Source organism: Rhipicephalus sanguineus, chromosome 1 (genome assembly GCF_013339695.2).
Source record: "Rhipicephalus sanguineus isolate Rsan-2018 chromosome 1, BIME_Rsan_1.4, whole genome shotgun sequence".
Classification (NCBI taxonomy): Eukaryota; Metazoa; Arthropoda; class Arachnida; order Ixodida; family Ixodidae; genus Rhipicephalus; species Rhipicephalus sanguineus.
Genome location: NC_051176.1, coordinates 53373110 through 53444686, shown reverse-complemented (window position 1 = coordinate 53444686; position 71577 = coordinate 53373110). Strand labels below are relative to the sequence as shown.

Here is a 71577-nt window from a genome sequence, read left to right as displayed (position 1 = left end):
CTAAGACTTTGCTCGTACTATTGCGCTCAGTATGAGCTACACCACGCGAGCGCGTGGCCGAGCGCTCCGCAAGGTTGTACAGTGGTGCCGATTATGGCATGTTTTCGAGTTATCAGGAGATAGTTTGGCTGTCCCTGCGAACGCGCATCGCCTCCACTTGCTTTCACCCTCGCCTTCGTTTTGCCCTACGGTGATATCAGCTTCGAAAATGATAACTTCGAGGGTGAGAGCAAGCAAGTGGGGGTGATGCGCGCTCGCATGGGCAGCCAAACTCTATCCCGATAAAGGCCGAGACAGCCGGTATGATTTTCCATGCGATGCGACGTCCGACGCGGCGGTGGGGAAACCGGAATGGTAACCTTTCATAGCATCGGACAGCCACCACTCCGGCTGCCGCACCGCCGCGTCGGCCGTCGCATCGCATGAAAAATCGTACCGTCTGTCTCGCGCTTAACTCGAAAATATGCCATAATCGGCGCCACTGTCCAACCTTATAGAGCGCTCGGCCACGCGCTCGCGTGGTGTAGCTCACACTGAGCGCGATGTACCTCTGCCGGGTGGTTACTTCACAAATGTCGTTTGCTATAGAAGTGGCGGTCGGTTTTTGTTATTAGTGCCGTGCCCCGGCGGATGCTTCATTATTCTTTGGCATTGTTGCACAACGATTTCGATCATGCTGTCGGGCGATATATAGCAGTACCCTGGGCCTACTAATGCTCAAATGCGACAAGCAATTCTAGATAACCAAGCAGCCTCGGACCGTAAAATAGACGCTGGTAAGGAAGAAATCTGGGAATTAAACGCAAGAACTCAGATATTAATGGGATATCTTACAGGAAATGAACAAGGGAATTGAGAACCTGGAGTATATCGTGCAGGAGCAAGCTGAAAAACTTTCAGATTATGAAAACCGCAGGCGACGCAATAATCTTCTGCTTTTTGGTGTTCCCAGAAGCGAGGGAGCTCCAGCTGTTGATTTGAAGAAAGTCGTGACAGATAACATCTTTAGAGAAACCCTTGGTGTGAAAATCCAAACGATTGAAAGAATACATCGACTTGGTAAGGAAAAACCAGGGAAAAATAGGCCCATAATTATGAAGTTTTATGATTACCGCGAGAAATAAAGCGTAACCATCAGCCACGACTACGCCCGAGACAGCTATAACCATTAGCCACGACTACGCCCGAGACAGCTATGACCATTAGCGACAACTACGCTCGAGAGACGGTTGACATAAGGCGCAAGCTATGGAAAAGTGCAGCTTCAGATAGGGCTAATGGTGCTCAGGTTAAGTTGGTGCATGATAAGATGAAAATAAACGGTGATTTGTATAGGTCGGATGTCACTCGAGATGAACGATACCTGTATCGAAATCGTGTAGATAAGCGGAAACAGCAATGCTCTTGAGGCTGCCGATACAGTCACACGCAGTACAAGAGAGCACGCCATCTAAGGCGCTGGGCACGCCGTTTTCGTCACCGCAGGCATAGCTCGGGCTTCTTTTATTTAATGCTCGAAGCATCGTTAATCAAGCAACTGAACTTGAATACATTTTGATTTCACGAAGTCCGCATGTGGTGGCCATAACTGAAACATGGCTACAAAATTGTGCCCTTGGTGACTGGATTGTGCCGGAAGGCTACAAAATGTTTAGATATGATAGGGACTCACGAGGGGGGGGGGTTGCTATCATAGTAAAAAAACTCTGTTGTGTCATCACAAGTTCACAGCGATGTACCAGAAACAGTCTGGTGTAGAACAAGCCTTTCAAACACAGTATACATTATCGGTGTCATGTATAAACCTCCCGCCACAGCTGCAGAGTATCTTGATGAATTTAACTTTCTTTGCGCCCATGTACGCGGGAGCACCAGACTTATTCTGACCGGAGACATTAATCTGCCTCATATTAACTGGGACTTTTTTCGCCTGGCCAGGTCGAGACTCATAGTGATGAAAAGATGTTGGAAATTATGTTCGCTCATAACTTAATACAATTAGTGAATGAATATGCTAGGATAATATCTTCGTCTCAGTCAGTATTGGACCTGGTGTTCCTTTCAAACAAAATATGCAATTATGATATATGTGTTGAGGGGGCCGTTTCTTATCATAGATTGGTCTTTGTTACTATTCTACTGAGTGTTTCACGAGTTAGAACGTATAAGACTGTACAAGTAAAAGATTACGCGGACGCAGATGATACTTCCATCCTTGACACGTTAGAGTATTTAGTTAGTCAATTTCAGCACGCATCCGAGCACAAAACAGTTCAAGAATTGTGACAGCATTTAAAGGTTACTATTAAACATTGCATCGACAAGTTCATTCCTAGTGCAGCGAATAAGATCAAAAAGCGCTATCTGTGGATTACGCGAGGCATTGTTCATAAGAAGCGAAAGCTGAAAAGACGGCGTCGAAGAAGAAACCGTGACCCCGAGCAAATAGCACGTGTACGAAGGGAACTGAAGAAATACCTCATAGAATCAAGTGCCCTTTTTTATTAAATATTCGCCCAGCAAGTTTTGGCTATATATGCCTGATAGGCGCGATAAAATTAAGGAGCTGAAACGTGGAAATGAAATTGTGACGCAGAATGTTGATATTGCAGATAGTCTTAATACTTTCTTTTCAGTCAGTTTTTACAAGACGCGGATGCGACACTGAAACCGAGGGTGTAATATGTTACTTATCTAAACCCATGGGAGATATTATTATCAGTCGAGAATTATTATTGAAAAGCCTATTGTCCCTTGATTCTAAAAAAGCACGCGGACCTGATGAAATGCCCACCCCTTTCTTTCAGCGTTATGCGGAGTGGATGTCTTAGTACTTGCAAATATTTTCCCAAAAGTCCCTTTGTTCAGTGCCATATGTGACTGGCGAGCAGCTTTATATGATTGTCCCTGTCCCTGTGATCGGTTGTCCGCTAAAATTACCATCGGGTTTCACTTACGTCAATTTGCTGCAAAACATTAGAACATGCCATAGTCAAACATATCGTTACGTTTCTGGAAAATAAAAATTACTTTTATCCTTATCAGCATGGCCTTAGGTGTAAAGTCTCAACTACAACACAGCTTATTGAAACGATCCATGACTTTGCGACAGCGTTAGACTTGCAAGAACAAATTGATGTCATCTGCAGAGATTTCGCTAAGGCCTTCGATAAGGTGCCTCACGATAGATTGCTGAATAAGCTTCGCTGTGCTGGACTGAGTCAACTTGTACTTCGTTGGATTAAAGCGTGCTTCGATGACAGGAAGCAATTCGTGAAAATTGAAGACTCTGTGCCTAGTTCGCTGGAAGTGTTTTCTGAAGTACCGCAGAGGCTTGGTTCTTGGGCCCTTGTTATTTTTTATATATATCAATGATATTGCAGATATAGCAAAACCTCCTGTAAAGGTCAAACTGTTTGCTGATTATTGTTGAATTTATGCGCGAGTGATTAGTGGGAATGATCAGTTGAACACTGCCCAATGCCTGCAGAAATTACGCTTGTGGTGTCAAGCTTCGGGAATGGAAATCAATTATTCCAAGTCACCTGTTACCCACATTCCTAGGCAAGAAAGCGACAATTCCATTCGAATATTGCATCGGGAATAATACGCTGTTGAGAGTGGATGCATTTAAGCACCTAGGTCTCACAATTACGCATTATCTGAAGTGGCATACACATTTTCATAATGTTTGCTCTAGGGCTTCACAGACGTTATACCTAATACCAAAAAAAAAAAAAACTGCAGGGCGCAAGCATGGACGTAAAAACTTCTTGCTTTTAAAACGTTTATACGACCGATACTTGAATACGCCAGTATTGTCTGGATTCCTCACAAAGAAGTATTGGTAAATAAACTAGAACGAACACAACGGCTTGCGGCTCGCTTAATTTGTTCAAAGTTTAAGAAGAATGACTCAGTCACAGAAATGCTACAATTCTGTGATATGGAGGCACTGTAAAAACGCAGACTTAAAAATAGACTGAAGTCTATTGTTCAATTATTGGAAGATGATTTTCAAGTTAACAGAAACGACTACTCACAACTACCTGGGAAACGAAGCGAGAGGGCAAATCATACACGAGTGCTACAGTCTTACTTTGCGCGAACGAAGATGTACCGATATTCTTTCTTCCCTGAAGTAATTGAGGCATGGAATGAGTCACCGAGTGATGTAGTAAATACAAATTATAATACAGTTATGCACTTACTTGATATACATTTATGTGATTTACGGTAAAGATTATTGCGAATGTTCTTTATTGTTATAGGAGTTCAAATGTATCGTTTTGTTTGGTTGTAAGAGGGCTTTTATAAATTTGTATATTGTATGTCTTAGTTATTGTTGTAAGTTATATAATTATGTGCCTACTCAATTTGTACAGAGTGTCGTTCCTCCCTGTAATGACCCTCAAGGAAGGGTTAACAGTATTTCTAAATAAATAAATAAATAAATAAAATGCCTTCAGAGCGTTGCACGGCATGTATGACACGGAAAATAGCAGCAATCCGAATATATCCTCTGCGAAGCGTGTCAGCTGTTTGAATCTGGTCTCGATTTACTGTAAAGAACATTTTAATACATGGCTTCATATCAGGGCGCTTTCTTATACTTATGAACTATGTTGCCGGTATGTGCGACACTATGGTAAAACCAGCAGGGGCTTATCAGGCACTGTTTCCTTTAACCCAAGCAAAACATTTGATGTTGGCCATGAGCTCCAGATTGCAAAGCTCTCACAAAATGAACACATGTTCAGTCGCTGTCCTGTTATCTAATTGCATAAGCAATATATCTTGCTTAGTGGACATTAATGGGCAGAGCTCTGTTATCTACGACGTCAATAACGGAGTCCCTCAAGGGTTATACGTTCTCGGCTCCGTTCGTACTATTTATAGAAGACACTTTTCAAAGAGTAAAATCTCCGTTATAAACACCACTTGTAAAATCGACGTTTCACAAATAAAACAAACAATTTTTCAGCCCCTCCCCCCTGCGCTAGTTGTTTAATCGGCATTTGGGCTCCTTTTAAATTATGTTTGAAAAGTCCGCGAGTGCGGTTAGCTGAGGCCAGTGTAATTTAAATATGCTTATTCCATGATAAGTTTGACTGAAGGCCAATGCCAAGATTCTTGCACGTTGAAGTAATCGAGTTCAACCACGCTTTAATCAAAGAAGTAGATGATTCGAATACGTTGCATATTGTACAGAGACATGAATTTAGCCTTAGACATTTGATGGTATTAATAAATTAAAACACCATGTACAGTATATCGCTTCTGGATCAACCTGTAGTAATTGGCTATCAGTGTTGCATGCTATAGTAGATCGATAAAGCATACAAACGTCTGCAAATAGTCAGATTTTTTATTTCATTCAATTACGTCAGTTATTAATATAGATTACAAAAGCAAACGGTCAAATACGCTGTCTTGCAGAGCTCCAGATACAGCATCAATATAACATGAGTCAGAATTCTTAACCGAAGTCCAGAAATTTAGTGTAAACTAAATTCTAGACGAGAGAAAATCGGTTATTCATGTAATTATATCCGTGTCAATTTTCAATTAGGAAAGTTTAAGCAACAACCTACCACATGAAACGCGATCAAATGCCTCTGAAAATTTTTAAATATTGCATCAACTTTGAACTCAATGTCTGTCAGCGCGTGCACGTCGTTAATAAATTCGGCAAGTTCGGTGTCTCGTGAGAGAGCACTCCCGAAAAGCGTTGATGCATGTTTGAAAATAATGTTTCGGTCTTCAGGATAGATGATGACTCGAGTGTGTATTATGTGCTCGAGTATTTTACAAATAGTGCTGGTTATGTCAATGGGGCGATAATTAAGCGGTAAAGCACTATCGCCAAATTTGAAAATGTGTATTTTTTTGGCTATGATTTGAAAATCGGTATTATTTTGGTTCTGCGCCAGTCATTGTGAATGCTACCGGTGTGCAGTGACTGGGAGAATAGGGAGGTTAATATATGGAACAAATAGTATGCGATGTACCTTTTACAATGTTATTATTGAAACCTGGGTTACTGGCACTAGATGTTGTTATATTATTATTGTTGTTATTAATATTATTATTATTGTTATTATTATTGTTGTTGTTGTTGTTATTATTATTATTATTATTATTATTATTATTATTATTATTATTATTAGTAGTAGTAGTAGTAGTAGTAGTAGTAGTAGTACTACTACTACTGCTACTACTACTACTACTACTACTACTACAAGATAACCAGAGCGCATAGATCGTTTCATGTAGCTGCCTGTCTTGGCCAACACTCAACCGTCCAAAGGATACAAAGTCTTTATAATTCTTACTTTCTTGATCTCAATGTTTTTCTTATCTCACAGTCATTGTTTGCTTCTGTGGTTTGTGCTGTTTTAACATAGTATCGAACATTGTACATATCATTTTGTCCTTCATCTTTAAACCTACCTTGCGCATTGTTGTATGTGATTTTATTTACCATTGGCCCTCCACATATCTCGTGTTATGCTGTTGTATCTTTGCCGTGTTCTACAGGCTTTTTGTTTCTGCAGTTTTGCTCTTTATTGTTTGCATTTTCTCGTATGGACTTTCTTTATTGTATTGTTTGTCATTAGTATTTTTGTTTGCGTATGCCAGAAGAAAGGCCTTACGGTTGTTCCTGGGCGCGTTAAATGAATTTTTATCCTTCTTCTGCTTATTATTATTAAACAAACCAAAATAGTGCGTAAATGTTACATGTTGTCAATGTTTCATGATGCAGAACAGAGGGGCCTGTCCGCTGGAGGTATACTCAGTCGGCAGCATTCAACGCTCGGCAACATTCAGCGCATATACGTTAGCTGCCTGAAGCATGCCTGGCAAGTGTGTGTGTTTCAGCGGAAAACCGGAACCCACGCCAAGCGTTGGGGAATAAACAAAGAGAGGCTCGCTTTAAAACGGGAGAGTATATTTGCACTTCAACAGCTCGGGGTCACGTGACCAGAGAAGAAACGTCCCGTATGACGTCAATGGTAGAGCTCCTTGGCTCTGGCAGTAGTAATGTTGGCAAAACAGTGAAAACCGCGAAGCGCCACGGCGTACGTTACTCGCCTTCCTGCGACACGGGTCAACCACTGCCACTGGCAACACAGCGATGCAACGCCGGGCAGAACCTTGGCTTTAGTTCAAATTAGAGTGTACTCTAGTTCAAATTGTACGGTGGTGGTATGACGTCACGCGTTAAGTTTCTGCTCAGGTCACGTGACCCCGAGCTCTTGAGGTGCAAATAGACTGTCCCCTTTAAAACACGCTGCAATCATTGCTTCTAGAACGACTCTGAGGGTTACTGGAGATCACCATCGCGTTTTTAAAAACCGAAATTGAACGCGCATGAGCAGCTGGCAAGGGAGGCAGCGCACAACCCCAGTATGCTATTTCACAGACTGGTATACCAACATCAAGTACGTGAGCTGAGCCACCGTTTAACTCTTTCATGACCTGCGACCCGAATGCGCCGAACGAGAATATAAATGTACGGGCACTCCTATCAACTAGCTGCACCGTCTAGCACATTCTGTAAGCACTAATATTTCGTTTCCAGCATAGTTAGTTTTTTTTTTTCGAGCGGCGGCGATTTTTAACAGCGACTCAAAGATAGCGGTTCGCTTGGTTTGTTCCCGAAAATGGCAGACGACCCGGAAGTAGACCGTCTCGGAAATGTTGTTCCTTGGACAATTCTGTTGCGTCCGCAAGCGATGTTTCTGCTGTTTCTAGCAGACGTGACTCCGAGGATGACGTAAAATGATGGAAATATAGTTCGGATGATAAGAAAACTGTTGAACGAGCACGGATCGTAGTCAGGTGTTGATGAGTACTTTACGCTTTCTGGCACATCGATTTTTTACTCCAACTGAAATGTCTTGAGGATGTTCGCACTCTTATATCTTTTCTTTGTAGTGTATGAGCAGTATATGGTAAAATTTTGGTGGCGTAACCTTCAACCAGTAGAGAGTAATGTTCAGCCCAAGAAGGCTACTCGGCCGTGACCTCGGAGTAGTGTTGCGCAGTGAAGCGATGTGTGTCATTAGGAAAATCGGCGTTTTGGGCATCTTTTTCACAGTGTAGGTAACAAACAGGATTTGTGTTAACAAAAATCCTGTAACAGCAGTCTTATGCCAAACGTGGTGGTTCTTGGGAAATGGTCACGGACGCAGAGATGGTGTATTTCATTTGCCTGCTGATCTATAGGGCATCGTCGAGCTTCCACGACTATACCTTCCCAAAACAAGTACGTACATTCAGAACAAGTCCTACCGATTGACGAAGCGGAGAAAATGCAAAAAGTGCTAAGAGGACAAGAAACTTGACGACTAGAGAAATGCCACTTTTAACACCTGTTTCGCCTAGTGGCACACCAACCTTAGAAAAAGAAGCTTTTTCTTTCAGAAATGGTTCCACCAATTTCGATAATGTCAGACATTGAAATGTGAAGACGGTTTTGTAGCTTACAAGTTTATCATATTTTTATTGTTTGCGGTGAAGCCATGCTTTAGGATGTTTTGGTGCCGTGTTCAGTGCTACATTTTGGTATCTGATTTTTTAAATGCGAAGCATTTCTTAGCGAACCTAAGGCACTTCGAGCGTTTCTATCTGCGTATCTATGTATCTATCTTTCTAGCCGCCTACGTCTGGGTAGTCTGGGTGCTCTTGTGATCGCCTCCTTAACTCGGTGTAGACCAAAATAAGTATGGGAGAGTAAAAGGGTTTGACGAATATGTCTGGCTGGTCATGACATGAATAGCGTGAAAATCCCCTCGCGTACGTCGTCAAACCCTTTCCTCCAGACACGTGTGGCACATACCCGTACACCACGGGTGGTGGTATGCGGGTATGCGCCACAGGTGATTGACAGTTTATATCTACCCAGCAACGGTGAGAGCAGACATTGGCCATTTAAATCCAATGACATTGGCACCGTTGACGCGACGAATGTAAAGAATAAATACCAGGATCTTAGCAGGAATCGAACCCAAGCATTCTGCGTAGCAATAAAGTATTCTACCACAGAGCCACGCCAGGTCTCGAAACTGCTTTGGAAAAACACCCTACGCAGGCGTCATGTTGGTGAAGCGTCAATTGTGGTTGTCCTGCTGGCTATCTAATTTTATAAACTTTACATATGTACTCCTATGGTACAGGTGTCACGTCGTCAATTGTAGTTAAGCGCCATCCACTGAAGTCGGGCTACGTAGCACTATCCAGGACTACCATCCTCGCAAGCACAAGCGCTACATATCATCTTTCCGCTTCTGGTGTTGGTAGTACCCATGTTTCTATTGTCATCGTTACACAACTCCAAATAACTGGTTATATAAAACATATGCGACTGTTGAACATGTCTGTGCGTACAACATTTGTACGTATCTTTAGCGTCATTTCCTAACGCTTCGCTCAATAAAAAAATCACACCACAGTCATCTTCCCTCCGCATGCTTCGCATAACATCGATTCCCATGGCACGTGGGATCTGCCGAATTTTCTTTTGTGCGCAATATTGTTAGCGACTTGAAGGTTACCATCGAGGTGAACGCAAAGAAATGATCCACTGTCACTGATATTAACAATATGCAATTCAATTGTGATCCCTGGCAAAAATGTTAACTAGCGTTGAGTTGATTTAAAAACCAGAAATTTAGATTTATTTGGATGAATAAGTAAATGATTGTCGTGGCACCACTTGGACACGCTAGGAATTAAAGCATTCAGTTTATTAGTGGCACTGTTTATTCTTCGATGAGCAAAATAAATGGTTGTATCGTTGGCACATGAAACGCAGTGAGTCATGTGCATAATGTCAGGAAGGTCATTAATGTAAAGTAAAAGAAGTAATGGACCCAGCATTGAGACTTGAGGAACACCGTGATTAATATTTTCTGTGCTGCTGTTAAGCATTATTTATTTGCTAAAATACCCAAGGCTCAATAGCAAATGTATTCTTCTTCTCAATTATGTTTATTGTATTGCTGTGTTTGAAAAATTTATAGAGGGAGAAAATATAACCGTGTAACCTGATGGAATAATGCAGGTTTCACTGGGCTGACAAAAAATAAATTTGTAACTCATACGCTTTTTCATCTAGATCATTCAAACTTTCCTCTAATATAGAAAGCTGTTCAGCAAATAATTTGTCTATCCCAAATTATTTTTCTTCTTTTCTTTTATGTTGGGGGCGTAGCATAAAAATGTTCTATGCAATGATCAATAAATCTAGTTTTTCATAAATATCCTTGCATATTATACCTTAATATGAATCAATACCATTAAAAAGCAAAATCACTTAGCTTCATATCGATATATAATATTACACAGTATCTATGATATCATTCATAACAAAGATAATTACTTAAACATGCGAAAAGTGGCCAATTTTCCCACGGTCACGAAAGAGTGAAAGGGCACTAAAGAGAAACAATGAATCGGTTTAGATCGATAAATTGTGATCTGAGAACTCTGTCATTAATTTCGCCATCATAGGTTTATTAATAGAGGAGAAAATCGTTCAAAGTATCATTTTTAAATTTCGCGCCTAAATCTCCCCGCGTGACGTCACGGATTTCAAAGTGTATTTATCGTATTTTGGCGCGATTGGCTCAACAAAATTACCCCATACTTGGTATGTTAAGTCTATGGCCCCCTCAGAGGACAATGTACTTCATTTTTACCGAATAGGGACTTCATGGTCCATAGTAGGCGCCGTCAAAACATGCGACGTCACGGCGAATGGTGCTGAAACTTCAAGGTGGCGTCGCCACCCACATTGTTTTTGCGGGTTTTCTCGCTTATTAAGCGTCTTCTCGCAGCAAGCGTGGTGTTTTTGGTATCGTGAAAGAGTACTTTACTAATATGAGGAAAATCGTTTTGCTCTTTAGTGTGCCGTTAAAAGCCGCACGACCTACATGACAGGGAACACCCCGAGCGAGTCGGTTTCTGCATTGGACTCGTACACTCTGCTTGACAAGGCGCATCTCGAGCGCCTCCCACGCGATGGCTACCGTATACAATTTAGGATGGTACTTGGGTCATCCTCCTCAAATGTTACTCATGGTTGTCGGTTGTCGATGTGTGAATCCTGTATGCCCCGGCGATAAGTTTCATCACAAGCACCACCCACGCGGTGGGTATACAGAGGGCGGTAGAAGACATGAAACCATTGTTCCTTTATTTTGTACACTCTAAGAAAAAAACAGTATGTGTGAGTATTTTCGGTGAGTCCTGACTTACCACGTATATGACTCTCTGTAAAGAGACACGTCAACTGTCTTTTGGGTCCCACGACCCTTCGACGAGAGTATGACGATCTCCAAACAGAGTTCTGAAGTGTCTTTAAAGAGAGTCACATACGTGGTAAGTCAGAAGTCACAAAGAGGAGTCAAAGGACTGTTATTTTTTTCTTAGAATGTGTTATTTGCAGTAACTATCGCGAAGCGCCATGCAGTTATACTCCCATACGCATGCAAACCTGTGTGCAAACCATATCTGTATATACAAGACATTGGTACTCGCAGGCAAGACGTGATAGCCTCGTTCTGGTACTTCAACGGCACGGCCTGCACCAAGTGGACTTTCCCGCACGGAAGGTGTCCAGCCAGCCAACCCGGAGTCTATAGGACACTCGGCGAGTGCTCACTTCAGTGCGCGGAGAACGGCGTACAGGCGGACAGCCCACGCTGCGGAGTTCCGGCACCGGGAGAGTGCGGACTCGAGCATCTGCGGCATCCTTACTTCGCGGACATGCAAGCCGAAGGGAGCGCCAGGTGTGTCAACGCGTCACACGCGACGCTGCTCGATCGGCGTTGCCTCGTCGGCAACAACCAGTTCGATTCGATGAAGGCCTGCCAGCAGGCGTGCCAGGACTGAAGCGTCATCCATCTCAGAACATCGCTGAACATGTTCGTGTGTGGGGGTGCCCGCTTGGTCCTCGTTTAAATTTAAAAAAAGATTCTTGAAAAGCTATTCTCAAAGCCGTACAAAGCTGACTGTATTCGAACTGAAGCAAAATTAAGCTTGGCAAGGGGTGCATACGCCGGACGCAGAATTTTCTGTCTTAGTGTACGTTCATACGTTAAGCTACGCCTGAAATCTGGAATTGGCCCTAGTGCCACTCCTGCTTCGACGTGAAGTATGTTACGCCTGAAGCGTGCGTCGCAACGTTCTTGCACATGGTTCTCTCATTTCAGTCAATCAGTCAATCAAACTAAATTTTATTTTCGCCTCAGACAATACAGTGCATTGTCACTGCGAAAATAGGGGACCAAAGAAGAAAGCTGCGCTTGCGCAGCTTGTCTAAGCTTTGTTCACCCGTACAGCAGCAGTGACGAAACATCTAAGCAAGTCTATATATCCACAGTGTATACAGTGCTATTACCAAAAGTAGTTATATAATCTATGATGTTGTACTGAAAAAACATCAATGCATGTTTTAATTTACAATCACCTTAGTAAAACAGGCTACTGTAAATAAACAAACATGAGTAGTTCCAATACATTTACATAAACAGATCTAGTAAGGTTTTGTTAGTAACGTTAAGAACGTCAACGATTTCTTTGGTTTAGTTAATTTAGTGTGGTTGCGAGTACATAATCAAGCTTTTCTTTCCCATAATGGGTACGCGAGAAAGGAACGTGGTATATGGTGGGTGATACCTGAAAGGATAGTAATTGTATTTGTTCGAGGGTTTGCTATTGCTTCGAATAGCTCTGTTCTTCCTAACGTGGCATTTTTGTATGTTCTCAGTAGTTTATGTCTGCTTATGTTGTGAATCTTCATAATTTTATGTTTGTGGAATAAAGGTTCTGTGTGTTCTAGAAACGAGACATTTCCTATTGAACGAAGCGCTTTTTTCTGGACCAAGAATGTTTGCTGTAAGGTTGATAATGTTGTGTTTCCCCATATTAGTGTGCAATAATATAAGTGAGAGTTGAAGAGCGCGAAATATAACATTCTTTTAACAGGAAAAGTGTGACGGTTCCGGCTTAATACACCGGCTGCCCTGCTTAGTTTTCGCAATAAGGTCTTCACGTGTTCATTCCAGGACACATTTTCTGAAAAAAATACACTTAGAGTCTTAATATGTTTCGCTATTATTTGATTTGAAATGGCCCGAGAGTTACATAGTCGTCCATGTTTCTTAAGATTCCCAGGGCACGGAACAATACACATTTAGTTTTCGATTCGTTTAAAGTAAGCCTATTGAACTTGCACCAGATCTGTAAGTTATGACAGAATGTATTAACCTTTCGTGTTATGGTCTCCAAGTCTCTCACTTCAAGAAGTACCGAGCAATCGTCGACATATATATTTACAATCCTCATACATTCTTAAATATCATCAATATAGGAAAGGAAGAGAATTGGTCTTAGTATTGTCACGTGGTCGTGACGTCGACGAAGGCAGCAGTCAGGACGTAGAGATGAAACTCTTTATTAGGCCGAACTTGTGGCCGAGAGACTGAAAGCTACAGCAATACACTGATACCGGCGAACAGAGCGTCGACCGTCGATCAACTGACAAGCGGTCAAGCGCGTCGGCTTTTATACAGGCGCTATGGAACTTTCCAGCAATATCGCTGGTGGCGGCGTTATCTCTCGACAAAGCTGGAACATTCGCGTGCGGCGCGCAATCTTAACAAAACGATCTACTAAAATCGTGAAGCTTCTCGAACACTGCTTCGCGGCCAGCGTCGAGCGTTGATAACCGTCCTTGCTGGTCGAACTCGAACACATCAAAATAAAAGAAGAAGCGGGCGTGGCATTGCCCCCCTCTGAAAAAAAAAGCATCGTCCCGATGCTTGCAACAGAACATGGAAATAATAATAATAATAATAATAATAATAATAATATCTGGGGTTTAACGTCCCAAAACCACCATATGATTATGAGAGACGCCGTACTGGAGGGCTCCGGAAATTTCGACCACCTGGGGTTCTTTAACGTGCACCTAAATCTAAGTACACGGGCCTCAAACATTTTCGCCTCCATCGACAGAACATGGAAAGGAAAAACAAGTGCATACACAAATAAATTACAATAACAAAGGAAAAAGTAGAGTCCCCAGGTTCGCTAACGCGCAAAAAACGGCTTAAGGCGCACGACATGGACGACTTCAGGTCGTGCGCGGCGTCGCTGGGAGTTCGTAATGCCGACCGGGACGACCTCGTAGTCAAGAGCGCCGTGACGTCGAAGCACCTTGTATGGTCCGAAGTATCGCCGAAGAAGTTTTTCACTGAGCCCACGTTGGCGTATCGGCGTCCAGACCCACACACGGTCCCCGGGTTGGTACTCCATGTGGCGTCGTCGAAGATTATAGTGACGGCTGTCGACCCTCTGTTGGTTCTTGATGCGCAGGCGGGCGAGCTGTCGAGCTTCTTCGGCGCGTTGCAAATAGGCGGCAACGTCGAGATCGTCTTCGTCGGTGGCGGTTGGTAGTATTGCGTCGAGCGTCGTTGCCGCTCTCCTTCCGTAGACTAGCTTGTACGGCGTCATTTGCGTCGTTTCTTGCATGGCCGTGTTGTATGCGAAGGTCACATACGGAAGGATGGCATCCCACGTCTTGTGTTCGACGTCGACATACATGGCCAGCATGTCGGCGATGGTCTTGTTTAGCCGCTCTGTGAGGTCATTGGTCTGTGGGTGGTACGCTGTGGTCCGGCGGTGGCTTGTTTGGCTGTATCTCAGTATTGCCTGAGTTAGGTCAGCAGTAAACGCCGTACCTCTGTCGGTGATGAGGACCACTGGGGCGCCATGACGCAGGAGGATGTTCTCAACGAAGAACTTCGCTACCTCGGTGGCACTGCCTCTGGGTAGGGCCCTTGTCTCGGTGTAGCGGGTGAGGTAGTCGGTAGCCACGACGATACATTTGTTTCCGGTATTGGACGTCGGGAATGGCCCCAGTAAGTCCATCCCAATTTGCTGGAACGGCCGTCGAGGTGGCTCGATAGGCTGCAGAAGTCCGGCTGGCCTAGTCGGCGGTGTCTTGCGTCGCTGACAGTCCCGGCAGGTCTTGACGTAGCGAGTTACGTCGGCGACAAGGCGCGACCAGTAGTACTTTTCCTGTATTCTTGCGAGCGTGCGAGAAACACCCAGGTGTCCAGACGTAGGGTCGTCATGCAGAGCCTGGAGGACCTCTGGTCGCAATGTGGAGGGCACTACGAGAAGGGAATCGGCTCGAAGCGGCGAGAAGTTCTTCTTAAGGAGAACACCGTTGCGCAAGAAAAACGACGTCAGTTCTCGCGTGAATACCTTGGGAACAACGGTGGTCCTGCCCTCGAGGTATTCCACAAGGCCCCTGAGTTCTGGGTCCGCTCACTGTCGTTCGGCGAAGTCTTCGGCACTTATGGTTCCCAAGAAGCAGTCATCCTCCATGTCGTCCTGCGGCGGTGGGTCGACGGGGGCGCGGGACAGGCAGTCAGCGTCGGAGTGTTTTCTTCCGGACTTGTAAACGACGGTTATATCAAATTCTTGAAGTCGTAGGCTCCACCGTGCGAGGCGAGCTGAAGGGTACTTCAAGTTAGCTAGCCAACACAAGGCGTGGTGGTCACTCACAACTTTGAAGGGCCGGCCGTAGAGGTAGGGATGAAACTTCGATGTAGCCCAGATGATGGCCAGGCACTCCTTTTCTGTTGTGGAGTAGTTGATTTCTGCCTTTGATAGCGACCGGCTAGCATAACTGATGACCCTTTCGAATCCGTCGGTCTTTTGCACAAGGACGGCGCCGAGTCCTACGCTGCTTGCGTCGGTGTGGATTTCCGTATCGGCGTATTCGTCGAAATGCGCAAGTATGGGAGGCGTCTGTAGGCGTCGTTTCAATTCTTGAAATGCTTGAACTTGCGACGTTTCCCACCTGAATTCGACGTCGGCCTTTGTGAGTTGCGTCAGTGGCTCGGTGATCCGTGAAAATTCCTTGACGAAACGTCTGTAATAGGCGCACAAGCCGAGAAAACGGCGTACGGCCTTCTTGTCGGTGGGCGTCGGGAAGTCAGCGATGGCAGCGATGGCAGCTGTTTTCCGCGGGTCCGGGCGAACACCATCCTTGCTGATCACGTGACCCAAGAACAAGAGCTCCTCGTACGCGAAGCGGCACTTTTCGGGCTTCAAGGTGAGTCCGGAGGTCTTGATTGCTTGAAGTACAACTTCAAGGCGCCGAAGGTGTTCGTCGAAGTTTGAGGAAAACACAACGACGTCGTCCAAGTACACGAGGCACGTCTGCCACTTCAAGCCGGCCAGTACTGTATCCATAACCCGTTGAAAAGTCGCAGGTGCCGAGCAAAGACCAAAGGGCATGACCTTGAACTCGAACAGGCCGTCTGGTGTTATAAAAGCAGTCTTTTCTCGGTCTCTCTCGTCGACTTCTATTTGCCAGTAACCGGTCTTGAGGTACATCGACGAAAAGTACTTTGCGTTGTGTAATCGATCCAGGGTGTCGTCTATCCGGGGAAGGGGATACACGTCCTTCTTCGTGACTTTGTTCAGGCGAGGATAATCGACGCAAAAACGTAGAGTCCCATCCTTCTTCTTCACTAGCACCACCGGGGATGCCCACAGACTCTTCGACGGCTGGATGATGTCGTCGCGTAGCATTTCGTCGACCTGTTTCTTCACGGCCTCGCGTTCTCGCGTCGAAACTCTGTACGGGCTCTGACGGAGTGGTCTGGCGCTTTCCTCTGTTATGATGCGATGTTTTGCCACGGGAGTCTGCCTAATTCTCGACGACGACGAAAAGCAGCCCTTGTATTGCAAGAGCAGGGTTTTGAGCTGTTCTTGTTTGTGCTTCTGAAGGCTGGGATTGATGTCGAAAGCTGGTTGCGGCGCTTTACTCGTCGGAGTCGGGAGAATCGGTGAGGCTAAAAGCATTACTGGCTTCTACGATTTCTTCGATGTAGGCGACCGTCGTGCCTTTTGCTCACGTGCTTGTACTCGTTGCTTAAATTCGTGAGCATAACTGTTGCTTTCCCTGCCCGCAGCTCTGCTACTCCTCTTGCGACGCAAATCTTCCGGTTAATCAAGTGGTGCTGGTCGCCTTCAACAACGCCTTCCAGGTCTGCTGATTTCTGAGTGCCGACGGAAATGATGACGCTGGAGCGAGGGGGAATGGTGACCTGGTCTTCCAGCACATTCAAGGCGTGCTTTCTTGGCGGAGTGTGCGGCGGTAGTGCCTTTTCCGTGGACAGTGTTATTGACTTAGACCTCAGGTCGATGATTGCACCATGAAGGCCTAAGAAGTCCATTCCAAGGATGACATCTCTCGAGCAACGCGGCAGGATTACAAAGTTCGCGGGATAAATCCGGTTGTTAATGGTGAGTCTCGCTGTGCAGATTCCCTCCGGCGTTACGAGGTGACCTCCAGCTGTCCGAATTTTGGGACCTTCCCAGGCTGTCCTAACTTTCTTCAGCTTCGTGGCGAACGGTCCACTGATGACAGAATAGTCGGCTCCGGTGTCGACGAGGGCTGTGACGCTGTGGCCGTCGATAAGAACGTCGAGGTCGCTATAGATCGTCGTCTTGCGTTGCAGTTAGGTCGTGGCGTCGGGTCACGGCTACGTTGGTTTGTTCCGCTGCTTCCACGTTGCGTCGTGAGGTCTACTTCGGTCCGCGAGGTTTCGTCGTCAGGGGTTTTCGTCGTGTCCTGAAGCCTTCATCGTGGCGGCGGCGTCGGCGGCGGAGGGTCTTCGGTATTTCGTCGTACAGCAACCGCACCTCCATCGGTTGCTGCCCTTAGTTTTCCGGATGCGGGCTAGGTGACCGGCCCCGGGTTGGGCCAGTGTATGGTCGGCGTTGGGGAGAGGCGTAGCGGCCTGGCGACGGCGATCGGGAAGGTCCTCGGGGGGTCCACTGCGCTCCTGCCAGATAGTCGGCGATGTCACGTGGTCGTTCACCCTGCTGTGGACGCGGCGCGTCGACGGCGAACCCGCGCAGTCCCATCTGTCGATAATGGCAGCGGCGGTAGGCGTGGCCGGCTTCTCCGCAGTGGTAGCAGAGTGGACGATGGTCGGGGGCGCGCCAAACGTCGGTCTTCCTCAGCGTGTATCGCTGACCGGCTGGCGGGCGGTATGACGTCGGTGGTGGCGGCGGTGGTGCCTGGCGGCGGAACTGCTGGTGCGGCGCGGCGTCTTGACGTGGGCGAGGAGGGGGGGCGTTGCTTCGGGCTGCAGCAGTATAGCTCATTGCTTGCAGCTGCGGCGGTGCCGGCTGAGGAACACCCAGTGACTGTTGGATTTCCTCGCGTACAACGTCCGCAATCGACGTCACTTCGGGCTGTGCAAAAGGTGCGAGCTTTCGCAGCTCCTCTCGCACGATGGCTCGGATCGTTTCGCGCAAGTCGTCGGAGCCGAGGGCATGAACTGCTGCGCTGTCTTCGAATGCGCAGGCGATTGTACTGCCGGGTTCGCATTTCCAGCGTCTTCTCGATGGTTGTGGCTTCGGAAACAAATTCCTGGACTGTCTTGGGTGGGTTCCGCATGAGCCCAGCGAAGAGCTCCTGCTTAACTCCTCGCATGAGAAGGCGAACTTTTTTTTCTTCGGGCATGGTAGGGTCTGCGTGACGAAACAGCCTGGTCATCTCTTCCGTGAAGAGCGCCACGTTTTCGTTCGGCATCTGCACGCGGGTCTCGAGCAGAGCCTCAGCCCTCTCTTTGCGGACGACGCTCGTGAATGTGGCGAGAAACCTGGCGCGAAAAATGTCCCACGTTGTCAGGCTTCGCTCTTGGTTCTCGAACCAGGTCCGAGCGGCGTCTTCCAAAGCGAAATATACATGCCGTAGCTTGTCTTCGCTGGTCCAGGCATTGAAAAGGGCGACTCGGTCGTAGGCTTCAAGCCAGCTTTCCGGGTCTTCGAGTGATGATCCGCGCAAGGTTGGCGGCTCCTTCGGCGGCCGGAGAAGGATCGGCGCAGGCTGGACGGGATCGGTCATCGTCGTTGCGGTCGATGTTGGGATCTGGGGCTGCCTGGTTTTTTCGGGAAGGAGCCCGCACTCTGGCTGTAGTCCCTTCTGCCTGCGGCTTGTTCGACGATCCGGGTTTTCTTTGTCGTAGTCCTCATCTCGGCTTGGGCTTGGGTCAGCGCTTCGCGGGGGCGTCCGGATCATGGAAGAAGCAGCACCTCCACCAGATGTCACGTGGCATGACGTCGACGAAGGCAGCAGTCAGGACGTCGAGATGAAACTCTTTATTAGGCCGAACTTGTGGCCGAGAAACTGAAAGCTACAGCAATACACTGATACCGGCGAACAGAGCGTCGACCGTCGATCAACTGACAAGCGGTCAAGCGTGTCGGCTTTTATACAGGCGCTATGGAACTTTCCAGCAATATCGCTGGTGGCGGCGTTATCTCTCGACAAAGCTGGAACATTCGCGTGCGGCGCGCAATCTTAACAAAACGATCTACTAAAATCGTGAAGCTTCTCGAACACTGCTTCGCGGCCAGCGTCGAGAGTTGATAACCGAGCTGGTCAAACTCGAACACATCAAAATAAAAGAAGAAGCGGGCGTGGCAGTATGCTACCCTGAGGAACCCCAATATTCAATAGGCCTAAGGTATGATTTATATTTATTTAGTATTGGTAACCCGCTTTCAAATAAGATTTAATAAGTTGTAGTATTGTCCCACGTAAGCCATAATGTTCTAACTTTTCAAATAAAATTGAGTGGTTTACCCGATTGAAAGCTTTATTAGAGATATACCCAGTGTCATGGCATTATTTTCAAAATTGTATAAAATTTTCTCTTTTGAACTAGAAGTGCTGTCTCAGTGCAACGCCCCTTTCTGAAGCCGAATTGGTGATCTGTTAATAGGTTGTATTTTGTAGTAAATTTCTCAATACGACAGTTTATTACTTTCTCGAGTCCCCTTTGAAAAGATAGGCAAAATTGACACATGACGATAGTTACTTAAGCGATTTTTGTCTCCATTCTTGTAAATTACTGAAACTCTAGCCACTTGCATGCTGTCTGGAAAAAGTCCAGTCGAAAGAGAGACGTTATATATGTGTGTAAGCACAATTAAGTCTATAACGTATTTGATTGCTTTTATTTCTAAATCATCCTCATCGCGGCTACGGCTGTTCCTAAGCTTCTGATAGGAGCATTGTTACTTCAGTGACAGATGTTAGCTGCAAGTACATTGCGTGGTATAGTCTCGGGATACGATTAGTAGCTTCGTGACAGCAGGTACTAAAAAAAACGACGCCCGCACAAGGTGTTCTATTGATTCTGATCAAAGGGGGCACGCATTTCCAACGCGCACATGATTTCGGCAGCTTTTCTTTCTTTTTTTTCTGCAGTCCGAAACGTGTTCGAAAAGGGCGTTGATTCCCAAAAGATGGAATCCAATTTGTTTGAAATAGTCGCACACGGCAGTAAACAGCTTGGCGAGTGGTTGGACTGGTATGACGATAGGCATCAGATGTCACGTCCCGACGCCAGAGACGTCATAGACTAAACAATGATTTTGTAAAACGAGTTTTTAATCGGTTCCCACTTGATTTGTTAGGTGCGAAGTAGTTCATTCCATGTTGTCAGCATGCATACCTGAAAACAAAGAAAAGAAGGGATAAGCACTGCGTAGAGGCTGCACTCACTAACTGGTTAATGGAGCGGTGTTCTTACAAGACCGTCCCGAACAGCCCGAAGTTCCGTCGCTGAAAGTTTCGCATAGGCCTTCTGATGACATGCGAACAGAAAAGTCGTACGGTCAGAGGCAATACATCACAGTTGGCGCCATTAATTTCATTATTTTTATGCAACTTTGTTCACGTGAACGATAGGAACGCAATATACTGTACAAAGTACTCTTGAAAAATTCGCAAGAAACACGTATTCATTGCGTTCATATACTTCGAAAGGAGGCAAGTCCATGAATGAATGTTAAAATTGGGATACTTACCAGCATGTCCCTTTGACTTTTCATAACACAGTCGATGTACTGCGGTGAGAGAAAATTGTCTATTCACTCACATTGCATAGGTGCGAGACACTGCACTGAGTAAAGCATCCGAGAAACTGTGTGCACCTTAACTATAGTGGTCTAGTAGTTCATTGAATCATTTGTCATCATGGGTAACACGTGTATTGTTTACTGTTGCTACCTCTATCGAATTCCTGGCTGTAAGACTTAGAACATTATTGAGTTGGCTGCCTGAGGTTAAAATGTATATGCCACTGACGAATGCACAACACAGTAGCCGCAGCGGAATAAGATGAGCAGGCGTGCCCATGGCTGGAGTGGGAAAATTGCAAGGCGCATGTTGTACCGCAGCATATAATTCTGCTGCTTCGGTCATTGGTCACGTGTGCTAGTTTTTTCCCGCTGTAGCTCTGCTTTCCGCATACGTTGAGAGTACGTCAATAAAATAGTGCGAGCTTCAGACTTAAGAGACCACTTCAGCCTAGGACTTTATAGTATCGGCTTTCCAAAGAAAGGTCGAACAAGTACGAATTACTATAAAGGCGCTAATGCTGCGTTTATGAATGTTTACGTTGGCAAAGTACACAGCCGAACGATGACGTTTCCTTACACTCAGGCACTTCATTCAATTAATGGTAAATTACTGTACAAGACACATTTGTCAGCGATAATTTTGCAATTTTCGCACGTTTTAGCGTACGGACCTCGCTAGAATATTCAAGGCGGCATCGAGGACGTCCCTCTAGCAATATTGTATTTTGACACAAGTAAGGGTGTGACTGTTCAATTTGTGAGTATACGAAGTTTAGCGTGGTTGAAGACAGGCCTACGTTTTTCGACTGACGAAGGCCAGTTTCCGTGCCGAAACTACGGCTTCAGTCTGAGACGTTCACCGTTTTGACCCTGCGGTTAGGAATTGGGCGCGCATGCGCTGTCAGTGCGCCCATATTCTAGTGCAATTAAATACGCACTGGTTGGAAGAGTCCCCTTTGCGCACAGAAGACGTCGCGGGGCTTTTGTTCGTCGGCTTGGGGCCCAGCCACTTGCTTCAGGCATTGGATGTTCCTGTGGTCACTCAGACTGGCCACCTGGTTTGTAGAAAGGGGTGACAACGTGCATATTGTAAACGGGTATACTTTGCTACGACGTTGAAGAGAGCATGTTCCGAGGTTTTCGTAGTTACTGAACAGCAGAAACCAACGTTTAGTTTTCAGCTTCAGAAAATCGCTCGATTCAAATGGAGTTCTTTACTCCAAGATGTTAAAGACGGCGGAAATAGTTTTATTTCCGAGCATCAAAGCGAGATAAAGTTTGAATTTGGGGCGATCGCCGACATTACCATATGCTTGAAACCATGCGCCATGCAGCGGCTACAAGTTAGGCGACGAGCATTTATGTGGGGACGTCGCGGACGCTGCTGGGATATCACGGTGCTGGATGCTGCGTTAGCAACCCACGTAACAGCTTAGTAAGGAGAGACGCTGCGAACTGCCCTCAGAAGTTCGCATGCGTGTGGCTGAGCTCCGCAGGGTCAAGTGTTAAGACGCGCATTTTGTATCGCGGTTTCCTCATATTTCAGCGCATTTACAGTGTTTAATTGTACGTGATGTTTATCTGCTCGTTTTAACTTCAATACAGTAAAACCTCGGTGATACGAATCTCGCGGGGTTACCAAAAATATTCGTATCATCGGAAATTCGTATCACCAGAAAACATGGAAAATTAGTATGCGGCAAAAGGAAGTTGGCATACGTTTTGATTTATTGTTTCTCAGGGCCGCACTGACGCCAATAACAGCTCTAAATAATCGCCCAGTAAAGTTTTTAGACGTCAGCGATCATACTTGTGCTCGTAAATGTGCGGTGCGTGTGCGCGTGTGATTACTGAACCAAATGTGATGTGACCCGTGACCGCTAGTAGCCCCTTCCTGATCTTACTACGCTTTTCTGCATGAGATCAGAGTACCTTAAGAGGCGCTTTGCACGCGATAGATGAAGGCCAGAAATTTTTACACTCGTTGTCCTTTGTTGCTGTTACATTCTTATCGCGGTGGTGCTTTTTGGGAGATTTACGGCCGTGCCCGCACAATCGGGCAGTTGGCTCAAAATTCGGCAGTCTCCCGTGCAAATCGGAGAGTCGGCATGTGTGCGCGTACGTTGCGAGGCCTAGCTCATTCGCCAAGACCGTCCGCTTCGTCTCTTGGGGTGTTCGTCCACTTTTTACGGGACTTCATGATGGATCCGCAGCCTAAGTTTCAGTCTTGTTTCACAGAACGTCTGATTACGATGACATGACTTGCATCGACGTGGCAGGCACGTGTTCACACAGTACAAAGACGATGCTGCTTCGAGCACAGAAGCACGCGTCAACGCGTCGAAAAAAAAAGCGTGACGTCAACGTCATCTGTAACAACGCGAAGGCGCTTAAAGGCCTCCAATATTCGCGCGCACTATCTCGGAGGCAACGACGCACCGTTGATGGCCGCGCAGCGCGCATGCCCACGCCCGCGCGTGACTGCCGCGTCTTCCGCGAGAGCGCGGGCCGCACCTGTTCGTACTAAAGTCCCTGGATATTTTTGGGAAAGTACCGTCCTCCTTTTAACCGAGCCGCCACGCCGAGAACCCTCCTCTCCCGCCTTCCACCTCCCCACTTCACGGGCCGTCGCCTGGGAAACGCGCGCGTTATCTGCGTGACATAGCATTCTTGATAGGAAAGTGGCGCGAGCCGGGTTATAGGGCCGGCGACCGCACGGTGGTCGTTTGGGAGAGGAGATGGATACGGTTTGGACACTTGGGAGAGGAGGGTTGGACACTTGGGAGAGGATATGGAGGAGAGTGTCGCTACTTTCTATATATCAAGGGACTTTAGTTCGTACCTGTGCGCTAGCGTACGTTCGTATCAAACGTCGTGGGGTGAAAATCGGTTCGCAACAACCGTACTCAAATACATTGCAGCATAACTGGCCTTGGCCGGGACCACGGAAAAATTCGTATCACCCCGAAATTCGTAAGAGCCGTGATCGTATCACCGAGGTTTTACTGTAAATTACATTTCGTTTACTGCGTCATCTCTGCCTGCTCGTGAGGGGATGTTCACGGCCCGGTACACGAAACAACTAGCTTCAAGTGATAATAATCAATTATACGCCCTCTTCTTTGGGCTAAAACAAAAGGAAAAGCCTATCTTGCAGTGACGAGATGCTCGATTCGACTGATCCGCAAAATCGAAAGGCTGGCTGAGACGCCGCCTTGGAACTTCTCGCACGAACTCAACGCGACATTTCAGAGTTTCACGGTGTCTCCTTAAAGCCAATTTAGTTTTCATAGGTAAACAAGAACTCCGTTGTATTCTGAAAGAGCAAAAAACACAAGTTCGAGAAAGTTTTAACAGCTTACACTGGACCTTAATGGCCCAAGTGCGACGAAATACTTGAAACCTCTGACGTCACAGCGCAGGGGTTGGGCCGCAAATTTCAATATACGTAACTTTTACATTTACTTTCCTTTTCTTTTCGTAATAAGTAAAGTTTCAAACGAGTACTTTATGAATTCAAAATAATCTACTCGTTCTCTTTAGCGCGCATTTAAGGGATCATGCAGCTCGAGATGTCGTAATGGCAAATACGTGAATGATACGTGATTTATGGGACGTTATAAAAGTTATGAGAAAAAAAAACGTAAGGCGCGGAGACATTCATGTGTTCCGTAAAACCTTTGATTTTGTCAATGTTTGGCATAGTATTTTTAATGAGTCATTTATACAGACAACGTTAAATTTTAATCAAACACAGACGTACGACAGATTTTCCAATAAGTGTGGGGCATATCTTCAAATAAATCCGACTCAAACGAGCGTTGAAAACGTTGGAAGAGCACACGAGGTCCCAATGAGGATGTCGATTTGGGAATATTAATTCAAAATCACGATCGCAAGCCAAAAGAAATCGTAAGAAATAAAATTCCTCAAGCTATCTTAAAATTGTCTCTTATTTCAACACATCGAAATAGCATGCTGTGAAAAAAGCGATGCACGGGCCTAAATGGATTTGTCCAGGTAAGTATACGGCCAGGCATTTTTCACTGACCAATGCTCAATTTGATCAAAAATTTTTGCTTTGACGCTTGAGGACTATGAAATAAATCTTATTTTCGGGAAAGAAAAATTTGCCTTCACGAACAAAATTGATGCGCATGATCATACAGAGGAGCATTTTGCGGATTATGCAAAATCAGCAATTTCGCTAGTTCCAAAAGAAAAGTTATCAAATGCTTTGTTGGGCGCGTTGGTTCATTCTGTAATAAATTGAGCGCAAAGGGACGGGACACAAGAAGACGACTACGCGAGTGCTCGTGTGAATCTAAAAATATTTGGCTGTACGTAGGTAGTCAGCAATTAGAAGTGATTTCAGTTATTTACAGCATGGTATCGCCTCTATAACAAGGACGAAATAAATATGCGAAAACGGAACATTTGAATTCTTTTCGACACATGTAAGCGTCGTTCAATTTTAAGGTAAGTACCTTTATCCTCATCGACCATAAAAATGCCCGATACATGCTGAAGTTGCATACATGCTAGTAAGTAAACGGTATTTAAAAAAATGAAGGCCCTTTCCCACTTTCTGTAAAACTGCCATATTCTGTTTATTGATTTTAACTCACGCGACGAAAACAAAATATTTCACTTTTGTTTTATTTTAAAGTTGCAAATCACGAAATTGTACACTGCCGCTGCGACATGTAAGGTGGCCACGCGTGCGCGTCGCAGCAGTTTCATTTCTGCTAGGGCAAGAAATTGCTCCAGCTTACTTCTGTGAAAGCCTTGACTGACACAATAGAATATCTTGAGATGGCAATTCTTAATGTATTTATTAGCAGTAATCTCAAATTCTTTACGTGGGGTACTGTGAGAAAGGAGAAGTGCGTCTAATCAATTGATATAACAGCTTATCTTGTCAAGTGAGACGAAGTACATGTGGATATAATAAATAATTCCTGGGGTTTTACGTTCCCAAACCACGATATTATTATTAGGCACGCCGTAAGAATTGACACCACATGGGGTTCTTCAACGCGCGCCTAAATCTGAGCACACGAGTGTTCTTTGCATTTCGATTGGGGAGAAATGCAAAGAAAAAAAAAACAAGAAGCTGCATATTAGAAACATATCAGAAACTGAAATCCCCTGGGAATGACAAGGGTGTGTTTGCAAATATTTCGAAGGATGTATTGCAAATATTGCAGTCTCGTACAGACATATACGAGAAGAAAAGAACCGCTTGAAAGTAAAAGCAAAGCATACGGTTTGCGCGAAAAGAGAGTTTTCCGTGAGAAAAAAAAAAAACCGTCTATAGTTTGTTTTTTGTTTGTTTGTTTGTTTGTTTCGAAAGCCTCGCCTTAGGCATAGTACTAACCGGTGTCATGAATACCGATACAAGTTTGCTTCATGCATGAAGTGTACCAGTGAGCAGTGCAACGGTTCGTGAATCCAGCCATCAAGGTCGGGTGGTCGGCCAGGCCTGAGTAATGGATTGAACGTGGCACTATGCACTGTCATTTCGGTTCAGTGGCTCCACTAAATGGGCTAATCGATCAGATTTGCGTGAGATAAGTATTGACGACTAGTGCACATGATCGGGAACAAGGAGTATCAGCAAGTAAGTTGAGCGGAAATCCGCAAGGCGCATTTTCTTTCGGATTTCAGAACTTATTTGCTCATGTTGGATGTAGAGGGAGCACAGAAAGCGCTTACTAAGCCAATCTCTATGACTTATCACATACAGACTGTTTTTCTTGCGTATCTCCAAATAAATAAATAAATAAATAAATAAATAAATAAATAAATAAATAAATAAATAAATAAATAAAGCACGTAAAGAAACTGCACTTTGTCCCATCGCTCACCGATTGCGGAAACATTTCTTCGCACTTTCTTGTGGTGTTCCTCAGTTGGTCATTCACATCTTGGGGGAGATCTGAAAATAGAAACGTCTTTTCTTTACTGGTTATAGCATACATTCTTTCTAGACATATTGCCATCGTAACATATCACAATAGCTTGAAAAGAGTACGTATACAAAAAAAAAACTGTACACAATCCTTTTGCGCACGACTTCGACAAAGGAAAAGAAAGCATCATCGAGAAAAGAAATTATTTTGCACATGCAGTAAGGTTGTTCATAAAAGAAGCACATCGCCTATATCAGGCTGCTTCCTTGCTCCAACGTCAGCAGCGAACATACTCTTCAGGCGTATACCAAACGATTCTGTCGTAAATCTGCTGAATGAAGCATTTACCGGGAAGCATTGACCGTTTTATTAGAATTTACCGGGAATACTTGAAAATAGAGTATGGCATTGTTATATTCGGAGGCGTAATCTCGGTATTCCGGATGGCAGCAGATTTCAAATTGGATCATGGTAGATTCTTACGAGGAAAAAAAATGTATACGGCTCACAAAATTGAGCGGTTTTCTTTATCTTGGTGATTTAAACTATTTACTTAGGAGACATTGCTTGCTTAAAAACAGTCACCCTTGCAATTTCTTTTAATATTGCACGATCGTTAACCCCAGGATATGCTAGCGTTTAATATCGGCAACAAGCAACGAGATCAGCAATAGAACCAGAAGCTTCGCGTCGGTTTCTTGAACACGTGATCGCGTAGGATAACGCTTACAGAATATATATACCTTTAGGTAAACAGTGCCGCAGACGGCGTTCACACATGAGTGTGTTTTGTGCGCTTGTACATCGTATACCAGATGTCGCTACATCTCGCTAATATTAGGCGCTACCGCGCCCTGGCACCGACGCTTGCACGATGTTAGTAAATAACTGCAGGTGTGTACATATGAAATACAAAGGTGGGAAACGCTGCACGGCGGATTGGTCGGTCATCGATCCAACATTACGCTTCAAGACCGCGTTTGATGTATACTAGCCTCCTCTGTTGACTCCGATTAAAAACAGAAGCAGCGGCCTGCAACTTTGAGGTTCGAGACAGTTGGTTAATCGTATGGAAGCGAGGAAAAAACAACGCGAAAGACAGGAACTCGCGAATAGCTCTGTTTCTGTTCGTCTCTCGGGCGGATTTCAAACGGACGGAACGAAACAAAGCTGATAATCGGGACGCTTCCAAACTGACCGCAGATGATATCCAACGCAGTGCGTTTCGGTGCCACACTCGCACCGAGAGCGAGTCTGTTCACCACTGGGTGGTCCAAGAACAAGAGCAGGACGACGAGAGCTAACGCTGCCCCGGACGGCTGCTTCCACCGAGAAGGCGCCATGTGAGCGTTCTCTTCCTTCGTCGCTGATACTCTCTCTATATATATACGCTGTGTACTGAAGCCTTCCCCGCGGCACGCGTCTCACACCACCGCTCGTGCAAAAGTCGTGGGATGAGGAAACACGCCTGCGGTGCGGCGCCCAAACTTATACGAGCGTCTGCAGTCTCAAAAGGAAGGACAAAGATCATTAGCGTTCTGTGTAAACAGCTGCAAGCAAGCGCGCTGGAGGGGGGTTTGGTTGAGCGATCTGTACATGGCACTACGCGAGCGCCGTCCACCATTGCGCCAGGCCATCGCGGCATCGCGCACACATTCACATGCTCGCACGCGGACACGAGAGAAAGTGGGGCAATCCGCGTCCGCAAACACTTCCTTTCTCCCCGGCCCGTTGATCGACTATGGCTGTGTGCAGGACCCGCTGGACAAAGTTCTCGCGCTCTTTTTATAAGGCGGAACAAAGCGAAAAACATACAAGCGTTCCGTCAGAGAGGGCAGTGATCCCGAGAACAAAGTTTCAAGTGGTCCCGGGAAACGGATAACGACGGGTCGACACTGTTTCCTGAAGAATTGAACATGTTCATACAGCGGCGCTGCTTTAGAGGAAGTCCTTTGCGCGAGAAGACGTTTCGTCACCAGTTTTGTGACCTAATAAACACATGTTACAAAAACGCTTTCGGCGGCAGCGCGCTGCTTATGAGCAGCTTCATGCAGCCGTATACGCTTCGCGTATAGCGCTGCCGGCAACACTGCAGGCGTTAACAAAGAAGCATCGCTCGTAGCGTTGTGCTGTTGCTACAATTAGTACAGTTATACGAGCTAGACTCGTATGCCTCTGTAATGACGCGCTCGCATGCTTCGGCGGCTCAAACAGAGCCTATTTAACGCTTTTATTGTTTCCGAGCTAAAACTTAATGTTTGAATGCCAACTATAGTGGAAACGATGTCAGACTTTAGTGAATAGATGCATTCAGACGCTTCTGAAGTATCGCAGAAGATTGCAGAGGGGTGTCTTGAAGGACCAGTTGGTACATGATACTGCGAGGAAACAGCGCGAAAATGGGACTAAGTCGAATGCGCTTGTGTTGTTTGCTCATTCGACTTAGTCTCGTTTTCGCGCTGTTTCGCCGCAGTATTGAAGATTGTTGGGGCAGGGAGGAGACAGGCGCGAGTTTTTGTTAGCTTCCCAGAATCATGCAAGTTCGTACCCCATCATCATCATCTCTAGCCTGTTTCTGTCCACTGACCTGATTGATCACGTGACTCTGATTCATCGTGGAATATCCTTTCCCGAAACTACTTTACTCTCTAGGTTAGTTAGAGTCAATTGTTTCTCTTAGCCTGTTTGTATTTACTTTCCTAAACATTTGGTAAATCATCGAAAGTATAGGCTGATGGTCCCATAATTCTTCAAGTCTTCTATGTACTATTTCATGTCTATTAACATAAGGTTGGAATTTTTCCAACTCACTGGCACTTCTCATGTACTGACGCACTGGAGTGTCGGAAGTTCATTCATCGATGATTGCGACGCTGACATCGTAGCCATTACTGAAACATGGTTATCCGCCAATGTGCCCAATGCTGACCTGCTGTACTGCAATAAAAAATATCAAGTCTATCGCAATGACCGCACTGTTTCTGTTGGTGGTGGTGTGCTACTTGCAATTACTGAAAGCCTTAGCAGTTCTGTAGTTCCCATTACTAGTGATATGGAAGCAGTGTGGTGTTGTCTGACTACGAACTTTAAAAAAATGATTATTGGTGTTTGTTACCGCTCACCGTCAACCAGTGCATCATTCAGTGAAAACCTTCACGACTGTTTAAATCAAATTACTGTACAGCATCCTGGTGCTGAAATAGTTCTTATGGGTGACTTTAACTTTCCCAACATTGTCTGGTCTGCCATGCGCCCATTTTCAAATCCATCATCAACCGAGTCCAACAATTTTATCTCGGTTTGTGCTGATTTCGACTTATCGCAGTTAGTTGTTTCGCCTACTCGTGTCACACAAAATTCATCGTCCCTTTTAGACCTTGTTCTGACGTCAGTTAAAGACGTCGCTTCTTCGATCACCCATTTGCCTGGCCTAAGTGACCATGACATCTTGACTTTCAGCCTAGTTAGAACACATTCAAAAACATGCAAACGGTTCAAAACTATTAAAGATTACGGGAAAGCTAACTACGACGCCATTAATGAAGAACTTACATTATTTCTTGACGTTTTTTTACCTGGTGTATTCCAGCGTTCAGTACAGAGTAATTGGAATATGTTTAAATCTATCGTTTCTAAACTAGTTCAGAAATATGTACCTAGTCGTCGTATATTTGCCAACAGTAAAGCACCCTGGTACAATAGGTACCTCAACCGGCTTGCTAATAAAAAGAAACGTTACTTCCGTAGAGCAAAATTTTCTCGAAAACCGTTTCATTGGTTATCATATAAAACAGCCGCCTCGTCGTACATTTCCGCTTTGAAATGCATAATAATATCTGGGGTTTAACGTCCCAAAACCACGATATGATTATGAGAGACGCCGTAGAGGAGGGCTCCGGAAATTTCGACCACCTGGGGTTCTTTAAAGGGGTCATGAAGCACCCCTTGGGCTGATTGAAAAATCACATCCTGCGGAAAGCTGACACGGCTATGAACTGCTCTGCCAAATATTACAGTCGTGCGCGCCGCGTAATGGCCACAAGCGGAGCGCGAAGTTGCCGTTTCCCCAGGCACCCTATTTTCAAAGAGAGGCCGGTTCTCACTCTCGTCGGTGGGCGGGGCGTCTGTCCGCTGTACGTCGCAAGAGACATAGCATGCTTATTGGCCGATAGCCGACGTAAATCGAGAGCGGCGTTCGGATCAGATGCGCTTCTTGCCGCGGGGTGCCGCCACTTGCCGGCGCCGCACTCCTCAGTACACGGTAGCCGCACTCGCGCAAGCGAATCACAGCGGGAGAGCGATCGCGTTTCATGACGCGCGCTGGCGTAACTTCTTTCTCCCATGCCATCCCTCCCTGTCTAGCTTCCAGTGCGCTCGTCGGCACGAGAAAAGAGAGAAAGCGCTGGGAGCGTGCGCCAAACCCCCGTAACTCCGCTGATTCTTGACGGATTCGAGAAATTTTTGCGGCAATCGATTCGGGAGGCAGTACACTCCGATACTGAGGCCATTAGATCATTAATTGGAAAAGTGGTTCATGACCCCTTTATAAAGTGTCTTTACAACTGCTGTTTTTGAGTCCGATGGCGGGGCAGCTGTCTCCAAAAATCTATTAGGCATGAAAAGCAGAATCTCTGACAATGTGTCAAAACCTGCTGGTTCCTGCGTTTTGAAACCGGCGACTATTCTGGCAAGCTCGTCTATTGTTAGAGGTGGAAGGAAGGTGGAAGCTGGCGTTGCTTTTGCTAATCTGGAGAGGTCTTTCGGTGCCGAGGATAGCACACACGTGCGAAGTGTTGATGCAAAATATCAGCTGTCTAATAATAATAATAATAATAATAATAATAATAGAATTAATAATTTCATTCCTACCTCAATAAATACACCGACAGATGAACCTCAGGAAAATTCATAAACAACTTGACTGATCCGAAGAGATCCCGTTTTGACTCGGCCAGGACTGAAAATGCGATAGCTTCCCCCTTCAACGGCCCTGCAATTCAATTATGTCAAGAAAAAGCAAAAAAAGAAAAGAAGAAAAAAAAATTACGCAGTCGGCAGGATTCGAACCTGCGCGGGAAGATCCCAATGGATTTCAAGTCCATCGCCTTAACCACTCGGCCACGACTGCAAGCACGGCAGCTGTGCAACATTTATTGATCTGTTAGCTGATTATGTCGAAAGACCAATAATAAAAATTTCGGTAGATTTCACGTATCATGGAAATAGATGTTATGCGAGGCATGCGCGGGATGGTGACTGTGGCGTAATTTTTGACATTGAGCGAAACGTTACGGAATGACGCTAGAGGAATGTGGAAGTGGTATACCCACACTCATATGCTGAAGATTCGCATATGTACTATATAACCAGTTGTTTACAGTTGCATAACGATACCAACAGTAACATGGCTGGTACCAACACCAGACGCGGTAAGCTAATATGTAATGCTTATATTCTTCAGTACTGGATAGCGCGAATCCGAACAGGACAAACAAGGAACACAGATGCACAGCACAGGCGTTACTCGCAACTAAGCTTCATTCAGGAAAGTTTCCTTAGGTATATACACAGCCGAGTGGCACGCGCAGGCGCACTGCACGTACGTTACAGTCACAGTTACAGTTGTTATGCTTATACTTTTCCGTTATGACGGAGAACGCATGCACGTTTCACGAACCATGTGTATGTGTAGGAGGGGTTCTTGACAGTTCTTGAACAAGGTCATCATCACCGTGATCAGTGAGCACCAGCAGCTGGACTCGCGCCACGCGACACTCTTTTCCTTTTGCCAAGATGGTCGCAAATTACTTAGTTTTCTTGTGGAGGACCATTTGGGTTGACGTTCCTAATCGGATTCGTTCGTCATCGCGGCTACGAACGGTCTAAGTGTAGTGAAGTGCGAGGTATAGTAGAGCTAGTGGAAACCGCGGATGCCTCTTACGATGAAATGATCTATGCCTCCTGTCCTGGACGTGGCAGCGAGGTTTTTTGATGCCCTGTTCACATTCAAGCCGCCTTTCACGCAGTATAAAGACCAGGCGTTGTTGGGTCTTGAAAAATTAATGTTGAAGTCACCGGTAATGATGAAAGGCCTGGTTCTCTCGGCAGATTTATTGTAGGAAGTATTGACCCCGGTTTTTGCGTAATCAACGTGGTCCACGTTGCGGACCACGTGAACGAGTGCATGGTAGTTGAGCGTCTTCCAGGGGTGTTCTGTCTTCAGCTTCCTCACTTTCCTTGAGTCCGCCGCGGTGGTGTAGCAGTAGCTGTTACGGTGCTCTGCTGCTGACCCGAAGGTCGCGGGTTCGATCCCAGCCGCGGCGGTCGCATTTCGATGGAGGAAAAATGCTAGATGCCCGTGTACTGCGCGATCTCGGTACACGTTAAAAAATACCCGACGGTCAGAATTTCCGGAGCTCTTCGCTACGGCGTCTCTCATAATCATATCGTGGTTTTGGGACATAAAACCACAACAATTATTATTATCACTTTCCTTGCGTGTCAATGTGCGTGTTCGCGGTTACTGGGTTGGTTGACACTCTTTATCACCTGTGGCACATACCCGCATAACATGAACTCTGGTATACGGTTATGTGCCACACGTGACTGAGAGGAAGGGTTTCATGACGTACGCGGCATGTATTTTACGTTATTCATGTCACGACCACTTAATCGTGTTTGTCATACACTGATCCCCTGCTATGCCAATTTTGGTATATTACAACTTATGGAGAGCGCCCAGACGTAGGCGGCTAGATAGATAGATAGATAGATAGATAGATAGATAGATAGATAGATAGATAGATAGATAGATAGATAGATAGATAGATAGATAGATAGATAGATAGATAGATAGATAGAAACGGCAAAAGTGCCTGAGGTGCCCTAAGAAATGCTTCGCATTTAAACCTTAACGGTATGCGCACGACTCGGACCACCCAATGTTAAGGCAATGAATACGTTCGAGTCCACTGCGTTAACCACTCAACCATGACCGCTATTTTTGTTTCTGTGTCTCCTAATTTCAGAAATACTGCAGTGCAGTACAATGGCCAACACAAGTATTTCAAAACGATCAAATCGTCAAACGTTCTAACCTATTCAGATAGATCTAGTGGAGCCCGGTAATGTTCTCGTATATGCATAACACGTTGAAAAATTGACAGTTCCTTTAGGAAACCCTCAGGAGAGCACGGGGGAAATTGTATGCTCTCACGAGAAACTAATCACATCACGTGGACGTTGTCAGTCCATTCTGTTCTTTCCTTCCTACTGACCTCCCCCCGCCTTCCCTGAAGCTATTCGCGTCTCACCTCGTGTTGCACACTGCCCCCGATATTGGCCCACCTTTGACCAAGCGACAATGTCATGTGATGACGTCATCAAATGGCGTGCGACATGTCATCAATCATGACGTCATTGATGGCGCCACAAATTTCCCCAATTCGAGCCGTCATGCTGACGTCACAAGTTGCTGTACTTGCTGCTTTATTTGGGCGAAAGACCGAAGAGGAGCGATGGCGGCTGCTTCGCGCCTAGCCAATTACCAGACCGTTCTGTTCCATCTCCTGCAGCTCGCGCGCCTCGAGGGCCTCGCGCCACGCGACACCCTTTTTCTTTTGCCAAGATGGTCGCAAATTACTTAGTTTTCTTGTGGAGGACCATTTGGGTTGACGTCAACTACGCCGTATTTGTCGACTCATGAGACACATAAGGATTCCGCCTTAATAAATTTTCCCTATAGTGTCCGTGGGCTGAAATCAGCATGTATTACCGGCATTCTAGTTTTCTATGTAATATGAAGTCCGCGCTCCATCATTAAGTCGTTTGCCACGTCGCAGCAATAAATAATTTAATTGTTGGGGTTTAACGTCCCAAAATCAACATATGATTATGAGGGACGCCAAAATTTCCGGAGCCCGGGGCTCCGGAAATATCGACCACCTGGGGTTCTTTAACGTGCACCTAAATCTAAGTACACGGGCCTCAAGCATTTTCGCCTCCACGGAAAATGCGGCCGCCGCAGCCGGGATTCGATCCCGCGACCTTCGGGTCAGCAGTCAAGCACCATAACCAGTAGACCACCGTGGCTTTTTTTTCTTTATTGCCTGTAATCAGCAGTATATGAGAGCATCAACATAAACAACATATGTACACAAATAGATGGAATGCTTATCCATTACAAATAAATAATGAACTGCCACCTGTCAAATCGGAACAGGCGTTGTTTAGAATTCCTTAAGGTTGGCCAGGGGTTCTATTCTGGCAAGCCATGGTGGCGGACACTCTTGTGCAGCCATCACATCAAGAAAACGAGTTATTTGTTCTCGAAAATACACATGGACTGGTCTTCTATCGGGATCACAATAGAAGCCAGCCATGCGTGAGCGCCATATACAGTAGAGGCCAGTTACCATTATCTGATAGAAAGGTGTTCCGTCCTCATCTCCTATCAGCAAATATCTGATGCCGTGGGGGTCAAGTGGAAATTCTTTCTTTACTGTTCGCTGTAAAATGTCCCAAAAATACACTCCCTCCCAGCAGTGTAAGAATACGTGGTCTATTGTCTCAGGTTGTTTGCATATGATACATTCTGATCCCCATGGCATGTAAAAGCCCCTTTCTTCTAAAAAGGTTGCAACTGAAAGTGTACCTGTGTGCAGTTTGAAAAAAAAAAAGCTTTTGATACCTGGCGACATCTGCATTCTTTTTACACGCTTGAGAACATTCTGACCTGGACCTCGACTGTATATCGCCCTGCACAGCGGCGGGGGAAAAAGGCTGTCCAATACATCATTGCGCAGCTTTTTCCTTGTGACCGTAAACAGGTATTCTTTCGAATAATGTACAGCAAGGAGACGAACACTGAATACAATTTCTCGGTAAAAACCGAACACTGCCGCCGTCACACTTTGAGAACATACAATTAATTCTGGCAACAAATGCGCGAGCCTAACTCTACAGACTGTTTGCAGAAATGGGTCCTCGTTGTCGCGGAAGAATAGGAACCGTCCAACTAGTTGCCTCACAAACAGGTGGGCCAGCCCTAACCCTCCATCCTTCACCCTTCTGAACAAGTTGTTGCGACTACATCTCTCCCATCCGGAACCCCACACAAACACGGCAAACACTCTGTGCAATTTCTGCACATTCGCCCTATTACAGAAAATGAATTGCATAACATACCGTAGCCTAGCGACGAAAAACAAGTTGCAGATAGTAGCCCTGGCAAATACTGAAAAGTGCTTAGCTTTCCAAGCTTCAGCCTTCTCTTTAGCAGTTCTATGCTCGCCCTGCCAGTATTCGTCACTTTGTTTGTAAGCTTGAAGCGGTGCGCCTAAGTACCTTGCTGGCACTGTCGACCACTTGACATTGGCAAATATTGCAGGGGTTTCAGGCCATTTCCCATGCCAAATACCGAGGCATTTGCTCCAGTTCACTCTACTGCCAGTGATTTTACCGAAGTTTTTAACAACATTTATCGTTTGCAAAACACTCTGCTTGTCTTTGCAGCGTACGGCTACGTCATCAGCATAGGCTAGGAGTTTGACTTCTGTCGCTTGCATTGTAAACCCTTGAATACATTTGTTCTCAATCACAGCCAAACACAGACACTCTAGATAAATACAGAACAAAAGTGGGCTGGCTGGGCAGCCCTGACGCACGGAACGTTGTATGCTGATGGGGGCCCCCAGTGACTTGTTAATTATGAGCTTAGTAGTGCCGTTCCGGTACGCCATGGCTACCCCGTCAGAAATTATGGACCCGACGTTTATATGCTCTAGAATGGCTCTTAGAATACTATGAGCAACACAATCAAAAGCCTTCTTCAAATCAAGTTGGAGAATTGCGACTCGCTCCCTCAACGCGTCACAGCATTCCAGAATCGATCTCATTATGTGTATGTTGGTGTTGATGGTACGTCCTTTGATGCCGCATGTTTGGTGGCTGCCTACAATGATTTTCATTACTGATTGTAACCTGTCTGAGCTTGTCTTCATGAATATTTTGTAATCGCTGTTCGTAAGTGATATTGGTCTGTACGACGTAACATGTTTCAGTTTCGCAGGCTGATCCGACTTGGGGATGAGCACGGTGTGCGCTTCCCCGAAAGAGTAAGGCAGTGCGTCATGCGCTTTGTTAAACACGCCCGCGAGTAGGGGCGCTAAGTCTGATTTAAACTGTTTATAAAAGGCAGCACTTAGGCCGTCTGGACCGGGCGACTTTCCTATTTTTAAGTTGTCGATTGCTCTTTCATCTTCGTGGGCTGATATTGGTGCTTCTAGTCTATTCGTATCATCGTTGAGTTGCGGCATACGTCCCAAAAAGGCAGATCTAAAAGCGTCTAGGTCAACAGTTTTCGATGCATAAAGTTGTTGGAAGTGCTCGAAAAAGGCATGTGCTATGCCCTCACAGTCGGTTATTTCGTGACAATATACTTCTATTGCGTCTATATGGTTGCGCCGCGCATGCGACTTTTCCAGCCCGAGCGCGCGTTTAGTTGGCGCCTCATCTGCTGTCATTGCCTCGGCCCTTGCACGAATAATCGCTCCCCGATATCGTTCTTCATCGCAAAGCTCCAATTTCGCTTTAATGCTGCGCAAGTCATCTTTGTAAACGCCCGGTTGGCTGCTTTCTAAGGCCGTTGATCTTTCCAATACCGTCCTTAGTTCTTCCTCTTTAGTTTTTCTTCGTGCCTTATTTTACATGATCGGTCGATGGCGGTTAACTTAACTCGCTGTTTGAAATGTTCCCACCTTTCAGTGACTTGCACCTTGTTGTTATTTTCTACTTCTTTCAAGTGGTCCTGCACGTTGCTTAAAAAAAGCTCGTCCTTTAACAATTTGGAATTCATTTTCCACATCTCCCACGTGAAGGTGTTGCGTTTTCTTTTGTGTCCAATACATGTCTTTACCAAACAATGATCTGCAAATGAAAGAGGCGTCACTGCGCAGCTGCGGTACAGGGATATCACGTCTAGAGACACGTACATCCTGTCCAGACGAGCGTGACTATTGCCCTGGAAGTGCGTGTATTGAACATCGCGTGTTCCAACTAGGCATTCCGCCACGTCGTCTAAGTAACACTGCCAATAATTCATTGAGTGCATGGCAGCTTTTATCATTTGTTCTCCTGCCTGTTCTGTCTCGATCTCTGAGTACACAGTTAAAATCTCCTAGAATAATAACTTTTCTCTGCATGCAGATGTGCGTCTTCAGGGAGGAAAAAGCTGAGTGTGTTCATCACAACTGTTCGGTGCATATACACACAAAACTCGCCACATAACATCACAAACAGTAAAGTCAATGTACACTAGTCTGCCCGAAGGACACGAATAATAATTTTCGATTGATAGCCCGGGCATTTTCCTCATAAATAAAGTAACGCCCGCTGATGTTCCTTTAGCGTGGCTTACTACCGCGTAGTACATCGACGTAAACCTTAGCAACATGCCCCGTGTCTCCTCCTCCCCTTCGACCTTTGTCTCCTGCACGGCTAAAACATCGAGGTCTTGGTCCACCATCATCCTGTACACTTGACTTTGTTTGCGCTTGGCGGCCAGACCTCTCACGTTTAGCGTGCCTAAGCTAAGCGTCGGGTAGGTTGCCATTGCTAGGACGGGACAGAGAAAGAGAGGCCCGGAGCTCGGTGCTCACCACCACGTCTAGCCTGTGGCTAGACGTCTCCGGGACCATCCGTTGGTTTGGCGTGGTCCGTAGTCTGTTGTGGCTTGTCGCCGCCCTTTCTATCTCGCGGGATCTTTGGGCGGGGCCTGATGCTGGTCCTTCTCGTCACAGTTGTCTTTGCAGGCGGCCCGTCGGCGTGGCTCTCAATAGTTTTCTCGTCGGTAGTGTCCAGCGGCCTTTTGGAAGAAGCGTGGCCACTTGTATCCATATCGTCGCTGCTCTGGGACGGGTTCCCTCCCTCTGGTGCGTGCGTGGAATCGTCGACTAAAGGGCGGTTTTTGCTGTCTTTCTCCCTTTCTTCTGCATCACTCAGTGTCGCCTGGTCTTTCTTTTCGGAGGTTACAGGTTCACCTTCCGCACCTCCCTCTGTCTTCGATGTCTCCGCCACGTCGCTGGCGGTCTGCTGGACCCCAGCCCCCTTGGCGGCGTCCTCGGCTTCAGCAGCATCCATCCTCATCTCCATGTGTATTTCACTCGCTGGTGGCCCCACAGCTGCGGCGTAGGTGCGTACGCACTGGTCTTCGAGTGCCCAAAGATTCGGCATCGCGAACATCGCGGCACCTTGCACTCGCGCCGGAAGTGGCCGTCTCCCTTGCACCGTAGGCACTGCATAGGCCGTCCAGGAGCCACAACAAGGGCCAGTTCACCTGCAACTCGGATTTGGTGCGGCAGGTCGTCGACCTTCAATCCGCTCTTCAGTTTCAAGAGTACGGTCCGTGACGTTGAATCCTTGTCACCGACGCCTCTGACGCGCCAACGTTCTCGCGTCACTTCAATCACTTTGCCGAAGGCTGCCAGCGCTGTCTTTACATCTTCGTCCGCCACCCAATACAGGAGCCAATGAATGCGAAGACGTACCTGCTGGTCTTGAGGGTCGACGACGACGCAGCGACGCCCCTTCACGTTGAGCTCCCTGAATGCCAGCAATTTCTTTACCGCGTCGTCGCTCGAAAGGTGACCGCCCACACGTGGTTGATCTGGTATGCGCCAAGGGCCACGACGTCCGGCAACAATCCAGTCGAGCGCGTCGCGGAAATCTTCGACCATGTAGGGTTTTGCTCGCACGTCGCCATGCAAAAACACAGTGTTCTTTACGACATGTTCCTTCGGCAAAATAAACTGATAACTTGCTTCGTCGTTATCATCGATAAGCCTGTTACCGCGGCTTGGTGCCGCAAAAGCTGCTCCGACGGAGCCCATGATTCACCCGTCCGAACAGCTCGGCTGCCGGAAGTAGAATCCCACTCGGCCACGACTACGACGGCGACCACTTATCCTGTTTCGCTTCCAGTTCGGTCGCTTATGTCGAGAAGAGCAAGAAAAAACGCAGTCAGTAGGATTCGAACCTACGCGGGCAGAACCCAGTGGTTTTCAAGACCATCGCCTTAACCGCTCGGCCACGACTGCTTTTTTTTTTCTCTTTATAGCCTACTTCGACAACACACCAATAAAACACATGCATATATAACACATTGTAGTCACACTAAAATGACATGGTCACCTTAAAATTGTTTGAAGTTTACAAGGTCATCTAGGATAGCCACCCACTCGGGGGGCTCGTCTTGTGCTCGATATACTTCTCGAACATGTGCAATACTTGCAATGAAATTTTCCCGTACTGTGGAAACCTTGACATCGACATGGCGTACTACCATTCTTGTTTCCATAGACCATGGAGACTCAGGAGCATGAACATGTCGTAGGGTGTTCCATCATATGTATCCGTGGGCAGAAACCGTATGCCTATGGGTGTAATTGGTAGATCTTTTTTAAGAGTCCGTTGTAGTATGTCCCAGTGGAAGACTGCATCCCAGCAATCTATGAAAGCGTGGTCAATCGTCTCCGGCTTTTTACACAGCAAGCAGTCAACAGTCCATGGTACGTCAATACCTTTCTGGTCTAACCATGTTTTAACTGGTAGGGTATTGGTATGTAATTTAAAGAAAAACGATTTAACTGTAGATGGAACGGGCATCCTTTTAACACGCTTCAACACGTCATTTCCTGGACCTCCTATGTTAACAACTCTGTATACAGGTACTGGTAACATTACATCAAGTAAGTCTTTATACAATTTTTTCCTGGTAATTGTAGACAAATAGTCCAAAGAAAACCTTGCGTGTAATACACGAAACGACATAACCACTTCACGCATGAATCCCGTCATACTCTTCCCACCGTAATCACAGCACGTAATGATGAATTCTGGCAGAGCACTTGCCAGCCATACCTGTATGACTGTGCGTAAGAAATCATCCCTTTTATCTCGTAAAAAGAGAAAACGTGACACAAGCTGCCTGATATAGAGGTGAGCCAGCCCCAGTCCACCACTGCGAACTGATCGAAACAAATTAGTACGACTCAAACGTTCAAAACTTGACCCCCATATAAATACAGCAAAAACCCTATGTATCTTTTGCACACACACCCTCGTCATGAAAATAATTTGCAAAACATACCATACTCTGGCAACTAAAAACAAATTACAAGCACTCTCGCGGCCGAATATTGACAAGCCTCGGCCGATCCAGCCACCCGTTTTTTCCCTCATTTTATCAGTTTCTTCTAGCCAATAATCTGTGCTATCTTTATAGTGCTGCAGCGGCACTCCCCGATACTTCACAGGTGTCGTCGTCCACCGTGCCGAAGAGAAGTGTTCTGGCGTTACGTCCCAGTTGCCGTGCCATATACCGATGCTTTTGTCCCAGTTTATCTCTGATCCTGACTGCTTGCAGTATGCTTTTGCGACTCGAACCACTTCCTGGACGCTTTCTCGATCATCACGGAATACCGCTATGTCGTCCGCGTAGGCTAATACCTTCACTTCGGTCATTTGCAGTCTGAACCCTCTAATATTTTCGTTATTGATCACAGCTAAGCAAAAGGGCTCAAGGTATAATGCAAAGAGTAGAGGGCTTAGTGGGCACCCTTGCCGGACACTTGATTGGACAGGGATTCTTTCACTCAGGGTTTTATTAATTATAACCTGTATCGTACAGTCCTGATATGCCATTTTGACACCTTGCTTAATAACATCACCAACGTTAACATGATTAAGTATTAAAAACAACATTTCGTGTGACACTTTATCGAAGGCCTTCGCTAAATCTAATTGCAACATGGCGACTCGGCTATCGAAAGCGTCACAGCATTCAAAGACACTACGTGCTACATGAGTGTTTGTACAGATGGTACGCCCTTTAATGCCATACGTTTGATGTGGCCCAACCAAGTCTTTGATCACAGTTTGTAGCCTCTTCCCGAGAATCTTCATTAACGCTTTGTAATCAAAATTGGTGAGACTTATTGGCCTATATGAGCTTACTTACAGTAACTTCTCTCGATCCTCTGTTTTTGGAATTAAAACCATGTGGGCAGATCGAAAAGACGGCGGCAGCTGCTTTTTGTTGTATGCCTCCTCAAATACATGATATAATATCTCGGACACTCCAGGCGCGAATGCCTTATAGAATTCAGCTCCCAAGCCATCCGGTCCCAAGCCATCCGCCATATCTTCTATCGCGAGTTGAATTTCTCGCCTGCTTATCTTCTCTTCTAGTCGTTCTGTTTCCTCTTTATCTAGTCGTGGCATGGCCTTCAAAAAAATTTGTTTGAAATCCCATATCCACTATTCTTTTGTCACCTAATATTTCGTGGTAATATTCTTGAAACGCGCGTTTTATCATTTTACAATCTGAAGTTATCTGTCCACCGTACCTTATTTGTTGAATTTCATTCTTAATAGCGTATCGCTTTTCGTCAGCTAAAGCGCGTTTGTTTGGCCTCTCATCGACCCATAACCTTTCGGCTCGGGCACGAAGCACAGCTGCCTTATATTTTTCATTGTCGATAGCTTCCAGTTCTTTCTTTACCTTGCTAATATCCCCTATGAACATTCCTGGCTCGGTACTCTCCATTTCAAGCAACATTTCAAGTTGTCGTTGTAGCTCCTTTTCCTTCATTTTTTCATTGCGGCTTCTAACGCTTGCCCTTTCCATCGCGATCATCTTAACCTTTATCTTTAGATCTTCCCACGCTTCCGCATAGTTGGCTGGCTCGCTATCTAGCATTTTTTCGATTTCATCTTGTACTCTCTTAACGAATACCTCATCTTCAAGAAGTTGGCTATTGAATTTCCAGAGGTACCAGTTGAATTTACGCTTTTTTGTTAGGGAGCCAATTTCAAGGTATACCATACTGTGATCACTGAAGGAGACTGGCTGCACACCGTAGTTATTGCATATTGATACCAGGTCAAACGAAACATACACTCTATCTAGTCTCGCGTGACTGTCTCTTTGGAAATGCGTGTATGCCGGTTTTGATGCGCCCATTAAAAGGCGGCCAACATCTTCCATGTTATGTTCCTAAACCAGGGTGTTCAGCAAAAGAGCGCTTTTATCACGCACTACGGCTCGCTTAGCACGGTCCTCAGTATAACAGACGCAGTTAAAATCTCCCAATAATATGTCGTATCTATCACAAATTAGATACTGTTGAAGCCCTGCGAAAAAAGCACATCGTTCCAGCATATCATTCGACATATACACACAAATCACTCTCCACAGATAACGGCTAAAATAAAAATCATACACGATGAGCCGACCGGTCTCATTAACCTTGAGTGACTGTTCTGTGACATTCAAACTTTTCCGCACCAATATAAGACAGCCGCCAGACGTTCCCACGGCTGGGCATACGCACACGTTGTATGTTCTAAATGGGGCCACCATGCGATCAGTCTGTTCTTCGCTTTCAACCTTTGTTTCTTGTATTGCTACAAGATCCAGTTCCTTATCAGCGCACAGGCGATTAACTTGGCACTGCTTTCGTCTTGCGGCAAGACCGCGAACGTTAACGGTGGCAACACGCAGTCCTCTAACCAAATCCACTACCATAATGATTTGAAACAGACTAATCGCACGTACGGTTCAACAAACCCCTCGCGCGCAAAAGCAACCCAAAGATTGAAATTCCGCGTACAATAAGCCAACCGTACAGAACTGCGTTTTACACTTGTGAATTGGATGCGTACCTTAGACACGCAGCACAACAGCCTGCTCATCTTCTTATCCATAGTGCGCGGTTCATCGCCCATGCGCCATGAAAGGCCTGGGCTAACGTCTTACTTGAGCTCCAAGCCCGCCAATTTTCTATCCGGCGGAATGTTCGGCTTCGGTCGGAAGATCGGCCGTCGCGTGATCGCCGCCTTTGGTGGTGGTTCCTCGCTTGTAGGGTCCCCTTTTTGGTCTTCATCAGCTGCTTGGTCATGAGTCCGTTTTGTTAAATTCCCGCATGAGGAAGCTACGTCCATTTCATCAGTGTGGGGTCCTTCGCTGACCAGCGCCACGGCGTTCGATGCCTTTTGCGAGTCGCTGTCTTCCTTTGCTTGGCCTTGTCTATCGTCCCCTTTGCTTTCTTTTCCTGGTTCACTGGTCTCTGTCGCTTTCCTCGCGACAGGTTCCTCACGGGGCGTTTGCACAGGGGGCGTGACCTGTGATTTCGCCTTCGGCGTGCCACCAGGACACACTTCTTCGACGTCGGCTTCGTCCATAAGGTGTTCCGCCACTTCCTCCTTTGCTGCAGGGCCTGTCACGTTCGCATACGTCCTAACGCATTGCGACTCGTCGTGTCCATAACGTCGGCAGAGTGCGCAGCGTGGAACGCGACATTCACGGCGTATATGCCCAGTATTCCTGCACCGACGACACAGCGCAGCTCTGCCTGGAGCGACAACCAATGCCTGCTCGCCGGCGACGCGTAGCAAGTGCGGCACGTCGTCCACGGTTAGGCCTTTCTTCAGCACAAGGCTGACAAGCCGTGTCGAAGAGCCTTTGTCTTGTAGGCCATGAACACGCCACCGCTCCCGCGTAATCTCCTTAACAGGGCCGTAGGGTGCCAAGGCCTCACATACATCCTCGTCTAGTAGGTTGTGAAGCAACCAATGCACTTTTATGCGTATAGCTTGGTTTCCAGGATCAATGACCAGGCAGCGGTGCTCCTTCACCTTGACTTCTTTTGCTCGCAACATTTCTTTCACAGCATCGGCACTCTTGAATGTCACGGCCCATACGTGGCTCATCTGATACGCCCCTAGCGCAACCACGTCAGAAGGCAACTTCAAACTCGCCAGCATGTCCCTGAAGTGTTCCACACGATACGGCCTTGCACTCACGTCGGCATGTAAAAACAAAGTGTTCAAAACAACTCGCCCAGTGGGTAGCTGTGGCAAAAGCACCTGATAATCCATGGAATCGTTGACAGTTGTCCTGGTACCGCGGCCCTGTTGGGCCGCTGAAGCCGCTCCGTTGATAGCGGAGCACATGTCACTCACGTCCGTTCACTACGGTGGCCGGAAGTGGAATCCCTGGCCACGACTGCGACGACGACCACTAATCCCGTTTCGCTGCCAATTCCGTCGCTTATGTCGAGAAGAGCAAGAAAAAACGCAGTCGGTAGGATTCGAACCTACGCGGGCAGAACCCAATGGTTTTCAATACCATCGCCTTAACCACTCGGCCACGACTGTTTTTTTTTTCTTTATTGCCTGCTTAGCAAACAAAGTACAATTCAACATATAAAATACATTGCAGTGTCACATATAAAAGTGCTGCCCCACCTTGCAGCACATGGGCGTTAAAAAGGCAGACGCTTCATGCCAACCAATTCAACCAAGCAGGGGAACCACTCTGGCTTATCATTTTGTGCCTCGTATGCAGTCATCAAATATTGTACACTTTCAATGAAATACTCTCGAGCAGGCCGGGGATTCACGTCTACGTTTCGCACTGCCATCCGTGTTCTCCACACACTGTGAAGAACCAGTGCCATGAACATATCGTAGGGCACACCCCCTACGCTTATGACAGGCAGAAAACGGATGCCATACGGTGTAACGGGCAGTTCTTTCTTCAAGGTCCTTTGAAGGATGTCCCAGAGAAAGACTGCATCAGTACAGTCAAGAAAAATGTGGTCAACTGTCTCAGGTTTTCTGCAGATAATACAGTCTACTGACCAAGGGACAAATATTCCTTTTTCACGGAGCCAAGGTAATGTAGGGAGTGTGCCACTGTGAAGTTTGAAAAAGAATATCTTAACTGAGGGCCGAACTGGCATCTTTTTCACTCTCTTTAAGACGTCATCCCCTGGCCCATTGGGGTACAATGTTCTATACAGAGGCTCTGGCAACATAATTTCTACGAGGTCCTTGTACAGTCTCTTTCGCGACACCTTAGAGAGATACTCCATCGAAAATCGCACTCTCAAAATTTCCAAAGCCGCAATCACTTTTTGCATGTAACCCCTAGGACGCCTTGTCGCCCCGTTGACTGTGGTTACAATAAAATCAGGCAAAAAATTGGACAACCGCACATGTATCACCGTTCTCAAAAAACAATCACGTTGATCTCGTAAAAAAATAAACCTGGCCACTATCTGCCTCAGGAACAAGTGTACAAGACCTAGCCCCCCACTTTGCACAGAACGGAACAGATTTGTGCGACTTGTCCTCTCCCACGTCGAAGCCCAGATAAACACTGCCAACACTCTGTGGAGCTTTTGTACAGCAACGCGTGACATAAATAGCACTTGTAAAACATACCACACTCGTGAAATAAGAAATATATTGCTGACTGTTGACCTCGTAAAAATGGAAAAGTCTCGTCCTCCCCACTTTTTCGTCTTGATTTTTAGCTGTTCCGTTTCTTCTCTCCAATATTCTGTTGTGTCCCTGTAGTGTTGGAGAGGTACACCTAAGTACTTGTCAGGTGTTACCTTCCACGTAATGTTTTCATATAATGATGGTGTGCTGTGCCAGTTTCCATGCCATATTCCAAGGCACTTACTCCAATTTACTTTACTATCCGTGCACTCACAGAAGGACTTCACATCGTTTAGTGCTGCTCTGACACTCTCTCGGTCTTGGCAGAACACAGCAATATCGTCCGCGTAACTAAGCATTTGACCTCCGCGGACATCAAGCGAAACCCTCGCACCTGGTCATTCTGTAGCACTTTCTGACATAGGGGTTCTAAATAGATAGCAAAAAGCAGTTGCAGACGCAGGACATCCTTGTTTTACGCTCGATAAGACTTCGATATTCTCGCTAAGCTGTTTGTTTATCACAATCCTCGTAGTGCACCCCGTGTACGCCATTCGTACCCCTTCTAACACCACAGTTCCTATGTTGACGTAGTCAAGAATGCTCAAGAGTACATCATGGTTCACGCGATCAAACGCCTTCTCGAGATCAATTTGTAACATAGCTACTCGAGACTCAACTCATCACAGCATTCTAAAATATTTCTTGCAATGTGAATATTCGTCGTAATCGTTCTGCCTTTTATGCCACAAGTTTGATGTGGTCCGACTATTTCTTTAATCACAGTTTGAATCCGCCTGGCTAACACTCCCATGAATATTTTGTAGTCAACATTCGCTAGGGTTATTGGTCTGTACGACTTGACAGACAGCTGTTTCGTAGGGTCGTCACTTTTTGGGATTAACACTATGTGAGTTCTTCTGAAGGATGTTGGTAATTCTTTCTTTTCGTATGCCTCACCTAGCATATTCCGCAGAGCTTCTGCCACAAGACTTTTAAATTTCTTATAGAATGCAACACCTAGTCCATCTGGGCCCGGCGTCTTTCCGTTGTTCATTTTTTCAATGGTCATTTCAATTTCTCTGACAGAGATGGGTGCTTCTAATCTAGCTTTCGCGTCGTCATCAATCTTCGGCATAAGTGACAAGAAATGCCGAACGTACGTGCTGCTGTCCTGTTTTACGCCCCCCAACAACTGTTGGAAATATTCCACAAACGCGCGCTCAATCTGCGTTTTATCTTTTGTAACTTCATTTTTGTATTCTATCGCCCGGATTTCGTTTCTTGTCGCGTAGCTCTTTTCATCTGCTACTGCACGTTTCGTAGGAACCTCGCCACACCAAAGCCTTTCTGCGCGTGCGCGTACTACCGCTCCTCTGTATCTTTCCACATCTGCGGCTTCTAATTTTTGTTTCACTTCTTTGATTTCTTTGCTGCGCATGCCAGGTTGCGTGCACTCTTGACAGAGCAAAAAATCGAGTTCGTACTGTAGTTGCCTTTCTTCTTTCAATTTGGTGTGCTTTATTGAAGCTGACCTTCCAATGGCATCTATTTTTACTTTTTCCTTGAAACACTCCCATGCGTGAATTAGACTGGTTGTGTTGCCCTCAACCACTTCTTTTAATTCCTTCTCTATGTTTTCCACAAACTTTTCATCCTCAAGTAACTTATTGTTCAACTTCCAGAGGTCCCAATTAAATTTGGGCTTTTCTTTTTTATTAACCCTTTCGGCCCTGGCGGTGTCAATTGACACCATCACACAACAATTGCCCTAGCACCTCGGAAATGAAACCAAGACTGCCCATTCTTGAGGGAATACTTCTTCAATCAACCGCACTGCGATTGACACCAAAATTGTGACATGCTTGCGGAGCTGGGAGCCGCAAAGAAGAAGAAGCTTGACCGAAGTCACGGGTGACGCCGAGGCGGCTCAGCTGAGGCGGGTAAGCGCCATTTTCGGATCGACGTACTGAAGCTGTTTCACTGAGTATCACGTTGAAAAATGAGATGTGGTTCACATTTTGTGTACTCTAGTGAATAGCAGGAAAAAAGATGCCATTTTTCTCATTTTGCAACCGCTGAGCCCTGATGACCTAATTTGATGTCATGTCTGTAAATCCATTAATACTTGCACAACTGGCTCAATTTTTTGTTTGTGGTCTTCTGAGGTCATAACTATTATGAAAACACGCACAAAGAAATTCCCCGACCAAAATAAAAAATCCAGGGCTGAAAGGGTTAATGGTGAACATGACTAGACTGTGGTCACTAAATGAGACATTCTTCACAGCGTAGTCTTGGCACAGAGGAAGCAATGACGTAGACACATAGGCTCTGTCGAGCCTGGCCTGACTGTTGAACTGGTAATGTGTGTACTGGGTAGCCTGCGATAGCACATATCCCACGTCTTCCAAATCTCGCTCACGAACCATCGAATCCAAAAACAAGGCACTAGAGTCACGTATAGGCGTTTTACATGCCCTGTCTTCGGCATTACAGACACAATTGAAATCGCCTAGAATTATTGTTGTCTTATCACTCGATAGATACACTTCAAGGTTTTCAAAGAACATTTTCCTATCATGCTGTCTATTTGGCGCATATACGCAAAGAACGCGCCAACTCACACCTGAAAACAGAAAATCACATGCTATTAATCGTCCTTCATTATCAGTTTGTACGCATTCTTCAACAAGACCAATTGTGTTCTTCATAAAAAGAAGACATCCACCTGACGTACCTAAAGAATGACTTACACATATATTGTAGCTAGAGCGGAAAGTCGAAAATATAGTATCCATCTGCTCTTCAGATTTAATTTTTGTTTCCTGCACGGCGGCAATATCAACGTCATTTTCAAGCAACAGACGACGTAACTGATACTGCCGCCTCCTAGAACGTAAGCCTCTAACGTTAAATGTAGCGACACGTAAGGCTGCTTCTATTTTGTAAGCCATGCTTTTATCTTTCTGAGCGTGCGAAAAACAGTGTCTACTTCAGGTGAACGCTTGTCAAAAAAAAGCGGTTGCAAAATTCTTTACACCACGCCCATAACATTTTACAGGCATATTGCTGGGCAAACAATGCTCACTTACGGTTACTTTCTGTCCGGAAAAAAGCACAGAGTCTCAAGTCCCAGGTGGCGTATGCTGCGGAAGCTGCTTGGCCTCCGCCCGTGAGTTGGCTTGGAAGTTCGGCCGTGGCCTCAAAGTCGGACGCCGAATTCCTGAGGTTTTGGTTGGTGGTTCTCCACCACCACAATCCCCGGAGGAACTCTCGCCTTCGCCCCCATTTTCTCTCGGCCGCTTTCCAGGTAGTCCACTGCCTGTGTTTTCGCTGACCTCCATGTCGTCTTTCAGTGTCTCGGCGTCACTGGGATCATTTACAGTAGGCAGGTGCTGCTCCGCGTTTACTGATGCTTCTGGCTTCAGTAGCTCTGGCTCAGACGGCTTCTCCACGACCTTTCCGTCCGCTATCCCGCAGGGCTTACTTGATTTCGCCAGTTGGGGCGTAACCTGTTCTTTTGTCCCGGTCGTACTTGCTGCTTCTTCCGCTTCATGCTCATCCATGAACAGCTCAGTTTGGTCGTTGCCAGTAGCTGGACCTAGAACGCTAGCATAAGACAGCGTGCAGTCATTATCCTCATGGCCAAACCTTCGGCAGATACCACATCGTGGTACACGGCAATCACGCCGTATGTGCCCCTTTGCTCGGCAACGTAGGCAAACTGGCGCTCTGCCTGCTACAACCACCAAAGCCTGCTCACCGCTTACGTTCACTTGATGAGGCAGGTCATCAATTTTAACGCCCACCTGTCACAATGCGGGTCGTGGAGCCTTTTTCGGTGATGCCGTTTACACGCCACCGCTCCCTGCTAATGTCAGTCACTTGACCGTACGGCTCGAACGCACGTCGCACATCTTCATCAAGAACGTTGTGCAGCAGCCAGTGCACCTTCATACGCACATCTTGGTTTGCCGGATCTATGACGAGACAACGGCAGTTTTTAACCTTGATGTCTCCGTGCGCCAGGATCGTCTTGACTGCGTCCATGTTCTTGAAAGTCACCGCCCACACATGGCTCATCCTATACGCCCCCAACGCAGCCACCTCGGGGAGCAATCGCAGACTTGCCAGAGTGTCACGGAAATCTTCCACTCGATACGGCCGGGCTCGTACGTCAGCATGCAAAAACACCGTATTTAAACAATACGCCCTGTAGGAAGGTTTGGCAATACAACTTCATAGTCCTTATCTTCAAAAGACCTGTTTCCGCGGCTTAAATGGGCCGCTGTCACCGCTCCGCTGGAGCCAGCCATCGCACGTCCATTCGCTTCAGCGGCCGGAAGTGGAATACTCGGCCACGACTGCGACGACGACCACTTATCCTGTTTCGCTGCCAATTCCGTCGCTTATGTCGAGAAGAGCAAGAAAAAACGCAGTCGGTAGGATTCGAACCTACGCGGGCAGAACCCAATGGTTTTCAAGACCATCGCCTTAACCACTCGGCCACGACTGCGACGACGACCACTTATCCTGTTTCGCTGCCAATTCCGTCGTTTATGTCGAGAAGAGCAAGAAAAAAACGCAGTCGGTAGGATTCGAACCTACGCGGGCAGAACCCAATGGTTTTCAAGACCATCGCCTTAACCACTCGGCCACGTCTGCTTTTTTTAATTTTATTTATTGCCTGGCTTGGACATTGTACAGGGCAATCATTGCACACTCACATAATACAATAAAAAGGAACAAGCATTGCCATCAGTCCCATTTGGACTGATGTTGTCCTCTTAAAAATACTTAAGGGTTGCCAGAGGTTCAAACCTTGACAACCATTCTGGCTCGATCTCCTGTATTTTACTACACTCAATGAATGCAGACATGCTTTGCCTGAAATAAATTACTGCTGGCTTTGCATCCGGGTCGAAGTGGTATCCGGCCATTCGTGCACGCCATATACAGTGGAGACCGGTCAACATCACTACATCAAATGGGACCCCCTCATCATTCGTTACTGCGAGATACCTTATCCCGTGTGGATGCAGAGGAAATCCTTCTTAATGTCCTCTGCAAAATGTCCCAAAAATGTACCCCTTCCCAACAATGCAAAAAAACATGGTCTATGGTTTCTGGTTTCTTACATATCAAACAGTGTGACCCCCATGGTGTAAAAAAGCCCCGTTCCTCTGTGAAAGTCCTTACTGATAGTGTTCCTGTGTGTAACTTAAAGAAAAATGTTTTCACCCCTGTAGGTACCTGCATGTTTTTCACCCACTTCAGTACATTTGTCCCGGTCTTCCACTGTATATGGCCCTGTACAATGGTACTGGCAAAACCATATCACATACATCTTTGTACAATTCTTTTCTTCTAACACTTGCTAGATAATCTAACGAAAAACGAACAGATAAAAAACGTACACTGTCTACCACTTCCTTGAGATAGCCACGCAACGTCACGGGCCGGCTATCCGTAGTGACAACAAGATCTGGTAAGGCACTGCCTAACCTGAGCTGGCATACCGTACGCAAAAACGGATCCCTGACGTCCCGGAAAAACAAAAATCTATTTACTAATTGTCTCACAAATAGGTGCGCCAAACCGAGACCCCCGTCCTTGACGCGCCTGAACAAATTGGTCCGTCTTCACCTTTCCCATTCAGAGCCCCATATAAAAACTGCGAACACTCTGTGCAGCCTTTGCACGTTGATCCTTGAACAATGTAGCACCTGCATTACATACCACAGTTTAGTGATCAAAAACATGTTGTACACTGTAGCCCTAGCAAAAACAGACAGGTTCATGCCTTTCCACCTGTCTGCTTTTTCCTTCGTCTCTTTTGTTTGACGCGACCAATACTCCTCGCTGCCGTTATAACATTCAAGGGGAACACCGAGGTACCTTGTCGGTGTTTCTGCCCAGTGCACATTCGCAAAATGGTGCGGCTTTGAAGGCCACCTTCCGTGCCAAAGCCCAAGAGATTTCCCCCAGTTTACGCGGCTCCCTGTGACGCTACAAAAATGCTTCACAACACTTATCGTTTCCTCTACGCTTTCTTTGTTCGTACAGCACACCGCAATGTCATCTGCATATGCCAGCAGCTTAACTTCCACTGCCGCCAAGCTGAAGCCACGTATTTTCTCGTTTTCAGTTATCGCTAAGCACATCGCTTCGATGTAAATACAAAACAAAAGTGGACTGAGGGGGCAGCCTTGACACACAGAATGCATTACGTGAATGGGGGCCCCCAAAGACTTATTAACAATTAAACGTGTTGTGCAGTTCTGGTACGCCAAGGCCACTCCCTCCTTGATGATGGAACCAACATTAATATGATCTAAGATGTCAAACAAAATATCATGCGCAACACAATCAAAAGCTTTTTCCAGGTCTATCTGGAGCACAGCAACGCCAAGGAAATCCTCGTCACAACACTCTAGCACACACCGCATCTTGTGAATGTTTGAGCTAATAGTTCTGCCTTTGATTCCACAAGTTTGGTGCTCTCCAACAATTTCTTTAATGACACCTTGAAGTCGCGCTGCCAGAACCTTCATAAAAATCTTGTAGTCAACATTGGTCAGCGATATGGGCCTATACGATGTCACCAGTTTAAGTTTTTCCCCTTCGTCCGTTTTAGGAATTAATATCGTATGCGCTTTGCTAAAGGAGGGCGGCAGAGTTTTCCGTTCGTACGCCTCATTGAACAGCTCAGCTAACCCCGGGGACGTTCTGTTCTAAACGTCTTATTACCACGCAGTGGTTAGGGCCATCGGGTCCCGGTGACTTTCCAGGGATTCAGATGACCAATCGCGCGTTCCACTTCGCCTTCCGTTATTTTGCCTTCTAAAAGCTTTTTTGTGTCGTCGCTAAGCCGCGGCATGCGCTTTAGAAACTCTTCTTTAAAACCATGTACATTCGCTTTTCTAACTGCAAAAAGTGACTGATAATACGCAAAAAAAGCCCGTTCGATGGTTCTTTGTCGCTCGCGAGAGTCCCGTTGCAATAGACCTTATCGATGTGGTTTCGGCGTCCTTGCGCTTTTTCGAGACCAAGCGCCCTTTTGTGGGCGTCTCCCCCGCGACAAGATCATTTGCTCGAGCGCGAACCCAGGCGCCTTGATACCGCTCTCTGTCATACTGTTCTAATTTTTCCTTGACACTGCGCACCTGGTCTTTACAAGGCCCAGGCTCCCGACTTTCTAGGGCTATCAGCTGCTACAGTGTTTTCTTCAGCCTTCTTTCTTTTATTTGCGCTTCGAATTTTAGCGTGCTCGATCTGTCTAGCGCTTTCATTTTCACCTTCTGCTTTAAACACTCCCATTTCTCTGCTACAGTTTCCGTTTTCTTCCATAAGCACTTCATTAATGGTCTCGTGCACTGCTTCTAAAAATGGTTCATCTTTTAATAACAATGCGTTCGGTTTCCATAAATCCCAGTTGAAAGCCTTACGCTGTTTCTTCGTGCCTATGCGACACACAACCAAACAGTGATCTGAAAACGACACTCGCTCAACCGAAAAATCGTGACACATAGGCACAATATCTAGAGATAGGTATATGCGGTCTAAACGCGCATGGCTATTGCCTTGAAATCGCGTGTAGATCACTTCGCGATTTGCTGCGACACATTCATACACGTCTTCCAAGTCATTTTCGTTTATTAATTTGCCTAGCATGTCACTGCTTTTGTCACAAACGCCAGTGCTATTCACTCTATCGCGAGCACTTAAAACACAGTTAAAATCCCCTAAAAAAACCACCATGTTATCACACTTTGTCCACTGAAACAGGTTAGAAAAAAACTGAGCACGCTCTTCTACACTATTCGGTGCGTATACGCATATTACTCTGAATTCAGTGGCACAATAAACAAAGTCACAATAAACAATTCTGCCTGACTGGCATGAAAAAACACTTTGCACAAGAAGGCTCTGCAATTTTTTTACAAAAAGAACACAACCCGCGGACGTTCCTATCGCATGGCTTACAACCGCGTAATATCGGTCAGTGAAACGGCGCACCATGCTCCCGGTCTCCTCCTCTCCGTCTACCTTGGTTTCCTGGACGGCTAGGACGTCTATGTCTTGGTCTGTGAGCAACCGCAAGAGCTGACTTTGCCTACGCCTAGCCGCCAAAACCCTCTGACGTTAAGCGTAGCTATGCTGAATGGCGGAGTCAATGCCATGGTGACTTATTCGCTAAAGGAGTAGGCCCGGAGCATGGTGCTTACCTTTCACGACCAGCCCGCGGCTAGCCGCCTCCAGGACCATCCTGCTTCCCGGCGCTGTTTTCTTTGCCTCCCTTGCGGCGCCTTCGCAGGCTGCTCCTGGCTGTTGGTCGACGACGCCCCGTCCAACTCCCCCGAGTCGTCGAGTGGACGCTTTAGCGTGGCGCTGGTCGCGCACATCTCGTCCTCGCTGTCCGCCGCCGTCTCTCCTGACCCGCCGTCGTGTCGGCTGCCCCCACTGGAACCACGTCCCTCTCGACCCGCTTGGGCCCGACCGCTGACGGGGCGCTGGCCGGTATAGTCAGATGCTGGAGAGCCTCCGGGTCCTTGGGTGTGTCCCCCGGCGCCGGCCCCGTCCAGTAGTCACAGGGACCACTGGGCTTCCGACCCCTTTGGCGGCGTCCTCTGCCTCGGCCGCGTCCATTACGTGCTCAGCCATCGCCTCGTTCATCGCTGGCCCCGTTGCACTGGCGTAGGTTCTAACGCAGCCGGCTTCGACGTTCCGAAGCGTTTGCAGCGCGAGCAACGGGGGACCTTGCACTCTCGGCGGAAGTGTCCTGTGCCTTGGCAGCGCAAGCATTTGCATCGGCCGACCTGGCACAACCAGCAAGGCCAGTTCTCCTTCGATCCTGATCTGGTGCGGGAGGTCTTCGACCTTGACGCCGCTTTTCAGCTTCAGGAGGGCTGTTCTTGTGGTCGAACACTTGTCGGACATGCCCGGGACACGCCAGCTCACCTCCACCATCTTGCCGAAAGCCGAAAGCGCCGTCCGTACTTGCTTCGTCGCTCACCCCGTGAAGCAGCCAGTGTATTCGCAGCCGCACCTGCTGGTCCTGTGGGTCGACGACGACGCAGCGCCGCCCCTTTACCTGCAGCTCCTTCAAGGCGAGCAGGCGTTTCGTGGGAGCGGCATCATTGAATGTCACCGCCCACACGTGGTTAACCTGGTACGCACCGAGGCTTACCACATCCGGCAGCAGGCCCGTTGGCGTCAATGCATCCCTGAAATCTTCGACCTTGTATGGCCTCGCTCGTACATCACTGCGTAAAAACACGGTGTTGATAACAAGTCGTCCTTTTGGCAGTTGCGGCAAAATAAACTGGTATTCGTTATCCCCGTTCCTGTTTCCGCGGCTAAGACTGGCCGCTATCGCCGCTCCGCCGGAGCCCATGACCCTGCGATCCGTTCAGCACGGCTGCCGGAAGCAGAATGACTCGGCCACGTCTGCGACGGCGACCACTTATCCTGTTTCGCTTCCACTTCGGTCGCTTATGTCGAGAGAAGCAAGAAAAAACGCAGTCGGTAGGATTCGAACCTACGCGGGCAGAACCCAATGGTTTTCAAGACCATCGCCTTAACCACTCGGCCACGACTGCGACGACGACCACTTATCCTGTTTCGCTGCCAATTCCGTCGCTTATGTCGAGAAGAGCAAGAAAAACGCAGTCGGTAGGATTCGAACCTACGCGGGCAAGAACCCAATGTTTTCAAGACCATCGCCTAACCACTCGGCCACGTCTGCGACTGCGACCACTTATCCTGTTCGCTTTCCAGTTCGGTCGCTTATGTCGAGAGAAGCAAGAAAAATCGCAGTCGGTAGGATTCGAACCTACGTGGGCAGAACCCAATGGTTTTCAAGACAATCGCCTTAACCACTCGGCCACGACTGCGACGACGACCACTTATCCTGTTTCGCTGCCAATTCCGTCGCTTATGTCGAGAAGAGCAAGAAAAAACGCAGTCGGTAGGATTCGAACCTACGCGGGCAGAACCCAATGGTTTTCAAGACAATCGCCTTAACCACTCGGCCACGACTGCGACGACGACCACTTGTCCTGTTTCGCTGCCAATTCCGTCGCTTATGTCGAGAAGAGCAAGAAATAACGCAGTCGTGTAGGAATTCGAACCTACGCGGGCAGAACCCAATGGTTTTCAGACCATTGCCTTAACCACTCGGCCGCGACTTGCGACGACGACCGCTTTTCCCCGTTTCGCTGCCAATTCCGTCGCTTATGTCGAAAGAGGCAAGTGTACGCCCAAATTTTGATGTTTTTGTTGATGCCAAAAAAGCTGCAGTTGTGTTTACAGTTCTCACAATAATTTGAACACAAAAATGAAACGTGAAGCATATATAAATTCCCTTCACTCAATGCTGAGTGTGCTTAAAGGGGTACTGACACAAAATTTCGCGGCCGAGATAGCCTGCTGGATCGATTCCCGTGTACGTGCGCGTACCATCTGCAAAATATCGACAGCGAATAAAGCTTGGAAGGTATTTTATATGAATTTTGAAGTTCGCGAGCGCGATCCAGCATTATAGGCCGCACCTGGTGCATTGACACCCTCGGAGGTGACCCGAGGTGACCCCCCTACTTCCCCTACGTAACCGTTGCAGCCGGTACAAGTTATGATGACGTCGTAGCCACCATTTATGTTTTGACGCGCTTCCCGATGAATCGCTCCTCGCCAGCGGGTCAAACCTGAAGTGATTCGTCACGTCGAAAATTCCTTCTATCCCCGCCGCAAGAAAATCATCGCCATCAGACGACGATGAGCCCGACGACGACAGACCGCGCGGAAATGCGTCACTGTTCTGTGTGCTCACGTGACCGAGCGTTTCACTCGCTAGGTGGTGATAGTTGCACCCGGCGGCTTGTCGTTTTTGGAGCTCTGTCAAACCGAAACTCAGGCTGTGTCGGTAATGAGGACCTTGTAATTAATTATCTGTCGCGCGGTGCAGCAAACGATGTGCCGTGTTATGACTAACAGGCCCCCAGCAACACATTGCAGCAAAAAAACGCGGGCGAAAATTTTGTGTCAGGACTCCTTTAACAACGGCAAAAGTGATTCTTAACAGCATAATGCATGTTTACATATGTGACAATCAGGGGCGTAGCCAGAAATATTTTTCGGGGGGGGGGGGGGTTCAACCCTACTTTATGTATGTTTGTGCGTGCGTTTCTATGTGTGCGTGTATATATACGCAAGCAAAATTGAAAAATTTCGGGGGGTTTGAACCCCCGCCCCCTCCCATGGCTACGCCCCTGGTGACAATAGCAATGCCATAAAAGTGAAAGCAGAGGATAAGTGGCCCTTTACACGTGTGTGTGACATCTTTTATTACAAAGTGCACATCGTACAAATAAAGTAACACTCAATTTCTTCGGCATGACTGTTCAACCAAAGAAAAAACACGGACTGCAGAGAAGAAGACGCTTTCAACTAAACTTCTGTGCGACTGAATCGGTTTATATATGACGCAGAATAGGCTACGCATGCGTGTAGATGGTTCTACATTGATGCAATATAGATGACACATGCGTATACGTTGAAAAAACAACAGTTAAGAGTTGCAAGATTCCGCCGCCAAGAAGACGAAGTTCTTATTCATGACAGCCGGTAAAACTGGGTGATAAGTGCGTTAGTTTAGCTTCAGTGGCTCTCACCGACAAAAAGCTTTTCTTGGAGGCAGCGCCTTTCAACACTTAACTGTCGTTTAGTCAATGTACATGCATGTGCCGTCTGTATTGCATCAATATATAGGCCTCGTGCGCTGCTGTATTCAAATCGGACATGCAACGCCCCTGCGGCTGCTGCTGGAAAAATGTCCCTGTTCCCCTCCGCACAGCCATAGAGTAATATAAAAAGGTTAAGAGAGGACACTCCCGTAGGCTCCTGCGGCTGATTTGGGTTCGCAGCGCACCAAACGGAAGTGGGAATCCTAACAGCCCCCTCAAGGATGAGAAATCGCAAAAAGAAAATTAAAAATGCCGATCTCAGAGGCCATTATTTAGCTTAATGCAAAGCAATTCACGAGCATCATACACGAAACGTGAAGCACAAAGAAGCTTCGGCGCTAAAACACAAAGTGCGTCAAATGTCAACTTAAAGCTGTAGAGACCAAATACATTGCAAAGTAATGAAGGGAAAAAGAACCTAATGAAGGCGTTCTTACCAAGCAGCCGCCAAGCAGAGTGACTTCGCGCAGACAATCCCAGCGAATTCCACGGAGCAGATAGAGCCAATTTTATATGCGTCGCCGCGTCGTCTTGCCAGTCTTGCCATGGTCTTGCCGACAAACCTGACCATATATATATATGGTCATGACAGCTACCAATCGATGATTTCGAACGGTCCATCGCAGACGATAAAGACGGATTAGAGCCGCACTGCGAGCCAGCGGAAGCCACTGCCACAGCCACATAGTCTGACAAAGACAAGTAGATGTATCGTGAACCAGAAAAAGGTACTGCAGTAGATAACTAGTACGCGCGTTTTCATGGAAACAAGGAGTGACGTGCTGCCGTCTAACGGCTGGCGGGAAGTTGCGTAGCTCCGCCGCTATAGGCTCGTGTGTCCACTCTTGTCATTTTCTGTTACTCTATGGCACAGCCGCGTTTGGCCGCAGCAGGTTGGCAATGGGCCCTTAGCAGCGCATGCGTGTGTGCGCGGCGAAAAAGTCGACTTCTATCTGCTCTTGCGAGTGCGCATGTCACAACAGTAAATGAACACGGCCGGGAAACTGCCGAAGGTGCACTTTTATTGTTTTCAAATCATATGTCAGAACGTGAGAACGTATACGTCAGGACGGTCTAACCTCGTAAAACGAGGCATCGCCTGACCCCTTCTTTGAAAAAGCATTAGCTCGATGAGGTGATCGTCGGATGACAAGTAGTTTTCTACGCGAAGTACAAAGGCTGCAGCAAGCCTGCTTTCAATGTACATTTCGGACTTTATGGCTATTATCCACCATGAGACAGAACAGTAACGATGACAAGAACAATAGAAATCATGTCAGGTTGAAGAAGACTACAGGGAAAATAGGAACAAAGCTCGCAATAAACTTTCCACTGTTTGTCGCAGAGTGAACCAATAGTATTCTAATGCATTTACATGTGAAAAGAAACGTCACGCGAAGACAACGGGTGCCGTTGTCTATAAGGTGCCGTTTTCATGTGGGCGCTGTTTAGGCCATTGTGCTAGTGATCGCCTGCGTGATCATACCTACTCGCTTAGGTGCTCAGATGCAAGGCGTATGGCATATCATTGCAAAAAAAAAAAGCGATTGCGAACCTTTTGTCAGTAAATTCAGGATCACAGAGTCAGCCTACCAGGCGTGCTTATTACACAAGGTTGACTTTTCACAGCACGGATAGACCAAGCAGCTCTAGCGCGTCACACGTATGGTCCACCCATGCAGCATGCACAAACCGAATCAACCGAATTTTGTGTTGCTTGACGGTTATGCCTTTTTCAGTGTTCGTAATACGATGATGCAAAGGCCTTTCGGCCATCCATATATTACAAATAAATAATTTCTGGGCTTATGCGTGCCATATGGTTTTAAGAAGCCGTAGTGGAGGACTGCGGAATAATTTTGACCACCTGGGTGTTTTCGACGTGCACCTAAATACAGGGTGTGTTTTTTTTTTTAGGCAATACAGATTTTTTCATAAAAATTCTATGGCATCTTCACACACGAACTCTAAGTCGAGGCGGAAATACTTTGCCGGCCTTAAAGTTATATTGAAATTAATAATTAACAAAAGTTCATAATTAACTTTTAAATTAATAACTTGAGGACAGTTGTTTATATGGAAAAGTTGTAGCACGTGAAGTTTTATGGCATACCCATTCTTTAAAAACCACGAAAAACATGTAATTTCATATATCATTATTCGAGATTGAAGGCAACCATGTTCTTCTTTTAAGTTGCTTCAGTATGCTATACGTTTATTTCTTTTACTTGTTCATTTTTAGCAGCGAAACTGTTCAGCCAATCGTTCCTTGTCAGTCGATCGCAGAAAACTGTCATCGTCTTAACGAGTATGTGCCACTGTGCGGCTACCTGAGAACGAGTACGCAGAGAGAGAAGGAATGAGAGAAACAAACAGAGAGACGGAAAGAAAGATATAAAGAAAGAGAAAGAGAAAAGTTCTGGCTGAAAAAAAATTCTTCACGAGGCTGGATTAGAACCCGCGTACCATCGATCCGAAGACACGCGCCCTAACCACTCGGCTATCCAGGCGCGCTAGTAGAGCGTGGAATAGCCATGTATACCATAGTGTGGCAGTAAGGGGGTGGGAAAGGAAAGTGAGAGTGAGAAGGAGAGATGTGATGGTGATGAGGACGGAAAGGAGAAGGGGAGGGAGTAAAGCTGAGCACAGAATGAAAGAGAAAAATAGAAAAGCAGAAAGGAAAGAAGAGACAGAGGAACGCCAATGAAAGAGAGAGAAAGAAGAGAGAGAGAAAAGATGGAAAGGAGGAGGAAGCAAGCATCGCGCGGTTGGTGACCAGATACCGCACCACCTGGCCAAGCCGCGCATACGCAGTAGCTAAGCCACGTTCACCGACGGATACATCGCGCGCAGCCTCCACTTTACCTACTCCCGAGGAGGAAGCCGCCCATCTCGAAGCTAGACGTACGTGTCGGTCGACGGGGAGTACGAGCGGCGACGGGTCCGTGCTTCGCTGTGCCAAGCTTTTCTGGACTTAGTGCAAACTGCCCGCATTTTTTTTTATATTGGGCAACCACTTTTTTTTCGTCTTTTTTTTTCGCTGCGGAACTTAAAGAAATGGAGTAGACGAGGGATATAAACCTCAACCTCTCCACAGAACCATGTTAAAACAGAAGAGAAATTGAAGGCCCCGATCCAGGCGATATCGAAACTGAGCGCCCCGGGCGCGCAGGAAATGCCGCCTGTGTTTACGTCAGACCGGAACTTCCCTGACGAACGTTGAAAAAAGGCGCGTCGCAGTGCAATCTGGTCTGGAAAAAGGGCAAGTCTGGACTATATGCAAGTGGGCCGCTTATTCATTGCGTGTGATGTTTCGTGCTTATCCGATTCTTTCGCGCTGCTCCCAAGAGAACGGCAATTTCCGCTTGTTTTTTGTTTTTTTCACTGCACAGCGTAGAACTACGGGGCAGCCGCTGTGCAGGCGTTCTTCTTGCAGGAAAGCAAGCGGAAGAGTCCTTTGTGCTTATTTAGAGCTTAGAAAGAAACAAGTAAGTACTATAAAACGCAAAGGATAAGCGGCGCAGTTGTGTTTTGAGAAGACTTGCCGTTTTAAATGCGAAGCATTCTTAGCGAACCTCTGGCACTTTGAGCGTTTCTATCTACGTATCTATCTATGTATCTATCTAGCCGCCTACGTCTGGGTGCTCTCATGATCGCCTCCTTAACTTGGTGTAGACCAAAATTGGCATGGGAGGGTAAGATGATTTGACGAATATGATTGCCGGCCATGGCATGAATAACGTTAAAATCCTGCCGCGTACGTCGTCAAACCCTTTCCACTAGACCGTGTGGCACATACCCGTTTACCACGGGCCGCGGTGTACGGGTATGCGCCACAGGTGATTGACAGTTTTATCTACCAAGGAACGGCGACAACAGACATTGGTAACTTAAATGCTAGAGCGTTAAGGAAAACCAACATCGGCAGCGTTGACTCAACAAATGGGAAGAATGAAAATTATGATCCCAGCAGGAATCGAACCCAAGCATTCTGCGTGGCAATCTGGTATTCACCACAGAGCCACGCCAGGTCTATAAACTCGTTTGGAAAAACAGCCTACGCAGGCGTAATGTCGGTGCAACGTCAATGTGGTTGTGGTGCTGGCTATCTAAGTTTACAAGAAAGCAAAACACTACATGATACTCCTACGATGTGTACTCCTACGATACAGGCGTCATATCAGATTAACGTCTGTAGTTCCAGTGTTGGCTCCACATTTATAGCAGTCTAATAAACATTACGTTTGTATTCCTATGATTCAGCAAGCTATATTGAAGCATTGCTCGACCCCGAAGGAATATATTATTGAAAGTTACATATGATATTCACATCACCGCACCGTAAAATGCACTTCGTCCCACCAGAGCGACGCAGTGTCCTCTTCATTTCTTACGAGGCTGCAGGCGATGGCCTCATGCTGACCGAGGATGATGCCAGATTGATTGACAGCCGCTTTGTAGACTAGGCTACGTAGGCCACATACGCCCAGGTAGCCTACGAATACGACAAACACCAGCCACTGATGTTGGTCTGCGTAGCACTATCCAGGCCTACCAGCCTCGACGGCCTATACCTCACCAACGCGAAGGGTGGCTTTAGGTTCCGACTTGTCGCCGACTCTGCTGACAGACAATTTGTCGACGAAATGACCGAGGCATACACGAATTCCAACAGCTCTACTATACCACATACTTCACTACACGTAGACCACTCGTCATCACGATCACGACCGGATCCTATAACAAGTCATGACCAGCTGCTGGTGCTCACTGATCTCGGTGATAATGCCCTTGTTCAAGAACTGTCAAGAGCTTCTGCACACATGCAGACGGGTTCGTGAAACGTGCATGCGTTCTCGGGACACTTATAAGCACTACATATCAGCTTACCGCTTCTGGTGTTGTTAATACCCACGTTGCCATTGGCAGCGTTACCCAACCGTAAACAACTGGTATATAACCAAAAAACGGCAGGAAGTGGAAGATGGAAGCTGCGATGAAAAAATCCGTAAACAGGGGGTGGGTGCTCGAGCCAACGTTTCGACAAGTGGACTTGTCTTCTTCAAGGCAGGAACTGAAAAGTTAGGGTGTAGTCCGTCCCGAGCAAGCATAATGTCAGGGTCCTGATGAATTTCCGCGTGATGGATGACATCAACGTTTTTGTGGGCGTGTTCAATGTCCAGAAGAAATTCGTTACCTTTACGGATCCTCGTGCATGAGCTAGGAGTGTGCGTGATTGTGCAATGAGAGATCGTTGTTGTTTGGCGATCCAGGCAGAATTGTTGTGAGGGTAGTTTTGCGTCTGGTCCGTTGTTCTGCAAATCGTTTACCAGAGTCTTCAGGGCCTCCACAGTGGACGTCGCCGTTGTTGTGTGTACAGTCGTTAGTGCCACAGTGAATGATGAAATGCGTTATGTTCTGTGGTGCAGCGGCGACAAAATCTTGAATGTCATGTGTCGTGGCTCCGCTTTTATATCTAAGTATGGTGCATGTTTCCCTTGTGGCAAGTGGTGGTGCATGTACTTCTACTGACTGTCTCCAATTAAGCTATGTGCGCTAAGGAACGTAGAGGACACTCACCATGTTTCGTCATCTTCCGTCAAAGGAAAACCAAAAACGGCAGGAAGGGAATGGAAGCTGCGATGAAAAAATCCGTAAACAGGGGGTGGGTGCTCGAGCCACGTTTTCGACAAGTGGACTTGTCTCTTCAAGGCTGGAACTTCCAGCCTTGTCTTCTTCCAGCCTTGAAGAAGACAAGTCCACTTGTCGAACGTTGGCTCGCGCACCCACCCCCTGTTTACGGATTTTGCATGGTATAACCAGTTGTTTACGGTCATATATAACACATATGCCGCATATATAACACATATGCGGCTCTTCAACATATATATGTGTGCGTATAAAATTTATACAAATCTTTAGCATCATTTTGTAACGTGTCGCTCAGTAAAAAGTTACGCCACGTCACCTACTCGCGCGCGCTTCGCATAACATCGACTCCCACGGTACGTGGATCTGCCGAATTTTTTTCTGACCAGATTCTGCTGCGATGTGCCTTTTTTCAAAGCTCGTAACGGGAGTTCCGATCTGTCGTAACACAGAGGCGGCATTTCCTACGCACCCGAGCGCCCAGTTTCGACATCGCCTCGATCGGGGCCTTGAACTTCTATAAATAATATCTCAAATTACGTGTGTTTTCAGGAATTTCAGAAAACTGGGTATGCCATAAATTGTCCCGTCCTATAACTTTTACGTATAAACATCTGCCGTCAAGTTCATAATTAAAAATTAATAAAGAGTTTTTGTTCATCGTTTCAATACAACTGAGGTGCGGCAATGTATTCCGCCTCAGCGTAGAGTTTGTGCCCGAAGATGACAGGTGCCTTACTGTCATAGCCTTTTTACAACAAATGTATTGTCTGGAAACAAAACACTTGATAGGTTTTGTACAGCAGAACGTACCGTCCCAAATTTAAGTGCGCAGCGCTGCCGTAGTACAACTTTTGTTACAGCATTGCTCTGCTCTACAGAGCACAAAATTATTGCACGGTCCAAAAAGGTATCGTCAAAAATACATAATTCGTTTTCTCGCTGATGAACTTGCTCTTGAAAGTGCTGATAATAAAGATGAAGTTTTTACGTGCGATTTGCCTTGTTGTAGTTAAAAATTGATCTCGCAATAATGGCAATACTTAGAATATAACTAAATTCCTCCTTTTGGGCTAACGGTAAGATAGGGAAGTGTTAAGCGAAATGAGATAAGGTAATCGGTTCTAAAGACGTGCCGTCAATGGTGGAGAGGGGGAAAGGACACTTGATCAATTACACGGCCTCCAACGTTCACGTCACGTTCTTAGCAGCCTCTGTTCGCACCGCCCCCCCCCCCTTTCACTTTATGCGACATAGACTGACGCAAGCAGAGTGCCTTCTGTCAAGTCATCAAGGCCGCATTCACCTCACTGGCAGGGGTATTTAACAGCTATACTGGAACGCTTGCGTCGTGCAGTGGTGTCAAAATATAATGCATTGGCGCGTGTTCCCATCGCACGAAGGACACCACGCATACAGGAGACTATTGGACAAAGTTCCCACTGACCTTGTCAAAACCTACTTTACGGACTTCAAACCTATGCTATTAATATTGTCTACACCTGTGACATAGAAATACAAAGTTAATGAAGTGGGTGCACGAATTCTTGATCAGTGTATACAACTAACGCTGTGCGTGCGTGCGTGCGTGCGTGCGCGTGTGTGTGTGTGCGTGTGTGTGTGTGTGTGCGTGCGTGCGTGCGTGTGTGTGTGTGTGTGTGTGTGTGTGTGTGTGTGTGTGTTTCATTATGCAACTACCATATTCTTCTGAGACGTCCAGAATGAGTGAGCGTCCTTATATCAGCCACCAACCGACTTCGCTGTGTGGGTGTGCGAGCTAAGCTTGCAGTTATAGCACGCATGGCGCACATGCGTTAACGAACGCGGAAGAACTACACCTGTGTAATCGTTGTCTTGAACAGTGACGTCATTCTGGTCGTCTGCTTGTGCTCATCGGTGCTTCGATTTCGGTTTCCCCACTGAATTTAGTTGAACTTCATTACGCTACAATAATCAGAGGCCGTTTTTTCTATATATCTCAAAGCTGCGATGGGTTCTTCGCATGAAGAACTTCAATTCTCCCATTTGACAATAACCACCTAACACCACTAATTACGAAGTTAATTAATTAACTTGCTTCATTACTGTCCCAAAATATGTCTTTAACATCTAAGGACACCTGCCGCTACAGAAAAAAAGCAATTGTGAAGGCAGCGAAGCTAATATCGCATATTCCTGATTTTTTAGGACTGTCGGACACATTTCTTGAAACACCCTCTATTTTCATCGCAAAAAAACGTCTTCTAGGATGTGCCTTTCTTCAGTTTGGACTCTTTCGGTTGCTCGCCTTCGGGTGCAGCAAGCGCATATGGTTGATTTTGGTGCGTTGGTCAGATATAGCTGAATGTTTTCAACTCTCGTCCGTATTGAAAAAATTGGGGAGGGGCGAATCATGTAATAAAGGCTGTTTCAGCTCCGCTAACGTGAAACCTGTGGAGGGGCGAGGCATGCAGGGTGTGGCGGTGTTTCGTACAGCAAAATCACTGCTAATGGGTAATGAGAGACCGAAGAAAGATTAGACTCAGAGAACCGCAGTACGCTCTTAGTTAACGTGTACGCTACGACGAATCTTTATTCTTCAACTACACACAAGAGAAATTTCCAACTGGCACTACATTGCAGGTCAAGATCCCGTGCCTATATATACGGGGTGGCCGGTGAACGGTTGAGCAGCGCGAGCAGTCAGTTTTTTTTTTCCAATCAAGAAAGTCGCTAGCAGACGCTGCCTGCGTCGGCGTTGTCTCTCGCGGGCGAGGGCGCGTTCTCGTTTCTTGCGAACTGGTAGTTCAGCGTTAATCGCAGGAAGAGCGTTTCCATAATCAACGCGAACCATTCGCTCTCTCTCTCGCCACACGGCGAACGCTGAGGTGGTGGCGCCCTGTCTTGCGCTCAAGCAAATTGACCTTCCAAAGAGCAGACGACGATGCACGATGCACGCCGACAAGCCGTGACCCTTAGGTGCTTCGCCCCTAAAAAATCACAGTTTCACCGCAAGGGTGAAGCAATGAATGCAATAGCAAAAAATTGTAATGTTATACGAAGTAAGGCTAGCAGCTAACTCTTTTGGATCCGACCTCGCGTAACACTACAAAAGGCTGGTGTAAAAGCATGCGGCCGCTCCAGGGATAGAAACGGTTTTCGTGCAGTTTGTTCGCGTTGAGAGCATTTGCCGTAGAAGGGTATACGAGCCGTGTGCTGATGCCTGTCGAGGTAGCGTGCCCGCCAGCAATCGCGATCGCGCCCTTATGATCAAAGTTTACAGTTGCTGCTCGAGCGACACAACCCTCTCCCCCCCCCGCCGGTGTCTTTTCATGTTCCTTTAAGACGGGTGGGGGTTTCTTCTCTGCTTGAGGAGCAATCCACGGCAGGCCTCGCACGCGGTTTGATGTTATCGCATGCGCCCTCCGTGCGACGGAGATGGGCCGGCTCGTTTCATCTCTGCTTCAGCCGCGTTCGTCAACAGCGCCCGCGCGCTTTTAGTCGCGGGTAGAACATAGAATGCGCGGGGCGATATTATCGATTTAGACTTTATACGGAACATGATGGCGACGGCGACGACAAAGACCTATAGTAACAGCGCCGAGCGAGCGTGCTCGGGGCTCGGAGTCCACGTTCGCATCGTGTAGTGTTTACTGTGCGGGCGCCGAGTGCGGCCTGTGAACTCGAGTTACAGCGGCCGGGTGTTGCAAACATAGCGGCCGGGCCGAAGCTACGTCAGTCGCCTCGTCGCTGCTGCCCTCGTTCGCCTCGCAACGCTTTTGCTTAAATATATGAGTTCTTATTGTAGACGTGCCTTTGTTTCTCTTTACTTGTGAATACGCAATATCATCACGCAACAACGCCCGGACGTCTACCAATTGGTGACCACGGACTATCGAAATTTTTACAATCATTTTCCTGGCTGCGACAACGATGGAAACCACCGGCGACTCCAGACAAGCATCCCCCGACCCTGCAGCGACGCAAGCAGTATCCGCTGCTTCTTTTCGGCTTCCGCAATTCTGGCCTGCTGATCCGTCTCTCTGGATGGTGCAAGTAAACAGCCAGTTTGTCACGGCCCGGGTAACGGCTCAGACATCAAAATTGCACCACGTGGTGTCTGCGCTTCTACCGGAGATCGCCAGCGAAATCAGAGACCTCATTCTCGCCCCACCGGAGACGAAACCCTACGAGGAGCTGTCGGCCGAGCTTCTGAAGCGCACTTCGTCTTCAGAGAGACAGCGTCTCCAACAGCTGCTTTCTGCTGAAGAACTGGGCGACCGTAAGCCTTCACAGCTTTTGCGCCGTCTTCAGCAGCTTCTTGGTGACAAGGCCACCTCGTTCGATCAGGACCTGCTACGAGAGCTCTTCCTGCAGCGCCTGCCTTCCTCCGTCCGCAAGGCGCTCGCCACTGCAGCGGACTTGTCGCTGGAAAAGCTCGCGCAGCTTCCCGACTCCGTGATGGAATTCGACTCCCCAACTGTCAGCGATCGCGGCCACTTCCACAACAAGTGAGGCATCTCGCCCTTCGCCACCAGACCTGCAAGCCCTACGCGACGACTTTCGCAGCCAGATCGAACAGCTATCCGCTCAGATAGCTACCCTGTCTGCGCGCTCTCGATCCTCGTCACGCCGGCGCTCCTCATCACAGTCTCCGCATCCCGGGGAGTGTTGGTATCACCGGACTTTCGGTGCACCCGCCCGAAAGTGCTCATCTCCCTTAGAGGTGTGCACGGGCTCCGGGTAGCCCGAAATCCCGAGCCCGACCCGGCCCGCGGGCCGGGCTCGGGCGGGCCGACGTATTTTCACCTCGGGCCCGGGCCGGGCTCGGACTACTTCGAGTTTTATCGGGCCGGGCTCGGGCCCGGCGCAAAGCCCGACTCAAGCCCGAAATATAGAGAAGGAGCGGGAATTGTTTTCCAGCATGCATACAGCGCCTTTTCCGCGACCGCCCTTTACCGCTTTTCCTTTCCATTCACTACTTTAAACAAAAGGGGAGCAGGTAAAGCACTGCCTCTGTTGCACTCCGACAAACAGAGAAGTAACACCACCTGTGCTAGTAACGGCACCACGCGATTGTTCCGTGTTAGATTTAAGGCCAAATCTCATATGAGTGAAAATGCACGCGACAGCGACGAGCGACCCGACGTAGATCGCCTTCGTGCATGCTGATGCTTACATGGGCATACCCCATACACGTGACGGCTTTGGCGAGTGAAATCCATTGTTGCTGGCATGAGGCCGTCTACTTGTATAGCAAAAGTGCCGCGAACAGTCTCTATTAGGGACTGTTCGTCGTGTGTCTTTGATATGCTCAATAAAATGCCAAATTACCGGAAAACGAAGTTTTGTTTTCGCAGCGAGCCTTCAAAAAGCCGGGCCGGGCCGGGCCGGGCCCGGGATTGTGTTTTCGTACGTCGGGCCGGGCCGGGCGGGCTCGCAGACCTTTGCCGTCGGGCTCGGGCGGGCCTTCGACAAAGTCAGCGGGCCCGGGCCGGGCTCGGGCTCGGAAATACGGCCCGTGCACAGCTCTAATCTCCCTGCACTTTCTCGGGAAACGCTCCGACTCGCCACTAGAAGCGGCGAGTGGTGGCGGTCCAGCAAGCAGCCGCTTGTTCTCCGTTTTGGACAAGGCCTCTGGGCTCCATTTCCTCGTGGACACGGGAGCCGAAGTTAGCGTTGTTCCACCCTCAGCCGCATTTCCGAAGAATCGCCGATCTGCACTTACGCTGCAAGCCGCCAACAAGACTACCATCATGACTTACGGTGAGCGCGCGCTCACGCTGAACATTGGACTCCGTCGCGTTTTCCGTTGGGTATTCCTCGTAGCGGACGTGTCTTGCCCAATTCTCGGAGCGGACTTCCTTCGTCATTTCGACCTGCTCGCGTGGACATCTCCCGCAAGCGCCTTGTCGATGCTAATACACACATAACGGTGCAAGGTATAGCGTTAACAACCGACATTACCGCAGTTATCAACAAGCCACCTTCGTCAGTGTACGAACAGTTACTCGACGACTTTCCAAGCTTGCCTCGCCCTTCCAATTTTCGGCGCCTTGTCAAGCACGATGTTACCCACCACATTATTATCTCAGGACCACCTGTCCATGGTCGTTCACGACGCCTCGCACCAGATCGACTCAAGGTTGCCCGAGCTGAATTTGATCACATGCTCGAGCTTGGCATTGTGCAACCGTCATCAAGTCCTTGGGCTTCTCCGCTGCACATGGTGCCCAAGAAGTCCCCAGGTGACTGGCGACCCTGCGGCGACTGCCGCGCTTTGAACAACGCCACCGTTCCTGATCGCTACCCACTGCCTGACATCGCGGACTTCACAGCACCACTGCATGGAGCAACCATCTTTTCGAAGATTGACCTGGTCAAGGCGTATCATCAGATACCTGTCGAACCCTCGGACATTCCCAAGACTGCTGTCATAACACCTTTCGGCCTTTTTGAATATTTGCGGATGCCCTTCGTGCTCCGTAACGCCGCTCAAACATTCCAGCGGTTTGTAGACACAGTAACCCGAAGCCTGCCGTTCTGCTTTGCGTACATCGATGATCTCCTCATCTTTAGCCACAACGCAGACGAACACCTTTCCCATCTTTGACAGCTCTTCGAACGCCTTGCCGAGTACGGCCTCATCGTCAACAAAACCAAGTGTACGTTCGGCGTGCCTGAACTTGACATTCTCGGACACCACGTTGATTGTCATGGAATGCGGCCACACCCTTCCAAAGTGTAAGTTGTTCGAGACTTCCCAAAGCCAACTTCTTTGCGTGAACTGCGCGAGTTCCTGGGACTGATAAATTTCTAACGGCGTTTCATTCCCCGCTGTGCTGACCTGATTAGACCCCTTGCCGACCTGCTTCAGGGTAAGAAGAAGAAGTGTACTCCCATTACATGGTCTGATAATGCATCAAGCTCACAAGTGACATTTAGTGAGATAATCTACCCAAACGCACTCAAACACACATCAATAATAGAATATGACGACATATTTCCAAAAAATGCTAAGTTATTGCCCATTAGATATTTAAATGGGTTGTTGGAAGACCACCTTAAAAACATACGGATAAATTCAGTAATAGCCACAGATGCTTCTGTTACTGATGGGAAGGCAGGGGTGGGAATTTATTCATCAGCACTAAATTGGTCATTTTCCCTTCGTTTGCCCGACTTCACAACAATATTCCAGGCAGAATTAATCGCAATTATTCTTGCTTTGCGGAAACTCCCAGCACATATCTCTTCAGCAGTTATATTAACGGATTCCTTGTCTGTGTGTACGGCATTAACAGTGCCACAGCCGTCGAGCTGCCTAACAAAACTTTACTCATATATGCCCAATCACGTACGGCACGTCCGGTTGGGTTGGGTACCAGGCCACACTGGACTGATATTAAATGAAGCGGCGGACAGTCTGGCGGCAGCATCCCTTAAAGGACCGGTCATAAATGTTCTGAGGCCGTCTTCTAATAACACGATCACACGATTCCGAAATTTTTGTCTGCAAGAGGAACGTAAGTCTTCTGTCCTAAACAATACATATTTTCAGCACCTTAGGTTTTCGTGGAATAGCACATCGTGTAGTACAAGGCAATTGGAAGTAACGTTAACTAGACTGCGATGCAGAATACCGGTCACTAAATTTTTACCTACACAGGCCTCGTTTCGTTCCTTCCCCTAACTGTAATTATTGTAATCAAGCAGAAACAATAGAGCACTACTTCACAGAATGTCGAAGATACCAAAACATAAGGCAAAGATTTCTAAAACCTCCTTTTCAAAAACTTGGCCTTGAGCTTTCCACATCGGCATTACTCTCCCTGGGGGCGTCGGCACTAGGGCAATGCAACAGGGGCATACATGATGCCATATTCATTTATATTAAAGAAACAAAGAGACTGCCATGTTAATATTATAAGTAGAAAGATATCATTTCATTCCCTTACTTAAATTTCTGTAATTGCTTATTTATTTAATTCTATAATTTAACAATCCTCTAATTAACATTTCATTAA

The 71577-nt window shown here is 47.0% G+C and overlaps 1 protein-coding gene and 8 non-coding genes across 9 annotated transcripts; all 9 read right to left on the bottom strand.

Moving 5' to 3' along the window:
* Nucleotides 1–20493: 20493 nt before the first annotated feature.
* On the bottom strand, nt 20494–28331 carry LOC119385435 (uncharacterized). Its single transcript, XM_037652872.2, has 6 exons — nt 28087–28331; nt 26844–26914; nt 21912–22028; nt 20920–20958; nt 20643–20696; nt 20494–20564 (listed from the first exon to the last, which is right to left on the bottom strand). Exons 1-6 carry the CDS (start codon nt 28229–28231, stop codon nt 20523–20525), a joined length of 468 nt encoding a protein of 155 aa, XP_037508800.1. The 5' UTR covers nt 28232–28331; the 3' UTR covers nt 20494–20522.
* Nucleotides 28332–31934: 3603 nt separating this feature from the next.
* Nucleotides 31935–32016, bottom strand: Trnas-uga (transfer RNA serine (anticodon UGA)). Its single transcript has one exon. It is a non-coding gene; the product is annotated as a tRNA-Ser (tRNA).
* A 7884-nt stretch (nt 32017–39900) lies between these two features.
* Trnas-uga (transfer RNA serine (anticodon UGA)) lies at nt 39901–39982 on the bottom strand. Its single transcript has one exon. It is a non-coding gene; the product is annotated as a tRNA-Ser (tRNA).
* Nucleotides 39983–45022: 5040 nt separating this feature from the next.
* Trnas-uga (transfer RNA serine (anticodon UGA)) lies at nt 45023–45104 on the bottom strand. Its single transcript has one exon. It is a non-coding gene; the product is annotated as a tRNA-Ser (tRNA).
* Nucleotides 45105–50612: 5508 nt separating this feature from the next.
* Trnas-uga (transfer RNA serine (anticodon UGA)) lies at nt 50613–50694 on the bottom strand. The gene has a single exon. It is a non-coding gene; the product is annotated as a tRNA-Ser (tRNA).
* A 67-nt stretch (nt 50695–50761) lies between these two features.
* Nucleotides 50762–50843, bottom strand: Trnas-uga (transfer RNA serine (anticodon UGA)). The gene has a single exon. It is a non-coding gene; the product is annotated as a tRNA-Ser (tRNA).
* Nucleotides 50844–55698: 4855 nt separating this feature from the next.
* Trnas-uga (transfer RNA serine (anticodon UGA)) lies at nt 55699–55780 on the bottom strand. The gene has a single exon. It is a non-coding gene; the product is annotated as a tRNA-Ser (tRNA).
* A 212-nt stretch (nt 55781–55992) lies between these two features.
* On the bottom strand, nt 55993–56074 carry Trnas-uga (transfer RNA serine (anticodon UGA)). The gene has a single exon. It is a non-coding gene; the product is annotated as a tRNA-Ser (tRNA).
* A 66-nt stretch (nt 56075–56140) lies between these two features.
* On the bottom strand, nt 56141–56222 carry Trnas-uga (transfer RNA serine (anticodon UGA)). Its single transcript has one exon. It is a non-coding gene; the product is annotated as a tRNA-Ser (tRNA).
* Nucleotides 56223–71577: the final 15355 nt, after the last annotated feature.

What these genes read in the sequence shown, in the direction of transcription:
- LOC119385435 (XM_037652872.2), bottom strand. Translation starts at nt 28,231, where the DNA reads ATGGCGCCTTCTCGGTGGAAGCAGCCGTCCGGGGCAGCGTTAGCTCTC. An exon ending in AAGAAATGTTTCCGCAATCG is followed by an intron (nt 22,029 to 26,843) that starts GTGAGCGATGGG and finishes TCTACAAACCAG; the next exon opens with GTGGCCAGTCTGAGTGACCA. An exon ending in GGGCTGTTCGGGACGGTCTT is followed by an intron (nt 20,565 to 20,642) that starts GTAAGAACACCG and finishes CTTTGTTTTCAG; the next exon opens with GTATGCATGCTGACAACATG.